The following is a 67905-nucleotide window of genomic DNA, read 5'->3' as shown; positions in this document are numbered from 1 at the left end:
TGTGTACCTAATGTTGATGATCTGAGGAGAGACTTGATGATAGAGGCACATCAGACAGTTTACACAATGCATCCAGGTTCCACCAAGATGTATAAAGACCTTAAAGTGTGTTATTGGTGGAATAGGATGAAGGCTGATGTAGCAGATTTTGTTTCTAGGTGTTTAACCTGTCAGAGGGTAAAGGGTGAACACCAGAAACCTCCTGGATTGTTGCAACCATTGTTGATTCCAGAATGGAAGTGGGAAAGGATCACAATGGACTTTGTGACAGGATTGCCTAGGAGTCAGGAGGGTTATGATTCAATATGGGTGATTGTTGACAGGTTGACAAAATCAGCCCATTTTCTGCCAGTTAAGATTACTTATGGATATGCAAAGTTGGCGGAATTGTTTATTAGCGAGATTGTACGGTTGCATGGAGTGCCAATCTCGATAGTGTCTGATAGAGGTCCACAGTTTACATCGCGATTTTGGGTGAAATTTCAAGAAGCTATGGGTACTAAGGTGCAGTTGAGTACAGCTTTTCACCCTCAGACAGACGGTCAGTCTGAGAGGACTATTCAGACCTTGGAGGATATGTTAAGGGCTTGTGTTATGGATTTTGGAGTTAGTTGGAGTAAGTTCCTATCATTAGTGGAATTTGCTTCCAACAACAGTTATCAGGCTAGCATAGAGATGGCACCTTATGAAGCTTTGTATGGCCGAAAGTGTAGATCACCGGTTTGTTGGTTTGAGATTGGTGAGAAGAAGCTAATGGGACCGGAGTTGATTCAGATTACCTCAGAGAAGATTGAGGTAATTAGAAAGAAGCTTCAAACAGCTCAGAGTAGACAGAAAAGTTACGCGGATAGAAGAAGGCGTGACTTAGAGTTTTCAGTCGGTGATTGTGTGTTCTTAAAAGTATCACCTACAAAAGGAGTATTCAGGTTTGGGAAGAAAGGCAAGTTGAGTCCTCGATTCATTGGACCGTATGAGATTCTGGAGAGAGTTGGGGTAGTTGCTTATAGGTTAGCATTACCACCAAACTTGTCTGCTATTCATCCGGTATTTCATGTTTCCATGTTAAGGAAATATATGTCAGATCCATCACATGTATTAGAGGTTCATCCCATTGACTTGAGGGATGATATGGTTTATGAGGTGCAACCGGAAGCTATAGTTGACCGACAAGTGAGGAAGCTTAGGTCGAAGGACATAGCTTCAGTGAAAGTGAAATGGAAAGGCCATTCACGTGAGGAAGCGACATGGGAGCTCGAGGATAAGATGCGCAAGGAGTATCCTCATCTTTTCGATAATCTTGGTAAGTATTCAATCTTTTCTATTAAGTTTCGAGGACGAAACTTTTATAAGGTGGGGAGATTGTAATGTTTTGAAATGAATGAGTTGGAAAATACAATAAAGCCCTTGGAGGCTTAAAGAGAGGGTATAAAATGATTGAAGGGTAGTGTGGTAATTGACCAATAATTGATAAATATAAATAGGAAGTAAAAAAAAAAAAAAAAAAAAAGAAAGTGTGATCTGAATTATTCAGAAACGTGAGAGAGAAGGGAGAAAGAAGAAGAAGAGAAAAGAAGGGAAAATAAGGGGAAAAAGGAAGAGATTTGGAGGAAATAAGTGAAAAAGGTAAGATTTAGGTTGTTTATTGTGTATAATATGTTAATTAAGCTTTAATTTTAGTTTTGATGAATGTTAGGGTTTTGAGAATTTGTGTTTTGGTTTAAATTGATGAATTAAATTGAATGATGGAGGTTGATTGTTGTGTTTAATTGATGATTTAGTTGATTATGGAAGATTATGATGATTTTGAGTTATAGAATTGTGTAAATGGTGAAATTTGAGTTAGAAATCAGGGGAGAACAGTGGGGTTTCTGTTAAAATCTGGACTGGAGGTTGAAGATGACGAAAATTCAATTTGGTCCCTCAATTTCCGAAAATTACAGTTTAGTCCCCGAACTTTGGAAAATTACAAATTGGTCCCTGGAGCATATTCCGAGATTCTGAACAGAATAACATATGAATTATGGACATAATTACTGTATAGATAAGATAATTTAACACTTTCAATTTAGTCCTCCAATTTGACAAAAAGTACGATTTGACCCTAAAAATTTAGTAAAATTCCAGAATGATCCCTGAAGCATAATGATACATCCTGGACAGAATTGAGGATTAATTAAGGTCAGAATTTCAGTATATTCATGGATTTATGACAAATTTCAGTTTGGTCCTCCATTTGATAAAAGTTACATTTTGGCCCTAAAAATATGGAAAAATTCCAGATTAGTCCCTAGCTGTAATATTAGCTTTTGCAGAGTAGTTGATGAATAATTAAGGGTTATTTAGTGAATTATTACCAATTTTATTAGTTGTTTTTATTATGGATTAGATTTCGGGAAAACCGTTAGATTTAGGGTTTTTAAGAAAATTGACTATAATATATAGGGTTACGGAACACACCCTTAGTTAAGTGTATTAAATAGATTAAATGTTCTTTCGAGTCGTTTTTGAATATGTCTCCTTTGTATTCAGATAATCCTGATATTCTACGGCAGGACGTCAGTAGAATTTCCTTCAGTTTCAGCTTGTAAGTGTTGTTTGCTTTTGAGTCAGGTGAGTGGATAATTTTCCATATGCATGAGAAATACTATAAATATTTGATTTGTTAATATGAATTGGATCATGCTTCTTGATAATATATATTGATTATTATCCTTGTTATGATAAAGCATGATCAATTATTGAATCTGAATTCTTGATATGAACCAGTATGTATTTTGAAGTGAATTCTGAATTGATGCTCCTCATTTGATTGATGTCATGAGTTGAGCTTTGAGATATGAATATGTTTGTTTGATTATGATTATGAACCTATGGTATGTCAGTCAGAATACCCATGCTAACAGGGTAGTGTTAGTCTTTGTGCACATCGTATCTGAACCCTAGTTGGTCGGGGGAGACACCAACCTGTGTGGACTGATCATCCAAACAGTACGGAGCCTCATGCTCATTGCATTTTTGATTTTTCTGACGAGTTCTTACCATATGATATTCTTGTTATGGCCTATTTGATAAACCTTCGTATAAGAACTAAAGCCATACTTGTGTATATATTTCTCATTGCTATATTACCTCGTGTGTGTATATTGAACGTTATCTACTCACTGAGTTGTTGAACTCACCCTCTCATTATTTATCCTTTTCAGGCTTATAGCTTGATAGTGGGTTACTTTTGTTGAACCTTCCGAACCTGCTTTTGGTTGTAATTTGTATCTTTCTTTTTATGTTTAGTGCTCCAACGCTATGAAATTATATTAACCCTTGTATTAAGACAATTAATTATATTATGAAGTTAGTTTTGTTATTAGTGCTGCGTTGAACAACTCTGATTGAGTTTTGAAGGATAAGATTGTATGTAAGTTTGGGTTCGCATAGGTTTGGAACCTTGGAGGGGAACCTTGCCTATGTGCCGGTCATGGATCCGGGAATCGGGTCGTGACAGTACCATACTCTTTCACCAAGTCAAATAATTAAAAGATGATCATGATGACATCTTCTATGTGATTATTAATTTGTTGCAGTTAGGCATAATTAATTTCCCACTTTATAGTTGAAGATGTAAGAGTATTTTCGGTTTATTTATTTTTGTGTTTTAAAAAAATTTAAAATGTTTTTATTTTTTTTTTTAAATTAATATTTTTTATGGTTTTAAATCATTTTGATGCATTAATATTAAAAATAATTTTTAAAAAAATAAAAAAATATTATTTTTAATACATTTCTAAGTAAAAAGTACTTTGAAAAGCAACTCTAACCACATTTTCTAACAGGTTCGAAAAAGAAAAATGAAGATCTAGTCTGAACCATCAGATTATTGACTTTGATTAGCTTCTCGGTATAAAAATGATATAAAAAAAAGATATGTATTTAGTCGAAAAGATAAAAACAAAATATATATATATGTTTTTAAAATAATTTTAAATTTTATTTATTTATTTTCAAAACAAGATATGTAACTGTGATTTTCATCCCTTCTCGTGTTTCGAAAAGGTAACCGAACGCTAATAAGGTAGGGTAATGGGGTTTCGTATCAGCAATCCAAGATTGTGAACTCTAATCTCATCGATTATTGATCTTGAAGAGAAAATAACAGGAGAGCAGATTTATGGAATTAATTAATTGCAACTTGTTATAATATTTTATTAACTTTGCTTAGTCATTGACAATAAAATATAATGTTATTCTATAGCCAACCTGTGATTAAATACTCATAACAGTGCTGATTGTAGCTCACCAAGATTTTTTAATGTGTTCATTCTTTCCCAGAACTGATGTCAGTTGATGTGGTGTAAAGCACACAATGCGATTAAAAATACAGAAAGAAATTTTAAAAAAATGTGACTAGTGCTTACGTGCTTTCCACACAAAGCTCCTTTGTAATTAAGCCTGATTATTTATTATTATGAGTATGATGTAATGGTGGATTCAAGGAAGCAGTATCCTCCATTTTTTCACCAGCCAATAGTTTCTCTTCTCTGACTACATCAGAGTCATGTCTTGTAGAAGCTCTTGGTACTGCATAAGTGTGGAAGCCTCATGCTTGTGGGATTCTCTTTTCCCTGTCCTGAACTCAGTTTTCTCTACTTTTCATCCCCATGAGCTGAGTTACTGACTCTTTTCCCTTTTTAATGGTGCCACTCAGTGACTTGTTGAAAATTTCAGGCCTGAGTTTGATAAGTTTAATTACTTGTTAACTAGAAAATGTTCAGAAAGTAATGTGTTTTTCAGGTGATGATAATCATTTCCACCTTCAAATGACCTCTGACAATTCCATTTTAATTTACCTCTTAGATCATCACAGCATTTCGATGTTGGTACTTGAAAATGGAATCAATCTTCGTGCAGAAAATTAATTTTGATATAAACTGCCAAACTAAGTAGTTCATCAGTAACAATTGCACCGTATCAGTAACAGTTTTTTAATGGATAGGGTTTGGATTTGAATGCTAAGAAACAATGTGGATAGACCTGTCCTTGTAAATTGGTGTATGAACTTGGCATAATAGGCAAGATTTGGATATATTTTTAGAAGTTTTTTGTATTGTTTTGGAATCTTGCAGCTTGTGTTCAGGTCTCTCATCTATTTCATTTGAAACAACAAGTTCAATGAAGATATATACTGATAAATATCTGGTCTTAGTATTGCTATATGAAACCAAAAAAACCTGTAATCATCGTCTCGTCGACAGATCAATCTTGTTCTCTTCACAAGTTTTCAAAGTCTAAAACAAGATTAATGTTGAATGTGACATTACTTGTGATCCCAGGAAACCCTTACAATTGCTGTTTATTAGTTGATTCTTAAAAATATTAGGGACTTCTAGTTCAGCAGCAGCTGAGAAAGTCAGCTCTTTAATTTTTCTTTTAATCTTGGATTCAGATGATAATGACATGATCATAGAGTGATACACGTACACATATTGTCATATATATTCAATTAGAAAAAGAAAAAGAGGCTGTGGATTGCAAGAGCCAATAAATTCAATGCCAGATACCAGTGGGATTCACATATGGATATCTGTCAACTCTATTTTTTTAATCATAATGGGGATTTCTTTCATTTTTTTTTAATGATATATTGTAAGCAAAGGAGGGGAATGGTCAATGCTGCTTATTATATGTTAATCTTGTTGGGAAATGAGTAGGTTAGCTACAAGAGAAGATATTCAACTAGGAGAATCTATCTAGCCTACCCCCATTAATATTCCCAGAATCAACAGATGAACTGAATTTGTGACAGTTGTTTGATTCTGAGATTGACGCAGCTGGCAAGGAATAGTTCAAAACCTTTATTCTGCAGATATATTTCTTGAAAACAAGACTGGAAGAGATGAACCTTGCTATTCAATATTTTGTTCTGTTCCTGCTTTTAAATTTTTTGTAGAAAAGTTATTATATTCTTTCAGATATACATTGAGCTTACTGTTCAATATTTCCACTTCATGTTTCTGATCACCAGGAAAATAGATAGTATGATGGCTATTAGAGCATCTCTACAAGATCCAAATTAATAATATAACTTTTTGAACAGCATAAGTATAGTCTTTTTATTTATGTGCATTTTAATGGTGAAAAGCCATTTCAAAAACTCAATTATATATTAATATATTTGATACATAACTATTTTAATAACTTAAGATGAACAGTTGAAGAATCTAAAATATGCAACAACGCAAGATAACAGCAAGTATTATAATTGATTGGCAAATCCATTGATTTATCTATCTGGCAACCAATTAGGCTTCCAAGGAAGAAATTAAGGGATGCAGATTATATATCTTTCAGTTCTAGCAATCTTTTCAACTAAAAGCACAACTGATGATAGAACCGATGCAGACATCAAAACAGATAGATAGGTTGAAAAACCCTAGGCCAAAGCATGATCACTAGACCAAGTACATTAGACCTAGTATAGGATAAAAAACTGATTAACAAAGATATTATATTAATCTTGTGATCATCATCTCATGCAGCCAGGTGGTGAGCTACATAAACAGGAGACCATTCATTTACGGTAATGAGACATAAATATTCTATCCCTCTATATATCAAGTGATTTCAGTTTCTCAGGACACCCATTTGATCAAAATTCTGGTGTTTTCTGAGGCTTGAAATGCAGCATTTGAATTCTCCACCAGAGTCAAATTGGAGATGGACGATAGAGCAGCGCTATAGTTCATGATCCACCATTCTTTTGCACAGTGGTAACTTGAAGTGCTTGTGTGGCAGACAATGAGCATTTGCATGATTAGATATCCAATGAATTAGAAGTCTTTTTTGGTTTAACAATATACTAATCCATCAGTCATCAATGCGTTTGCCAGCATGAACGGCAGCTTAACTAATAAACTACACTATATATCCTAATTTTAATAAAGAATTAACCATGTACGTTAATAGTAATTAATAAAGTGATTTTGAGAGTTCAAAAGACCCACATAATTATCAAAGTAACCTCTATCCTCCTGGAAAGGCAACAGAATGGATTCCTGATATACATAATGCATGTTATATTCTGTCCATTATCTGTTCTTCTTTTTTTCTTTAGAGTTCTCTGAAATGAACATTTGAGGGGTGAAAACTCATGTTTTAAACAGATTCTGAAAGGAGGCCTTGGATCTTTTCTTTCAGAAATACAAGTTTCTTCTTCTGGCACACTTGAATCCAATTGGTCTTCCAGCTTCTGCCAGCTTGTAGAAAATCGACTTTCTGGCGCAAAAGAAAGCATTGATTTGCAAGACAATATGCGCAGCGCTACTTTTGTTGGTTTCAGAATTATTTCATTTAATCATCTCTAATAGCCTTGACTATATTATGACTGCGATCTTCCAGGGGATGCTCCAGCTTTAGTAATTATTACAATATATACTGACAAATTCTTTTACTGCTTCGTGATGAGTGTGGTCGTCATTCCATTGAAGTTGCTGCCATGTGGTTTACTGTAACTTTGTTCTTTTTAGCCAAGTCTTTAGGCATTTATCTAATTACCCCTCATTGGATTTGTGAGCTTGTGTAGAGTTGGAAAACTAACCCTAAAACTTGGAGTTTTCAAGGTAAAAACCATTATTCCCAAACCTGTGCAGCTTCAAAGGAGAAATTTCCAGAATCTGAAAGTTTAGGGCATCAATTTTATGTTTTAATAAGATATTCACTTCCTCATTGTTACAGCATCAAGTTTCTCTAGTCCCCCATAGTTGATATGCAGCTAGAGGGAGCTTCATCATATAGTCCCCAGATTCCACGCAAGAAAGGCCAGTGGTCCTGCAGCTAGCTAGCTAGCTAGATGCAAGGCAGCAACATATATTAAACTCTAAAAGGCCTATATGATGGATGACATCACTAAAATATCAAACGTGTGCCTGAATTTAATATTCGACGAATGACGCAAGACCTTACGTAGAATCATCTCCTTATCATTTCTCTTCTTCGCATTATTTTCCTATGAAAAAACACTTCATCAAGCGCATGCCCTCTTCATCCTCCTTTCTGCTCTTTCTTTTTCATCACTGAAGAAGCTGATTTTACATTCAGGAGCCGCTGTCGGCCACCAGTTGTTATAGGAGTGCTGCATCACACCGGGAGTATATATGCCTTTAGAATAAGATCAGAGTGGAAGTACGGTACTTAAGCTACAGTTCTTCTGAAATAATTAAGTTCCATTATTGTAGTTAACAAAGCTTTAAGAAAAATAAGAAATGATAAGTGACAGAGATGTAATGCCAAGTTAGTTGGAGAGCATGCGTCTGCGTGTGGGAGTCGCACATCCACGCTAAGCAAATGAAAGATGCAATCTGAAGAGATTATGAACTACAAACTAGAGAAGAAGCCATTTGTTTGATTAAATCTTAAACATGAAATGAATTCCATGAATATCAGTAACATCATGTCTTGCAAATAGATATATCTCTAGAACAATTTTGGAGTAAATCTTGGTACTTCTAGAGCAAGAAATACAGGAAACTTGTTTACTTTTATCTTTATCTTTTCTATTTAAAAAGAGTAACCAAACTTCAATCCTAAAAATTAAAATTTAAAAGGCATCGAAGAGATGGGTTTATAATTTTCTTGGGAAATTATTAATTTAAGTTTTTGATTAGTCTCCAATCTCCATTTTCCAAAACTTCATCCAAAAATACCTTAACGGTTAAATATTGGGACTTCCTAAGAAAAAAAAAAGCAGCGGGGCATCAGATGATAAAATGGACAAGCTAGCACAAAAGAGAAAAGTCATGGACTCAGGCCAACAAGGAACATCAGCCAACAGAAGCAAAAGCCCTTGTATTCTCTGGGCTATATATAAGACCAGATATATACTTCAACATAAAGGACTGCACTTTCCTTTCGTCTACGACTACTCGTAACAAATCAAATTTCTTTTATATAGTTAGGTTTTGTACAAGGCTCTGATTGTGTTTGGATTTCGATTGATGACTGGGTTTTTCTGAAGCATTATTCATCAATCTGGCCAGGGTCAAGTTTTTCTCTTCACCAATATTTAGTAGCATCATCAGTTCTCAACAATGGATCAAATATATATACATATACATATACATATACATATACACATGCATTCATGGACGGAGTTCTCCTCCTAGTAATAAAAGGACAGTAAAACCTGCAGGTGTCTGATTCAAGTCCTAACAAAAATTAAACATAGTATGTATACCAAGAAAAAAAAACAGTTTTCGGTCACCAGGAACAAAAATTGTTTGTTATGCAACAGGACATTAAGGCTCTAGAAGGATTGGGTGAGCAGCATGGCCTCATAGAATCTGAAAAGCAACGGCTTAGTAGTCTTATTTCAGAGCAGCGGGATGTGAGCAAGAAGGTTGAGGGCATTTGGAGGAAACATTCTAGGCTTAATTGGTGTAAGTTAGGTGATAGGAAAACCAAATTCTTCCACATTTCTGCTAATTTAAGGAAGTCTAGAAACTCCATCATAGACATTCAATATAATGGGCAAGATTCATTCCTCTCTTATAGATATAAAAGAGGTGGTTGTTCATTTTTTCTCTTATTTGTTCTCTATGTCGAATACTGATAAAGTTGCTATTGATGCTTCAAGTTTCAAAAAACTTTCAGTTATTGATTGGCTTGGCTAGAGCGTCTTCCTACCATAAAGAAGGTTAAACAAGTTGTCCGGGATTATTGTTTAAGGCTCTAGGACCAAATGGGTTTACTTTCTTCTTTTACAAAAGACATGGTCTCTTCTCAGTTCAGACATCTTTGTTATGGTTAATAGCTTTTTCGATCATGGAAAAACTCCCTAAAGGGATTAGTTCCTCATTTATGGTGTTAATTCCTAAAAAGAGATCTCCTAGATGTTTTTTAGAGTTTAGGTCAATCAGGTCATCAACAAATGTACAAAATTATGGCAAAATTGTTGTCTTCCAGACTTAAATATGTGCTTACTAGTGTTATTAGTGTCTCTTAAACTGGTTTTATTACTGGAAGATGATTTTAGATGGATTCATGATTGTCAATAAGGTGGTCCATAGAGTTAATAACAGAGGGGATCATGGTTTTTTTGTTCAAAGTAAACTTCCATAAGGTCTTCGACTCACTCTTGTGGGACTACTTAGATGATGTTATGGTCTAGTATATATAGGGTTTGGCATTCTATGAAGGAGTTTGATTAAGGAATGCTTATCTTCATCTAAAATGGTCATCCTTATTAACGGGTTACCAATTAGAGAATTCAGTCTTCAGAGGGGGCTTCGACAGGGGGATCCTTTATCCCCATTTCTCTTTGATATAGTAGTTGAAGGTCCTTCTGTCCTCTTTAGTTTAATTGCAGATGCTGGGTATTTTAGAGGTCTGAATGTGGATAGTTGGTAAATGCCTTTTATCTCTCCTTCAATATATGGTAGTATGACACTTTCATTTTTTTCACCGAATGATTATGGTTCTCTTCTGTATGTTAAGAGGATGCTTCACTAGTTTGCTCTCATATATGGCCTTTGGGTTAATTATTTCAAAAGTTCTTTAATTGGGATTAATTTAGATGATGATTATATCTCAGGGATGGCTGGTAGGTTTTTCTTGTCACGATGATACTTTTCCAGTGAAGTATCTTAGGCTACCTTTGAGTGCTAATCCTTGCCGTTTATCTACATGGAAACCAATCATTTCCAATACCAGCTCCAGATTAAGCGTCATGGAAACGGTAAAATACTGAGCAATAGCTGGTTGTATCAGCCTAATCAAGTCAGTATTGAATTCTTTGTCTTTGTTCTACGTGCCAATGTTTCTTGTGCCTAAGGGTATCATTGGATCTGTGTCAGTTATTATTCGGAGGTTTTTATGAATTGATAGGTCAAATACTTTCAAGATGTGTAAGGTAGCCTAGTTCAAGGTCATTCGGCCAAAGAGTGAAGGTGGGTTGGGGTATGGATCGTTGTATAATAAGAACATGGTGTTACTTTTAAAATGGATATCACATTTAGGGGTTGGTAATTCAGGAGGCTGGCAAGATTATTATATGTGGCATAAATATCAACCCAATTTTAAAAATGAGGCTTTCTATGTTTGCTCATCAATCTTGTATCCAACTGGAGAGGGATTGTTAAGGTGTTAGCTTCTAATGAGAGAATTGTTGAAGCTGTCCGCTCCTTGTTGCTATCAGGTTAGTAATGGCATGACAATTCAGTTTTGGTTGAACATGGGGTTTCGTTCGACTCTATTAAGGATGTTGTTTCCTCATTTATTGAGGCTATCCAGTGAGCAAAATGCTACAATCGGGAGGTGTATAATTCTAATACCAATTTAGTCACTTTGGCTTGGAATCGGCCTTTGAGGGATAGAGAGTGTCAACAATTGGAGTCTCTTCTTGCTGAAGTAGAAAGGAATTTATCTATTTCTGATTTTGTTGACAGAAAAGTATGGCAGTTAGAGAAGAATGTGATTTTCACAGTCAAATCAGCTTATGCTCTCATTGATGATATTTCACATCTAGGATCTAAACTTTGGGTACTTTGCTCTGGCAAGGTATATTTTCTCCTAAAATTGAGATATTTCTGTGATTTTTGTTCAAGGTAGTATGAGTTTTCGGGGGATTTCTTTGCCTATAAAGAATTATTAATTATGATGATGCTTGTTGTTCTTTTTATGGTATGGAAACTGAGACCATTTCGGTTCAGCTTCTTTTACAGGAATGAAATCATTTGTTACATGGAAAATTTCAGTGCAAAGCCATCTATACGCTTTGTTGTGGTAGCTTGTGGTCTATTTGGATTACTCCTAACAAATTAGTATTTGATGTTGTTGATCCTGGCTAGGATAAAGTTTATGATTTAACTTTTCATTGTTTAGCTCAATAACTTCGAGTTAGATTTGTAATTTTATACTTATACAATGTATTCGATCTAAACTAGATGTTTAGATTGTATGATAAAATGATCTAATACTCAAGATTAAACTTTTTTTTTGTTGTTTCTTGCTTTTTTTTTACTATGTGTTTTTTCTTTAGGCAGTTTGCTATTGTTTTTAATGACACTGACTAAATCTTATTAATATTCTCTCTCAATTACTATATAAAAAAGGCGTATATCAACATTGTAGACGTCTAAAATTTTCGATCCATCTTTCTAAAAAGTGTTTATGATTAACACTTCGGTTGGGGATCCAATTAACCACGATTAGTTTGAAATTGTGTTAGGAGAAAGGGAATTGTGCTAATCAAATCAAACCAGTCATGTCCTAGAGACTAGCTAAAAGATCAATGGAAGCCATAGAATGACTCTCTACAACCAAATACAGAAGAATATTTGTGATGGTATATCTTGATTGTGTTGGTATCTCTTTGCACTCCTCAAGATCACCATCACAGGTCTGACGAATCCATTCACCATCACCATCCATATATTTGAGAACAATGCATGTGAAATCATGAATCTTGAAACATTTACCAATCACTTTTTGCAAGTCCTTTAAACCGCAGTTCGGTTGTAAGCCTAATTCTCTTCTCAAGGCACCTCCTTCTTGTGAGCTCTGGCAAAAATACGGTGGAATTTCTAGCTGACTTTGATGAATATGCTCATTGGTTGACCTTGTTTTGTGAATTTGTGAGCTTACAAGAAAGGTTGGTTCACCTTGGTTATTCAAGGAATGCATTTCTGCTAATTCACAGCTGCAAGTCCTTTTTAAAGCTCCATTCGAGGTTTCTCCTACTGAAGCACATACTTCATTGCTTGAACCGGTGATGTTGGTGTTTTACTCGAGCAGAACAGCTGGTACTTGAGCAAGAACTGCTTCACAAAGAAGAATGGGATTTTGATGCAGTTCCAGAAGAACTAGCATCAGGTGGAGGGTGTAAGTGCTTTGAATTGTCATTTCTCTTGAATGATGAGGAAGAAGCATGACTTGAGATTTTTGGAGAGCTTAGTTCTGGGAAGGCTGAATAAAAAGATTCAATTTGAATGGATCCCTTATCACCTTGAACTGTGTCGATTACCTCCTGGAGTTTTCTTAAGGAGTAGTCAACCTTCTTGATCTTTCGAGATGGCCATCGTGTGATGCCGTGTAGCCTACATATCCTTTTTAGAGTAGTAGGTCAAACTGCAATTAGACCAAACTCTGTGATTACACTAATGATTAGCTACGAAATGATAAATCGAAGACAGAAACCAAGTTGAACAAACGGAAAATAATATTAAAGGTTTGGGATGATTATTGCCAAGTTGGTCTCCAGCAAATGTTTGTCTGTGTAAGCCATGAGCTCAAAATTAATCTAACATTTAAATGCTAATCATTACTTTATTTATAAATATGTGATTTCATCTGTGATGGGACATTTTCATACCGTCGAGGCTTTGAGCAGCATCTTTGAGCCTCCCTGCAAAATGTTGTTGAAGAACTTCCAAGATCTCTGTCCTGGTCCGTCTCTTCTTACCTTTTTTTTCTACTGAGCCTAATGAGCGACGTCTGTCAAAAAACAGAAAGAAATCCATCACCCTCAGTATTGCTATTGGGTCCAGAAATTTTGCTTAGAAATTGACCCAATTTTTATGGCACTTGTTTATGGTCTAAGTGTGCTCCACTACTTTCCAGTCATCCAAATGAGTTGTCACCTTGAACTCCGTCTTTAGGTTCTTGTGGTGTACGTCCCGTGTGATGCAGCAATTTTACCCTTATTTTGGGCTTTCAACATACAGGCAATCCAGTACTTTCAACATCTGGTGGAGGTTCTTTCGAAAGTGATGATGCAAAACCCTGATATTCTCCACTATTAATCTCCTTGTCCATGACAGCTTTGCAAACTCCGGCAACGTGATGGGTACCTGGCGCTTTTTGCACTGAATTTAGAGCCCTTGATACGATCACCATTAAAAACCGTTTTCTAATATTTACAGTTGATGACATGTTAAATGAACTTCACGGAACAATCTACTTCATCAAACTAGATCTAACTAGATTTAAGATCTGAATACTATCAGGAATAGGTATACTCTTGATATTTCAAAAACAGCTTTCCGTACTCATAATGATCATTACTAAAGTTTAGTTATGCCCTTTTGTCTGTGTACCATGCATCTTGAACATGTTCAAACAACTTTGGAAATCCCAAGGCGTAACCAGTTCTTCGTTAAAAATCAGTAAATGTGCATTCGGCAGCAAAGAGTTTTGTGTATTGGGCCGGCATATTGTTACTCCACAGGGAGGAGTTAAGTTGATCAGAGTAAATGCAGGCCAGTGATCATCTAAGCCGAAGCCGACTAATATATCAGTTAATTACATGGTTTTTCGGTCTTACAGGTTATTACAGGAAGTTTGTTCATCACTAATGTAATCCTAGGCTCGCCCACTCGCTAATTCTCTTGAGGAAATGACAGTTCGGCTGGTCTGAGGAGCAGAAATCGCCTTTAATTCCAGGTCAAGGCCATGTACATTTTATTGAATCTAGATGCTTTAGGGAAGTCAGACAGGGTAAAAGATAGGATAAGCTTTCATGAGTCGGGTTAGGGGTCTCAAGAAGATCCTGGTCCACTTATGCCAAATGTTGAATAAACTCAATCCAGAAGCTCCCAGAAGGTCAAGGAAGCAACAGCCACCCAGCCTCCAGTCGCCGAATCTAGCCGCAGCCGCCAGCCACAGCTGCACATGCTCGCCAGCCGCCTTCACACCCAGAAGTTGAAAAGTCTTGTTTTAATTTCGTGTATAAATAGAGTGTCCAGTCCTCTGTTAATGTGTGTGTGAGAGTTGGAGAGAATTGAGAGGAACACTAGAAAGAGAAAGAGAGAGAGAGTGTCTGTATAAGTCTGTTTATTTTGTGTAATTGTTAAGGCTTTGCGGGAGATTTATTTGTGTAATTAAACAACACTTGTGTGTTTTATCCCTCTTGAGTGTTTCAAAGCCACCATCGTGCCAGTATTGCTTGGGCAATTTCTTTGCTTTGAGCAGACTTCTTGCCATTATAAAGAAATCGTGCATCTTCCTTTCTGCTAGATACCATTCAGCTGTGGTGTATAAGCTTGCGTTGTCTGATTGTCTGATGCTCTTGTTGTGTACAAAAGTTTCAAAGTCATTGGCTGTATATTTCTCCTCCTTGATTTGCAGATTCAACTGTTATCTGATCGTATAACCAGTTTTCTTCTCCACATAATTCTGCTTTAAATCTTTAAAAACAAGTTGAATACTTCTAACTTCCTCTCAGAAAGATACTCTGTTGAATCGCTGCCCAACCAGAAGTTTGCAAGGTAATCACTCCAGAAGAAGACATGGAGTGGTCACAAACCAAGTGTTACTCATCTACGAGTTCTTTGGTTTGTGGCATAATGCAAAGATCGAGATGCACAGATAGGAGAAAGCTCGATGATAAAGAGCGAGAAATGCAATCTTTATCGAATATTCGGTTGAAAAAAGGATGGGATACAGGCTGTATAATCCCATCACGAAGAATGATTACGAGTAGAGATGTTATTTTGAAGAAGATACATCTTGGCAATGGAATGGTGATGACCAAAAGAAGCAATCAAATGGATCAATCTTGATTTGATCCTTGAAGGAGAGAAGTACCAACAGTACTTATCGAAGAACCGATTGTACCAGCAGCTGAACCACAAAGTCCGGTGTTTGTACCAGCAGCTGAACCACAAAGTCCGGCACACAATTTCCTTGTATTCAACAGGAGGAACACACCAGGAGCATCAATCATCAACACCACCATCAGCATCCTCGTCAGAAGGACCAAGAAGGATGCGGAATCTTGAAGAGTTGTACGATACCACTCAGGTTATGGAAGATACAACTCTATTTTGCTTCCATGCAGATAAGGATCCACCAGAAAAGTAGAAAGCAATAGGTGTCAAAAAGGTCTACAAGATGAAAGCCAAAATTAGTGGATAAGGGTACAAGCAGAAAGAGGCATTGAAGGAAGATAGTGTTCATGCTTGGCATGACATCCCTCGATTGAGTTTAAAGGGGAGATTTGTTGAATAAACTCAATCCAGAAGCTCCCAGAAGGTCAAGGAAGGCAACCAGCCACCAGCACACCAGCCTCCAGTCGCCGACCAGCCGCAGCCGTATAGCCAGCCACAGCTGCCACAGCCCCAGCCGCCTTCACACCTAGAAGGTTGAAAAGTCTTGTTTTAATTTCGTGTATAAATAGAGTGCCCAGCCTCTGTTAATGTGTGTGGAGAGTGTGGAGAGAATTGAGAGGAACACTAGAAAGAGAATAGAGAGAGAGAGGGTGTGTATTGTTAAGCTTTTATTGTTTAATTGTAAGCTTCGGTTTTGTGTAATAAAACAGTGTGTTTTATCCCCTCTGAGTGTCTCAAAGCCACCACCAGTGGTTTCTTCCACCAACACCAAAGAGGTTCTCGCTAAAGTTGAAGCAATACGAGTTTGGCGACCCTATTGTTAGGAAAGGAAATTTTACAATCCACACTGATCAGCGCAGCCTCCAAGTTTTTTGTTAGAGCAACGTGTTGGAAAACCAGAAAGCAACAATACTTGGTTATGATTATGATCAAATACACTACAAGTGGAACTCCTTGTTCCCATGGGTAGAATACAGGAATGACGACACCCTTTCAGGCGTTGTACGGTCGCTCACCTCCTCTTATTCCTCATTATCAAATTGGCCAATCTCCAGTTCATAAGATTGATCAATAGTTGCTAGTGCAAGATGTGCTGCTACAGCAGTTAAAGCAGAACTTGCATGCCTCAAGTTTGTTTAATTTATTTAAAATTACATCCTCATCGGCAACAAACAGTGTTCAAACGTGCATTTCAGAAGCCCTTATTTGATTGAGAGGCGAATCGGCAAAGTAGCTTATCCTCTCAAGCTGCTAGAAGGGTCACGTATTCATCCTATTTTTCACGTTTCTTTGCCTAAAAAGCAAAGTGGTGAATCTTGTACACCGAGCTCCACATTTCGACCTGTTAATAACGGATGAAGGACAGCTTGCATTATTTCCAGAATCCATTTTGGAGACACGATGGGTTAAGCATGGCTCAAAGTTAACGGAGGAAAGTTTAGTTAAATGAGTGGTTTTCCAGCTGAAGATGCTACCTGGGAAAATACTTATAAGATGCAAGAGAAATTCAAGGACCTTGAGGACAAGGATCCAGTGAAAGAGAGGGGTATTGATAACAAGCCACGTTCACATTCATTCAGAGAAGGCAAGCAATTAAGCTCCATACAAGGTAACCTGCTTCAGGATGAAGCTACGTGGGCATTAAGGCTAAAGCTACGTGGGCATGTGTTGCTGTTAAACATGGATCAGCTCCAACAATTACTTGCCTTAGAATAGGACAGAGTTGTTTCATTTTATTAGTTACTATCAGTCATTTAATCTTGTTTAAAGTTAGGAAGGCTGTTAGCATTTGTGTGTGTATACAACAGCTAGATGCAAAATTCATGTTATGCAAAATTTAAAAATATAAATTAAAAAAAAAAATGGATGGATCATTTATTCATGTTATGCCTGTCCACTCCATATTTAGGGGCCATGGGTTGTTTTTTATTCACGCCCCATCGATTTGCCGCATTTAACTACTGAGTAGAAATAATTACAAAGTTAAATAGTAGTTTAATGTCCTGAACAGTTGGAAACCTCATGAGTCAAGGCTTGTGGTGCTCTTGTTTAGGGTGCCTGTTTAATATTTCATTTTCTTGGAGAAACCATCAAGACCTACATCTACAGGCATGAGGGAAATTAATAATTACAAACATTAAGAAATCTAAGATAAAATATAGGGCAAATCTCATAAATACCTTCAAGCTATTGTGGTCATCTAGATTTGACCTTCAGACAAGTGGGGAGCCTTATGGTGATCTTTCCTCTCTCTTTTTTTGTTTTACTTCGATTATCCTTGATCTGCTCATTCTGGCTTCAATTCTTAGAATTCAGTCCTTGTTTGGTAGATTTTACTCAGCTGGAATGCTTCTTGACAGCTTTTTTATCAATGATGCAAGCCAAGGACCCCAATAACTATGTATAATTCTCTATGAAACGTTAGAAATCCCGAATATTTTAACTGATTCGGTGAATAAACTCTAATAAAACTGTTCAGGAACAAAACCAGAAATAATCAGGTTTTAGTTTTCTGCATAACTGCAATCAAGATTCATAGATATAAAACTAACCCTATTTCTAGGACTCTTGAACTCTACTGGCCATGCAAGTTTTGCCAGCTTGTGCCACAGCCTGGAGGCAACAAAGAAGACCTGCAACCTCACCTGCATAGCATTACTTGTTTGCAATGGTAACGTTGTACTTCTTAGGTCAATCTTGTACCATCAAGAATCTATAACCAACCCAATTGAGATCATGGACTGCATTCATATAGCTTATCACTTACTTATCAGTGTGACAAAGGACCTTAAGTACTCCCGACCGATCAAAACAATTCTGACCTTGTTCATAATTCTCTACCTTTGAAGCTGACATTATCTATAAATTGATAATCAAAATGAAAGAGTAGAGCAACTAAGAACATGAGGGCAGGAGCCAATTTTTGTAGGCTGTAATATTACGTCAAGCATAAACCAGTCCTGATTATTGATAGGCAGTAATAAAGAGTTTTTGCATACTTGTCAGTTGTCAGTGCGTACATATACCGCATCTTTAACAAATTTGGGACGCGGGAGCATCAATGATACAGAATACTAGTATATGTACTAATTAAAGCTTACGTTACAGATCAGTCACATACCAAGTTTTAGTAAAAGAACCCTTACAAGAAAAAGAATGCAGTCTTCCTTCAGAGGCCCAATCTCAAGTCCAAAGCGAGACCTGAGGAATAAAAGGAGGATGATTCATCTTCAACCGGGGCTGGTAAATTGAGGTCCAACACACAACCTTCCTTTTCTTTAAGAACATGAAGTCCTCCTTGATTCATGGATGATGAGATTTCTTCCCCTTTCTCCCAATGGCACCTCTTGTGTCCGCCCAGTGCCTGTCCACTAGGAAACACCCTCGAGCAAATACTACACTTGTGCCCTAAAACCATCAATGCCTTGCTATTATCTTCCACATTCTCCTTCACATCACCACTCCCGCTATGATCCTCAACTACCTCACAACCATCATTCCTCTTTATAGCAGAAGAACCCTTCACGTTCTTGTGACTGGCCCTACGACCCCCTAGTGCCAGGTGTGACCCAAAAACCTTCTTACAACTCGAACACTCGACACGGGTACAATCCACTTCATCATGATCTTGAGCTTGATGAGAACTACCAGCAACAACCCCACCACCAAACTCGTTGCGCTCCAACATTATCGCACCGTCACTATTAGCCAACATTAACAAACATGAAGCCACCTCATGATCCTCTGCGGTCAACATGTCTTCCCAATTAGTAGAACTAACAATACTTAACAGTTGAATAGGCGAAACAGGCCTGCGATAATTGGGAGGTGGATTGATGCCACGCCACTGTCTTTCAGGGTGACATCTCATGTGACCAAAGAGTGCTTTCCATGACCAAAACTTCTTGCCACACTCAGTACAAGGTCTTGTGATCTTTGGTGCAGAAGGGTCAGGCTTTTTGTAATATTTTGGCTTGGATATTGTACTAGAAGGGAGCAAACTTGGTGCAATCTTGATCAACTTGGTTCGTTTTTTACGTGGATTTTGATGGTAGTATGTGGTAGGGATTGAAGAAGATGATGGAAGGCCGAAATCAGGGTCGGGATCGGTATTGTGGTTTGTCATCCCTGTTTGAGAAGTTAAGGTTAAGGAGATTGAATTTCGAAAGGACAAGAAAAAAGAGGTGTAACCAAAGGAGAAGAGGTTGCTTATGTAGATGTAATGGCAGTTGCAGGCAGTTGAGAAAGTGGCGGTTTCTATGCTTTTGTTTTGTAGTTATCCACAAGGTGCTTGAAACAAGGTGACTCTTAATTAATTTGTTAGCACTAATCTAACTGCCTAATCCACAATAATCTCAGATTGTGGCTGTGGCCATAAAAAGGATCTTGTGCTAATTAATTAAGCAACAGAAATACCAATAAATTTCTCTGAAAAATCTCAGCTTGTCTCCAACTAAGATTAGTGGAGGCTAATTAGGAGTTAGTAGGCGATTTCTGTTTCATGTTTGGAGGGTGAGTGTGGGAACATGAGGGCGATGCTTGAAGCCCACTACTTGGCAAGCTGAACCCACTTTGATCACGAAGCAGGTGGGGCAAGTCGCCATTAACACACAAATTTCTATTGAAACTACATGACTTAGTGATGACTTCTACAAAAGGGCATCGATTCTTTCAATTGTTCAACGCTGATTTGTATTTATCCCTTGCAAAGGGATACTTGTTTTTTGCAATATAACATACAAAACTAGCTAGACGCCTGGGATAGAAGGGAGAACAAAAACAAGAGGATAAAAATGAGCATTACTAGCATTATATTACAACACGGTTCGGATTCAGTTACGTCAATAGATTTTGGGACTAGAGATTAAAGAATGGATGATGCTGCCGGTGCAATATTATGGCGAATATTGGCAGTCTAGCAGGAGGACGGCCACTGCAGTCGAGTCAAAATAAGCGCAGACAGGTTTTCTTTTTTCTTCTTTTTTTACCCTTCTTTAGTCAAGAGTATATAACAGAGCAAGGTATTCAAAAAGCCTCTTATTTCTCTGATTGGCTTTGATGAATTGAGGGTGCTTTAAAATTCTTCAAGGATTTCCCCAGGAAATTTAAAATCGCAACTCGTTGCACCTCCTTTGCTGTAAAAATTAGGAATGAATTAGAGAGATATATTAGCCTCCTGAAATCTCAAAATATTGGAGACTAGAATTTATCAAGCATGCACAAACATAATTAGCAACAAATATGTCTATCTGGATGGTACCAAGAAAATGTAGAATTGCAACAGTTACGGACCTCAAAGACATGGCTGGCAAATATAAAATACAGATGTGCGGAAAACTTACTCAAAACTAAAAAAAGCACACCATCCTACAACAACCAGTCCAACCTAACTGTAAAAGTTGCTGATGTCTGCTCAGCAATCAAATGAAGTGTAAAAATTTAAGATGGCAAAGTCACAAATGCATACTGAAACCCTAGTGAAGATATGACAATGGCAATTGGGTTGCATGAGTTCAATTGATAAACTATGTAATGATCCCCAACATTAGAAAGACTTCATTGTCCCATTTGGAATAGTGTTGTGCAACTCATGCAGTATAATGCCCATGCAGGCCACTTTCATTTACATATGGTGCGCATTAAGCCCACCTCAAACATGCAGACTCTCCCCAGCCATATCCATCTTACAGTTTATGAAGGTTGTGTTTGACCACCTTATAACACACACACACACACACATTCAAAGGAAAACAAAGGTGCAGAAAACAGAAATTCACGTTACCTTCCTCCAGTGAAAGTTGAATTGATCTCTTTTCTACCTCAATGGCATGCTTGCTAAGCTCAACTGAGGAAACTGACTGGAGCACTGCAGCCAAAAAAAAAGAGAGAGAAGGTAAATCAGTGCTTAGCAGTGGCTAAACAGATTATCTTAGTTTAAAGCTCCAGGACTTACTCTGGACGTATTCGTCTAGATCAGATTCATCCGATTTCTTCAATGAAATCTGCAATTGATGGTACCGCTCTTCCCAATGCATATTTTTCTCTCCCTTTGGATTAGATGAAGGGACAATAGAACCAACAGGAATATAACTGGATTCTGCTGGTGAAAACGTGCTAGACTGTCCAAGAGGAAGAGGAACTGAAGGTTTTCCGGATGAAATTATTGGAGGAGCCACGGGCAAAGGTACCAAAGCTGGAAAAGTAGAGACCGTTGACTCTATCTGGAGACGCTTTGGTTGAGCAGTCTCCTCTGGATGACTAAGCTTGCCGACTTCTGCTTCAGATTTCCCACGTGCATAAACAAGACGAAAATTTGGAGCACCACTAGCAGAAGATTCATAGCATGGAACTGGACGGTACATCAGGTCCTCAGATGATGGTCTCTTGGCTCCAGAAACCTTAATGTCATTCATAGTCTTTCCTCCATCCTTCGATAATGGAGAATTTCCAACAGATTTGGGAATTCTATTTTCATTCTGCACATCTCTTAATGCTGTCTTCTTTACAACAAGTGGAAAGTACTTATCGTGTGTGGACAAGTTATTGTCAGCATTGCCAAGCCCATGCTCACCAGATTTTGAATCTATCGTTTGTTGAACCATCTGGAGTAAATACATATATGAGAAATCCAGAGGAACTTGGAAATCTACGAAAACAATACAAGCCAAGCTAATAAAAGAAGTCATTGTGTTTAGTATAATCACCAATGTAAGTGAAATAAAAGATGGAAGTTTCAGATTTCTTAACACTAAGTCAACGAATATTGAACCCAAGAGAAGCAGATCCAACAAATACAATTTCTTTTTTCTTTCTTAGTTATTACAGCTAGAAGGGCAATCAACTGCCTGAAAGGCATAGGCTGGCTGCAGAGCTTAATCTCATGGGATGAACATTTCCCGAACACTCATCCACCATACTCACTATCAACAAAGCCATAAGGCAGCATTTTTCCTTTTTCATTAGATTCACAAGTAAATCCCAAGAAACCCCATCTTAAAATTTCAACTAAACCAAAAAACACAATTAAAGCATTTATTAAGCATAACCAGAAAAAGCTGAACTCAAATAAATTAACATTACAGCAGCAACAAAGCGAACAAACAAACCAAAAGAAGTGATAACAACATAAACTTGATAATTCCTTTTATTCTTACACAAAACCTTAATCATTGAGTAGCATTGAAGATAAAATAAGCAGAAGTGGCCTAAAAACCAGAAACCCAGAGTAGAGATACATCACTCACAGCGGTAAATCAGCAATTTTGAAGCATGGTTTTGTTTATTACCTAAAAAAAAAAAGTCCCATCAAATCAAAATTCAAAAAAAAAAAAAAAAAACTAGCCTACAAGCAGTTAAAAATTGATCCATTTTGGACAATTTTTCATCGTTAATCTCCAAAGAAAAAATTAAAAGGAAGAAATTAAATGAGAGAATAAGAGTATTAGACTAGAGAGAATAAAGGGTCTCTAATTAAAATCAGAGCCAGAAAGGCATTATTACATTAGCTCATTGAAGCGCAGTGTGAGAAAGCGAGAGTGAGATAGAGAGAGGGGAGGGCTTTCAAAAGCAAAAGAAGCTATGGCTCTAAAACAAAGTTAAGAGATTTATTAGTCCTCTATTTTATAAATATTTTGTTTAGGCCTCGGTAGGTCTAGCTATTTATGATGGGTCCCAACTTCTGAGCTTCTTTTTCAAAAAAGTGCCACAAAAATTACTTCTTATTTTTTTTTTAATTTGGACTTGTAGCCTCCTCTTAAGCGCATTTTATTTCATTTAGGGCTTGAAAGGAAGATAAAAATTGAATTTTAAAATGATTTTTGTTTAAAAATATATTAAAATAATATTTTTTTTAATTTTTAAAATTTATTTTTAATATCGGTATAACAATCTAAAAATATTAAAATAATAATTTAAAATAAAAAAAATTAACTTTTTTAAAAAACACGACTTCACTAAACACACTTTTAATCTAAACAAACAACTAAAAAGTTTTTTTTATTATTATTGATTAATTTGCTGATTTATATGGAATTGTCAGGCACTTGCGCTAACAATAGAGGAATATAGAATAATGCTAATGAGACGGTGGAGTGTTGGGTTTTTATTAGACTGAAATTTTAGGAACTGGTTTTTTTTATGTCACAGCTCTTGATGTGTTTGGGGTAACTAAGTTACTCTTAAATTAGGAAGACGACAGCAAAACCAGCACCAAATAAGTGCATGCAAGCATAATAATTGTTCACCAATTCCATTGTAGCCTCACTTGCATGGAGCCTACGCTTACTGAGATGGAGACTCCATAGTAGGATACCCCAAATTGCTCCACTTCCATGGTATTTATATTTTGATAATGCTCACTATTGGATGAATAAAGATATTTACACTTTCCCATGGCTGGCCAGTAATGTTTTCGCTTGTGAGCTTTGTAGTCGACTCTTAGAAGGAATGCCAAAATCAAAACTGTTTGCAGCTCCAAGCTCATCCATACCATTGCAGGGAAAGATAGAAGGATGCCCGGAAAGGGATGATCCTCCAAATCCAGTAGATGCTGCATATCACAGCGCATTGCCAACACAAAACCTTAATGAGGTATTTAGTGGCTGTGTGGTAGTCCCACACTACCAGGTGTTTGGTTAAAGAAAGAAAAAATATGGTTGCTGGTAGGTAATTTTGGTGAGGGCCCGGTGGCTGGACCGCCGGTTGTGAGAAGCAGCAAAATGCTGCATGCTGACAAATTATTGTCAACAGTGAGCCATGCTCCACTGCGCACATGTTCAGAGAAAACAGTCAACATTCAATTAAAAAAAATTCAGCTTTCAAAAAATTCACTTGATGACAATAAAAGAATTTTTGGAAAAAACCATGAAAAATATAGGATAGATATCTCACATAGTTTAATAATAATCAAACAACAATGGTACGCTTTAAAGACCAGCTAAATAATATTTCAAGCAGAGCAACAAAGTAAATCAGCTGTAAAATAAATCCACTGTTGATCATCAATAATAATTTCTACATAGAAAAAGAAATAGGTTTCCAAGAAACTGGAGTGAAGGGATGAGAAGAAAATGAGAATCAAATGCAGTGGCCATGCGAAAAATACTAATTTGTACATTTTCTTTTTTTAATTTCTACTCTTGTGTCCTCACGATGGCAATTCTGCTGTAGGTTTTCGGAGACTTTAACATGAACATAGCGAACCCCTTGCTCAGAAAGATCCTCCCTTCCCCCTTTCCAAGGTTTTGCTTTCCAGAACAGCTCATTGGCCAAGATTCCCCAAAAGACGCTCTACTGCAGCATGTACATTTCCAGCTGTAGCACGCAGTGCCCTGATATTCTCTTGGGTGTCAAAGAAACCCATTTCTTGTAGCTGTGATAGTTGAGTTGCATAAAGTTCTTCCGGGGGCACTAGAAAAGAAACAAAATTTTCAGTAATGATGAGAAACTGACATGGAGTAATATTATATAAAATAGAGAGAGAAAAGGAAAAATGAAAATAACCATCAGGTTGGTTAGGTGCAGATAAGCTGCCTGCTCCAAGACCACCAAACATGTTCATCAACATCTCCAGCCCAGTATTATTGGGTGTTCCTGTTCATTTAAGAAACTTTAGTATAATCTTAGAAGGGAAAGAGACGAGTCTAAAAAAGATCATAAAACCACTCATGAAATGCTCAAGAAAATTATAAAATGCAGACTAGATTTCTTATTTATTTGGGTACCTGTAGGGGCGCCAGGCTGTGCCGCTTCCCTGCAAGTGAGCGATAAAGGATAAGTATTGACCAAACAAAAATACAATTTTGTCGAGCAATGGGAGCATGAACTATAAGTCCTTTAATGATCTTGAGACTAGTGTACAGTTGTTAGGCAACTAAGATTTCAGCCATGGTAACAAACCCAAAACGAATGTCCTCACTTACGGGGTTGATTGCTGTCGGAGCTGTGGAAGAAGTGACTGTTGTAAAGTAAGCATTTGCTGTTGAAAAAAGAGTAACAAAGGGTCAAGCATATCCTAATGCACAAACCATCCCATAGCATTTATAGGGAAAAAATGAAAAAGGTTTGTGTGTGTGAGTGTATGCAGATGGGAGGGGCTGGTTGGAAGTCCATTCATGTGGATTGCTCAAACGGACATACCTGCATTGTTTCGGGAGAAGTTAATTGGCGAAGAAGCGCTGGGTTTTGCATCATTTCTCTCAACTGAGGATTTGAATCAACCATGCTTCGTAGTTGAGGATTGAAGTTGAGCATCTAAAATTCAAGAGAAAAATGTCAAAACTGAACCCAGCCAATTATCATTGTGGAAGCTAAAATCACTTTCAACAACAGTAGTACCTGGTTCATGTATTCAGGATTGGAGAGTACGGTTTGCATCATCTGTGATACAGCTGGATTTTGCAACAACTGATTCATTTGATTAGAATCAGGCATGCCATTAAATAAGCTTTCCATTCCTGGGAGACCAAGCCCTCCCAGACCCAAATCACCAAGACCTGAGGCCCTCACATTCCCAGCAGGATTTGGCCTCGTAGTACTGTTTGTCTGGGTACCTCCTATTTCACCATTTTAAACATCAAGAATATTTTAGTTATAATTTAAAAACAGCAACCGTAGTAAAAAGCTTCTTCCAGTAAAATGTAAAGAAAGATGTTCAAGAAAAGCTAAATAAATGTGCACGAACAAGAATTGCTCGGGACCATGAACTATGTTCCCAAAGCAAAGATCAAGTTTCATAGGTCTTAAAGGTTACCGTCCTTTTCTGTTAGAACTTCCTAAATCAGACCTCAGAGTATGGGTTTGAACAAGAATAGATACATAAATGATTTGCCAGAAGCAAAGAGGTGTGAAGCTCACCAGCAGCATTGTTCCAAGGGTTGGGCAGTGGGTTTGTATTAGGAGCAGTGAGCCCTCCAGTTGCTTCAGAACCAGTGGTTGAAGGGTTGTTTGATGCATCCCTGACTTGAGTCCCACCTTGGTTCCCCAGGAGGGCTGCAAATGGATTTGAACCCAAATCACTGCCAGCATTTCCACCCATTGTTGTAGCATTTAAAAATGGTTCTTGAACATTTTCATACATTCTCCGGAGCATGTTAAATCCTTCAGGAGTCGATTCAATATTACTCATAGCCCTGTCAGTGTGTCTCATCATCTCACGCATGAGCTCAGGGTTTCTAGCAGCTTCTAATGTCTGTCGAAGAATGCTAGGATCATTAAGCACATGTGCAAGCTCAGGATTCCGGTCCATAATCTCGCGCATCTGAGGATTACTCATCATCAAGGACCGTATCAACTCGGGGTTATTCATCAGACTCTGCATAGCAGGTGTATTCATTATTTCCCTCATCATGTTGGGATTCTGAGTTAGCCGTTCCTGCACTTGTTCCAATTCAGAAAAACCAGCTCCAAATGAACCAGACGCACCCCCACCACCTAGTGGCCCAAGTCCAGGGAACAAAGATGCCCCCAAACCGGCACCTCCAAGTCCAAAAGGCCCGCCTTCATTAGAACCAACACCCCGTGTAACCCCTATTGTAGTATCAGGATTTCCACCAGCAGCAGCGGTGGCGGTGGCGGTGGCAGCAGGAGCAGGAGTCGACGAAGCAGGGGCAAAACCACGAACCATATGAACGGTGTGATCAGCTTGCAAACCTTCAGAAAAAAGTTAAGAACGAACAAAACATGTAAATAAAAGGGCTAAACAAGTTACAAACTTTATCCTACATGAAATAACTGCATACTTTTTCGATTCATAATGAAAAATATATTCAATCAGAAGATTAAAAAAAAAAAACCCAGATCTTTCCTTTTCTAATCAAGGCTCTAACCATCATCTAACCATTAAACAGACCAAAAAGCTGCAGCATTTTTCTTTCCTCATTCACTCTTTAAGTCAACGAAAAATCCTACATTTTTTTCCAAAGTTCCTATCTTTCATCATCAGACCCAAAGATTGCTAAAAACCCATTTCCCCTTCAAAACAAAAAGAAAAAAAGAAAAACCCCGAAACAAAACGACAATTACAAGAAAGAAAAGAACTCACCATAACTAAGAAGGGTCTGCTCATCCTTCAAAATCCGACCTTTATAAATCAACCTCTGTTGATCAGCTGGAACATCACAATTTCGAGCCAGAACAGATTTGAAAACCCCAACCGTTGATTCCAAGCTCGTCCTCACAGTAAATTTTGTACCATTAGAGCACCGAACGTTAATCACCACACCTCCCTCCTCTCCCTGCCCTTGCCCCTGTTCATTACTCACTTTTGACTCGCTCGAATCGCCAGCACCTCCCATATTATTTTACAGCAGAATCGATCAAAAACCCTAACCCTAGAATTAATTAATCAATTTTTTAAGAAAAATAAAAATCGAGTGTGATTTTGTTTCTATGTGAAATCGAGATCGAAGTAAGAGAGATCGAAGAGGAATTTCAGCGGGGGGACAAAAAGAAAAGAGAAATGGAAAATCAGAGGGAAATTTGGGAATCGAAATAGAGGATCGAGAGATTTGAGTTTTTTTTTTATCGTTTTTATAATATATCTAGAATATTCTTTTCCTTTGTACGAATTTTGGTCATTCAATACTTGTATCCGTATGTATGAATGTATGAATATACGTATTCTCTTGAATGTTGGTACTACGAAATCATGCCAGCAGTGATGGGCTTTTTCAGACTTATTTGGGCCTTTGTTTTTCTTTTACGGCCTATTGATATTTACATTTTTAATTTGGAGACTAATTTACTGGAGTCTAAAATATTCATGAGAATACCTTTTTACAGCTTCCAAAGATTTTCTTTTTGTAATTATCAATCTAGGACATTAGTTAGGTTTGGTTTCATGACAAATCACAGCTAACTCAGTGGGTCAACTTATGATCTACTCTACTCGGTTAAAATTTGAATAAAATTCTATTTAATTTTTGAAATGATATTTTTTAACTTAAAATAGATACAGAGGAGATAGGTTGCGCAGGCTATTTTTGAAAAAGCATGCTGCTTTTAATTGTGAGACAATTAAAAGGAAAAAAAATCATTCTCTAAGCATGCAATCAAGAGTTGACAACATTAAAAAATATATGATTTAATTTTCAAGTAATGGATAAGTAACAATTTACTTATAATACCTTTGAATTTCATATAAAAATAAAATTAAGAATATAAAACAAAATTTTATTTGAAAAAACCATAGATGAATCATACCTACCTAAACATAAATCAAAAATTTATTTGAAAAAAAATGTAAAAATAATGCATTATTTTTTTCCAAACTGAAAAATTTTGAAAATATATATATTAAAAAAAAAGATCTAAAAAAGATCTAGGCCCTACGTTTATAGGTTTGGTAAGCTAGGCTCTTGGGTCTAGCAAACATGTCTGACTCACGTTAACTTGGACCTTGCAATCATGTCAGATCCACGTTACTTTGGACTTAGTTGTTCTCCAAGTCCACGCACTTTAGACATGGTTGTCGCCAAGTCCAGACGCCTTATGTTTACTTGGGTCTGGCAAACATGTCAAACTCACGTTACTTTGGACATTACTAACTACTAGTTCCATACATTTTGGACGTAGTTGGCACCACGTTCAAGCATACATCTTGGGTCTGGCAAACATGTCAAATCCATGTTATCTAGGTCTGGCAAATATGCGAGACCCATTTCTTATTACATCCTTATTCCTTTTATAGAAGTTTTGTTTTCTTTCAATTTTATCATTCAATTATAATTTCTTATATGTTTTGTTTTTATTTTAGCCTTCATTCTTTTAATTTCTTTTTTTTTTATTATTCTTTTTTAGTTTTATTCCTCCTAAATCCGTCCCTATTTTTTATTGGTGTTTCAGAATCCATCATCTTTGTTTTGATTTTTTATTTCGGTCCTTTTCTCTTTTGTGTGAGTTTTATTTGTTTACAATTTAACCTTTCAATTCTAATTTGTGTATATTATATTTTTCAATTCAGTCCTTCTATTTTTTATTTCTTTTTTTTCCTTGGCTCTTTTTTCAAAGTTCTTATAGTTTTTAATTTTACCTTTCAGATCAAAGTTATGGTTTTTTTTCAATAGTAATAATTTTTTTTTCAAATTTAATAATAATAATAATAATAGTATAGTAATAGTTAATAGTAATTGTGTTTGTGATAGCAATAGCGATGATAATAATAATAATAATAATAATAATAATAATAATAATAATAATTTTACCCCTCAAATCAAATTTATAGGGTTTTTTATAGTAATAATATATTTTTTTCAAATTTATTAATAATAATGAAAATAATAATATTTATAACAACAACAACAACAATAATAGTAGTAGTAGCAGTGGTGGTAATAGTGGTAGCAGCAGCAGTAATAATAGTAGTTAGTAGTAATTGTGATACAATAGCAATAGCAATAGTAATTATAATAGTAATAGTAATAATAATAAGTAAACATATAAGACTCACGTTTACTTGGGCCTAGCAAACATGTCACGCCCTCATTACTTTGAACTTAGTTAACTACCATATTCATGCTCTTTGAACTTTATTGGTGCCAAGTCCAAGCATTTTGGGTCTAGCAATCATGTCTGACCCGCGTTTACTTAATTCTGACAAGCATGTCAAACCCACATTACTTTGGACATGGCTAACTGCCAGGTCCACACACTTTGGACTTGACTAGCGTCTTAGGTCTGACAAGCATGTTAAACTCACGTTTACTTGGTTCTAGCAAGTATGTCTGACCTACATTTACTTGAATCTAGCAAACATGTGTGACCCACTTTACTTTGGACCTGGCTGACCATCAAGTCCAAGTGCCTTGGGTATAGCAACATATCATTTCCACGTTATTTGAGTTTGACAATCATATCTGATCCATATTTTTTTTGCAATGGACAACGCAATTTTCTAGAAGGAGAGAAGGGAAGGAGGGAAAAACCCCTAGTCGAAGCTCCTCTGTCAGCCGTCTCAGCACATGCGCCGCGCCACTGTGCCTGGGTTGGCGAGGCACATTGAATGCCGCCCTGTAAGGCGATGCTCAGTTCTATTTCAGGGAGGCACACATCACATGAATGGCGTGGGCAGCACCTGCCCGCTAGTACGTGCTCAACAAGCATCAGCCATTTTTGAATATAAATAATAATTTATATACATACAAATACCCAATTACCCCTAACCTCACATGATATTTACAATAAAATCATATGAAAACGACAAAAACACCTCTACATGCAAGCTTGTTTTTGTTAAAACCCAAAGGTAATTTTGTATTTGAATTATTTCAATAAAAGAAAAAAATAGAAAAGCCCCTCAACACCTGCATATTTTCTCCCTTATGGGCATGGTTGTACTTGTATCTTCACTATTTTTATTTATATAAAAAAAAAACCCTCCAACCTAAAGGTTAAAATTTTGTGCCTTGAAGGACAAATCAATATCTATATTATAGCTCAAAAAACCTGAAATGACCATTTTATCTCTAATCATTCTTCTAATACCAAATGTATCTCATGAAAAAGATAATTTTATCCCCAACTGCATGCTTAATAAGTTTCTTTGGCAAGAACAATTTCATCATTACATTGCTCCAATCCACAATAATTTATGTCTAGGTGAATAGTGAAAGGGTGAACAGTCATAGACTGAGTTCTCTTAGAATTTGTTGTAATTGGCATGCTTAGCCCATAACTTAGCCCCTGTTTGGTATTGCGTTTCAAATTGAGATTGGCCAAATTTTAACAATTTTTTTTTGTTAAAATATTTTTTTTTATATTTTTAAATCGTTTTAATGTGTTGATATCAAAAATAATTTTTTAAAAAAATTGATGCATTTCTAAATAAAAAACACTTTAAAAAACAACTATTACCATACTTTCAAATATTTTTTTAAGTTTTATGATCACGGGGCATGCTGAGTTTTTTAGTTAACTAGATGTTGAAAGATTCACAAGGAATTACCTGTTCATAGTTAGGAAAACATAGAACTAACAAAACTAGAAAAGCGATGGATATAACAGAAATAGATCAAAAAGGTAATGTATTTTCTATGGAATTCAGGTTTGGATCTTAATGATTAACGAAGATGAAGTGCTATTAAACCAACCTCGTCAGGTTAGTGTTGTTAGGATTCGTGTATAGCATCAATTATTCGAACCCAAAACTTTGCTTTCCATTGAAAAACTCATAGGCAATGTTGTAGTAAACCCTATGCACTTTGGTCGAGAAGGTGTTGATGTTTTCCGATTGCAGGAAATTAACAAGCCAAATGAAGAAGGGTTCGGCATCTCAATACTTAATAATATGTTTTTTTGTTCTTGATTAATAACGATAAAAACAACTGCCCATTTTATACAAAGAGAAGAAAAGTTGGTGTTATGGGGATGATGGAGGGGTGGTTGATTATGGTTTTGAGAAGGTCATTTCAACTGCAAAACTCAAGGAGAAAAGCCGAGTCAAAAGTGACATGCTATGGGATCAATGGTTTTTCAAGATCCAGGCCAAGCAGTGTGCCTGAGGGAGTTATTACAAGCTCATTACTATGCCTCCAAAACTGGCATGTAACCGAGTTGATTGGATATCGTAATGGTTCGGGGCTGCAAAGGTTTGATTACTTTAATGTGATACATATGTTTCAGAGACAAGTGTGGAGGCTGTCAGGAAAATGGTTGTGCTAGACACCCAAGAACTTTGTACTGTATGCCCTCAGACACACATGTAGGCATCCTCTCTGTAGGAAGCTAGATATCAATCTGTTAATTTGGTGGGAGATTTTCATGGAAGGTGTTCGTACTTACTCATGTGCTGCAATAGAGAGTTTGCTTTCCTTTGAGCCCTGTTGGTTCCATTTTTTGTAAGCTCTGCCAAATGTTCATACACACCATACTGAAGTGCAGCTAAGATGATCGATGAATTATTCAACCCCAACTCGAGAAGAACGGATGCGGCACATTCCTTGTTCTTGGGAGTCCCGTTTCTTATGATTCCGACAACAGTTTCGATGAAAGATAGTCTACCAATTTCATTTCTCCCTTCAGGATGTGATGCGAGGAGAAGCAGTATGGAGAGGGCTTCGTCAATCATTCCTAGGTTATTCTCCTCCAGCAAACAGAGCAACGCTGGTATGATACCTGCTTTAATGGCCCTGGACTTGTTGGTTTGGTTCAGAGATAGGTTGAAGAGTGCAGTTGCAGCATCTTTTTTACCTCGGACAGTCCCGTTCTGCAAAAGGTACACCAAGGGACGGATTCCTTTCAAAGCTCCGATTAGCACTTTGTTTTCATCGAGCATCGACAAGCTAAACAAAGCTGCAGCAGAGTTTTCTCTCGCCTCATCTGTTCCATTCTGCAAAATCTCAATGATAGCTGGAATGGCTCCCTCTCTGGCTACAAGTCTTTTGTTTGTTTCATCAATTGACAAGTTCAAAAGAGCTGTTACAGCGTGTTCTTGAATCTTGGAATCTTGGTAGGACAAGAGCTGAACCAATGGAGGAATCCCTCCATAGTTGGCAATCAAAATTCTGTTGCCTGGATTCTCCTTTGCAAGCATACGGATATTCATAACTGCCTCTCTTCGCACTTCAAACTCATGGGAGGACAGGTTTTGGACCAAGAAGGAGATTTCCTCTATAAGCTCAGCAGAAAAGCGCAAACAAGAATCCTTCTTGGGTAGTTCATATTTATTTTTCTCACACCATTGCAGTATAAGATTCCTGAGTGCAAAATTCGGTGCTAAAGATAAATGATCCAAAATTTGGCCAGTCTTCGGGCAGGTTCGGTGATTAGAATTTAGCCACTTCTGTATGCTCTCTCTTTCATAAGTCTTTTAAAACAAAAACAAAAACAAAAAAATCTGGTTCAGCTTCCATAGCATAGTAACTGGAATATTTAAAGTTTCTACTTCAGTTTCTGTAACATTAAAATTTTGTTTGAAAATTTGTTTATTCAACTGTGACATGTGTGACAGAAAGGATTTTAGTCATTTAATATGAGATTACCTGGCCACTTGCCACAATGACAGGATCCACCATGATCTCCAGAGTAATTGGACATAGGAATTCATGAGGGATGAGCAAAGACTGACACTTCTGGAGGCTTTTTGAAGATATAGGACCATCAAGAACAATGGTTTCATCAACCCCAGCAATATGTCTGAATTTTCCCAGAAAATCTTTAATTTGCTGGATGCTTTCAGCATTCTGCACCCCTCTCTGTTTAACAAGTTTTCTGACAGCTACTTCTTCTGCTTTCAAATCTGAAATAGTATGTAGCTCTAACTTGCTGGCCAGTCTCTCCAGTATTGCACTATCTGCGTTCCTGTCATCCTTTTTAGAAAATACAACCATCATATCCATTGCCAGCTCTATATCCTGAGTGTCGGTTCGCCTCTTCGCTCTTTTAAGTTGCATCCGTGTTAGCTCAACCTGAATCATATCAATTGCACAACCACACATGTAAAACTGGATATATGATAAAATTGGAATCGCAACTAACAGTTCAAAATTTATTTTCTCAATAATCAATGATGCAGACCACTTTACGCGAAACGTTTCTACTCATGAACCACATCATCCTTATTATTATGTGCAAACCGAAGGCTCTTATAATGTTTGGCAACATAATCTTCACTCAGACAAGTCACCAGAAAACTTCCGATACATCGAAACAGTACGATGGACACGGACCATTTATCTGACTACAGAATATTTCAGGCAATCAACATGTATGGTATGCCAATCGTAAGAACATTGCATAACAATCAAGCAGGTAATAAATCATCAAGATAATTGCGTTTGATAGGAGATCTGAACAAAATCAGTTGTTAACCCAAGTCCCCTTCATCTGTCAATGCATGATTCAATGCCAATGCTCGATTTGCAATCATTCTTACATCATAATATAGGTGGGAAAAGACCAGAAGAAACCATCACCGTGTTTTGCCAAATCTTTCCCCAACTGTAGTCACAAAAAATGGACACTAATTGACTAATTTTGCCAGAATTCTCAAGAAACACCAAGTCAAAAGGAACCAAAGGTGAAATTTAAAGGCAAAGAAAAGAAATAGAAGAGGAGGAGGAGGAGGAGGAGGAGGACTGACTTGCTCTTTAACTTCAACTGAGATCCCTAGCTCATCATACTGCAAATCATCCAAAGCCTGATTTAAGTGGTCATATACAGCATGAAAGCTACTCATCACTGCCTCACTCTCCATTGCCTAATTGAGTTGAACACAATTAATGAACACTTGAAAAGCTTGAAAAACAGCAATAAGAAACACAAACCCACTTGCAGAAACCACGAGAGAGACAAGAATACAAAAGACAAAAACAAATACTAACCAGATAAATCTTGCTTCCACAGCCGCATTTCTTCAACAACTTCTTAGCACCCAAAAGGGCTTTCTTCAAATTAACCAAACTAGTTTTCAAACCCTCACTGGAGCTCAATTTATGATGATCAATCTCCTTTATCTCCTCTAAAAGAGGAACTAACAGCTTCAATCTCCTCACCAAGTTCAAGCACTCCTTTCTCTGTGTCCTCCTGTACCCCACATATAATCCAACGGTCTCAATCACATCCACCATTTCCTTTACAACATCAACTCCATCTCCACCATCGGATGAACTTGACACGCCTGCCCTCTCTCCTCTTTCCATCACTTTCTGCCACTCCATTTCTCACTAGCCACACAAGCCAAGCTCAATGCCCCAAAGGGGATCTTTAAGTTATTAAATATATCTTAAATCAATCAAACAATTGCTGACAAACTTATAATATTAAGATAACACATAGATGGATCCCAAAAAGAAATAATATACAAACAAGCCAATCAACTCATGACTGGAATAGAGAAACAAATACATTGATTCCTCTCGAAAAGAATGTAAGGAACAGCAGTAGCTTGCTAGGTAGCTTGAAACAAGGATAAATGGTTTGGAAATTTGCAAAGATACTGTTAAATCTTGACAGATATGTATCATATGCGCGCGTGCATATGCTATGTCTATATCCAATGTATGGTCTGCCAATGTTACTGTGAATTACATGCACGAGAACCGATATTGGGTGGTGTTTGCAGCAGTGAAAGTTCTTTTTAGGCTGATGTTTTTTTTTTTTTGGTAAGCTTTTTAGGCTGATGTTGTTGTCTTAATATCACATAAGGCTGATTTCTTAATGATTTGTTTTATCATAAAATAATATTCCATAATTATTGAAGTGCTGTAAAATAAAAATAAACATGGAACCAGATGAGTCTCTCTCTTTGGAGTGAGATTAACGGTATGCAAATAGGTTTCGCGGGTTTTCAGGGCTTACAGAGTGGGGAAGAAAAAAGTAAAAAGGGAATTTGAAAAACAGTTAAAGTTTTGACGCGGTTTTTAGACAATGTGACGCGTTTTCACGTGTAGCTTCTTGGTCTTATCTACGTACATAGATCATACATACACCACAGCTGCAAGCCTACCCCACTTTGTTTGCTTTATATATGTGTGTGTGGGTCCCTAAATTATTACTTTTTAATCATTTTTTACATAAATCCTAACTTTCATGCAAATAACACCCCCATATTATTATTATTATTATCCATTTAAATTAAATTGTGCAATTGGTATTTTCATGTATTTATATTGATCTACGAGATTTGTTTTCAGATGAAGATTCTAATTTATACGATTGTTCTTGTATTGTTTGTTGGAAAAACACTACAAAAAACAGATAATGTCTTGATTTTTCATGGCACTCATCTCACCACCTCGGAGTTATCACAAATCTTGTGATAAAAGGGTTATATATATATATATATATATATATATATATATATTGTCACATTAAAGCGTTAAAGTTGTCTTGATTTTATCTGTTTTTGAAATTTTTTAATTTTAAATTATTATTTTTTATTTTTTATAATCATTTTAATATATTAATATAAAAATAAATTTTAATAAATAAAAATATATATTATTTTAATATATTTTCAAACAAAATTAATTTTAAAAAGTAATTCTTACTGCATCTATCTTTGTTTATTGTGGATAATTAAAATTATATAATAATTTTGATTAAGATTAGAATAATTCAATCATCCCATGTGTATTATAATTGAAAAAAATTTATTTATTTATGTGGGATATCCAGATTAGCTTACTCACCTCTGATTAATTTTTATAAATTCTAAAATTAATAATTATATAAATTTTCAGTAGCTATTAATATTAACAATCTCTTCAAACTAATAATTGAAAAACTTGATTAGTATACACTATTGCTTTTCTTTATTTTTGGTCGAGAATATACATATTTGCTATGCACTTTATGATGATGTGATGACGTGTTTCATCAGAAGGCATAAATTCAAGGCTGACTCCAGCTAAGTTTATAATAAAAATGGCAAAAACTAATATAAATAATTTGGTTTGATTTTAATATTATATAATACATATTAAGGGTGGCAATTTTGTCATATAATTTAGAATTATTGCAAGGAACACTAATTCGACCGGAAACAATAATTGGAAACACTAGTCTACGATCTACGAGTTTTTCATTTAATTTTATTTTTTTATTATTTTTATTTTACTATCCTATATTATTATGATTTTCTAGTTTTTTTAAGGGAATAACTATTCTAATTTATTTTTTTATATTGTTTTTAGCTTTTTGATATAAAAAGTTATGATAGTCTTTTAGTAGGTAGAGACATAGTTAATAAAAAATTAAATATTTTAATTGTCTTTTTATAATTATAGTATTTTTTTTGTTTTTTAGAGTTTTAACTTATGACAAACATCGTTATACCTCACCCTCACATACATCGTCATACATAATTAAAAAAAATAAAAAAAAATTAGTCTTTTATTATAGGGCTATACTTATCATATTATGAATCACTTTAGTGTAATGATATTTTTATTTTTCTACAATGTAAAATGGTCTTTTACAAAAGATTTATTCGATGTTATGAAATTAATCGAAGTTATAATAGTTTATAAACTGTTTTTGCATAGTTAAATAATATAAATGTCCTTAAAAAGTAGATAAAAATTTAGAGGATAAGAGGGGTTTTTGTGCCATTTATTTTTTTAATAGTAAAATTATTCCAGTGCCCTCCAAGTAAAAATAAATAAATAAATGAGGGGTTAAGGGATATTTTGATATTTTCTCCATGATTTTTTTTTTTGTTATAATCTATTTGAATTAAGGGAAAAAGTAGTCTTCTAACATCTTAAAAAAATAATAATGTTAACGGTGCATGCTATTAGTGGACATGGCCCGAACCTTTTTAGGTAACATGTGTGGTGTCTTGTCACAATAAAAAAGGACCAATTGTCATGTCATCCAAAGATTTCAGTGACAATGAAGCTGATAGAGTGACTTATGTAATCCAATTCATGGTGGTGTTGTGCCAGTGAGATTTTTTTTCTCCTTTCTTTTTTCTCTCTTCGTCTATTGAAGTCAACGTTGGGTCAGCCAAAATTCAAATTTGTCCTTTCATTTTTATTTTTTTTCAAGTGTAGTCCTTTTTTTATTGATCTTTTTTAGTTTTGAATCTTTTTTTTTTTTAATTTCATTCCTTTCTATTTAGTTTTATTTATTTTTTATATTAAATATAATACTCATTCTTTTGATTGGTGTTTTTCTATTCTTTTCTTGATTTGTTTATTTTTCAATTTCATCCATCAACAATTCATCCCATCTATTTCTTTATCCCATTTTAGTCATTATTCTTTTAATTGTTATTCTCTTATCCCTTTCCTAGTTTTTTTTTTCAATGTTTTCCCTCAACATTTTATTTCACTTGGTTTTTTATCCAACTTTGGTTAGCATTCTTTTAATTGCTCTTTTTTTTTTTTTTTTATTTTAATTTTATCCCTCAACATTTAATTTCATTTATTTGTATCCAAATTTGGTCCTCATTCTTTTAATTATTATTTTTTGTCCATTTCATATTTCGCGGTGTTATTCCAGGTAACGAGTTAGTCAAATTAACTCGTATTGTTTTAGAATTTTTTCAATGTTTATTTTTTTAAAAAAATCATTTTCACCATTTAACATTAGACTATTGGGTCTTGAGCTTTTATATTTTTATGCATTCTCTTTCTATGAGGTTATCTTAGGTCGTGAGTTAATTGGGGTTGACTTAAGTTTTTTTCAATGTCAATTTTATTTATTTATTTAACTTTAATCCTTTTTTCCATGTAATTTTTTAAAAATTAAATTTTTTAATCTCAATTTCATGTTGCGGGTGGTGGGTTAGTAAAGTGAACCAAGGTTGACTCAAGTATTTTCTCAAACGTTTCTTTTTATTTTTTATTTTTTTGATCATTTGAGATTAAGTTATTAGCCATTGAGTTTTGTGGGTTTTTTTTTTTTTTTTTTGCTTTCCATTATACAAGGCATCTCCACATTATATCTCACTTGTTCGTCAAGTTAACTCGGGTTAATTTAGGTTATCATCATCTGAATATTTTTTTACATTGAAAAAAATTAACTCATCCCACCACGTAGCGCGAGAAAAAAATAATCTAGTGTTAACTAAACAATGCATGAATAGGTTTCCATTATCTAGTCTATTGTACCAACTCCGCACCCCCGTGTCCTCTCTGTAAATTTAATAAATGTTTGAAAGTGTAATAAATATTATTCTTCAAAGTATTTTCCGTGCTTGAAAATAAATTAAAATAAATTTTTATTTTATTTTTTAAAAATTTATTTTTAACATTAAAACATTCAAAACATTAAAAAATTAAATTTTAACAAAAGTAGAGTCAACATCACTACCAAACATGACTAAATTGCTGCAATGTTGAACCCCCTTTTGTGTTTCTCTTCCCATTTGTGGTGAGTAGAGTACAGAGGGGTGGTCTGACTGGTTCTCGATTGGATTGTCGATAAAAGCATGCAGTGACCTTTGACTTTTCATCTCCATAACGCAAATTAATTTCAAAGTCCTGCTTGATTGGCATCATGGTGTCAATGAAAAGTTGGAGTTCGTAGACTTTAATGGGAGCCAGCTCAGGTTGCCTGCTGCTGTCTTTGACCAATTGACTGATTTTTCATCAACCTACTAGCTGAGGTTATTGATCAATTAATGATTGATTTGACATCATTATTGATTCATTAATTTTTTATTATAATAATATTGTTTTATGTTCGAGCTTTAAAACTATGGTTTATGGTTTCTGAAATATGTCTTGTATGTGTAAATTTATTTAATAGTTTATTTTATTTAACTTTTGCGTAATAGATTATTTATTATTTAAATTGTATAATCTGAACTCAGAGTAATTCATGATTTGTTTTTATTTTTAAAAAAATTTCCTTGGATTTTCATCTTTTTATCCTAGAATCGGTTTATATTGCTTTAAAAGTTAGGGTTGTTACGTATCTGCTTATATCATTATTCAACAATGGGGTGACAATTACTTCTAAGAGGATGATATTTTTATTTTTTTTTTATTGAAAGGAACAACAAGGCACATTCAACAATAATTTATGCGTGAACTTGTCAAAAAAAATAAGTATGAGAATATGAGTAATTTAGTAAGGGGTAGTGATAAAAGTTTAGGATTAAGGGGTTTGCTCCTCCTGTAATTTCAGGTAATCCAGACACTTATGTTAATAATAAAAATATTATTTTTTATTAATCATAACTGAAGTCTTATATCATCGTTCACTTTAGAGCATATAGGATTAATCGAAGTGCGTGTAAACTTAATTTGAATACTTATATTAATAATAAAAATAATAATAATAAGTATAAGAATCTGGTTATTCCTAACTTTTACATCCCCTACCTATTTCTTATACTTCATTTATTGATATTAGTATATGCTTTGTGGAAAAGTTTTCTAAATATAAAGAGAAAAATGTCATCATAACGATAATAGATCAGTTCAGTAAACATGCGCATTTCATAGCCAAGTCATCCCTATTGAGCTCTAAGTGTTGCTAAATTGTTTATGTACAATGTGTATAAACTAAATGGGTTGTCAGCATCTAATGGCGATTTGAAAAATCCATTAGCTGTTGTTGAGTATATAGAGGATATTTATGATCACTACTACAAGAAAACTGAGGTAATTTAATCTGTATGAAATCCCTCCAAAAACAACTAAATCATTAGATGCAGCAATCTTGTATTGAACATCGATCATATGGTTGAACAGTATTCATTTATGCAGAGCTCTGGTTGTGTCTCTTCTACATACATGGATCGTCATCTTGACATCAACGAAAAGATGAGATCTATCCTTATCGACTGGCTTATGGAGGTCTACTGCTCTTGAGCTGTTCCTTTGAAGGAAAATGTCGTTCACTTTGTTTAACCACAGTATCCCAACTTATAATATTCACCGTCTGACTAGAGAGAGGTCTGATTTCTGGAATAGATCCAGATGCTACATCAACCAGAAACATCTTTTCCATCTCTATTTTTTGGTTTTCAAACCTTGTAATCCTCTTACATGTTCATGAAGAGATTTCAAACATTTGTGGTAATGTTGCTACGTAGTAATTACTACGTACATGCATTCTTCCTTTCCATAAGTGGCTGTTTGACTATTTTAATGCTATCAGGTCTCGTAGGAGAAACTAATGAGGAATACTTTAAAATTTGATATGCCTGTGCCCTACCCCTTACATGTTCATGAAGAGATTTCTTAATGCAGCATTATCTGACAAGAAGGTAAGGTATCGTGAGTAGTGAGTAATGGTTTTTACAGAATTAAAAATTCTTGGGAAGATTTGAAATTTTTTCCATATGATGCAGTTGTGAATTGAACAGCTTGAGCTTCTCTTCTTCTTCATCATTGAGCTGTGCCTAGTCGAGTACAAGATGCTTAAGTTTCCCCCATCTTTACTTGCTGCTGCAGCAATTTACACTGCTCTGTGTGGTCTCTACTGGTTTAAGCAATGGTCTAAGACCAGCGAGTGGCATACCAGCTACACAGAAGACCAGCTTTTGTGAGTATTTTACATCCTTCATTATTTCAACTTTGGGTCTAAACTAACACAGTGATGAAGTTATTGCTCTTACATGCCATTAGGGAATGCTCAAGAATGATGGTTAGTTTCCATCAGAATGCTGGAGCTGGGAAACTCACTGGAGTTCACAGGAAGTACAGTACACTCAAGTTTGGTTATGCAGCAAAAGCTGAAACTGCCCTATTTCTCTTTGGTCTCTGACAGTGCTAACAATGTGGTTTGCCAATGGAAGGAGTTATCTCTGCATGCAACTGGGAACACAACTACTCTTTGTTGAATACATTTGTGGCAAAAAAACTTCAATGTCTTGTATATTACTGGTCTTATCCTGTACATTTACTTTGCATATTGCGATTTTGAATGAAAGATAAACCTGGCTATTTCTTTGAAAGAAGTAACAAAATATATTTTAGCATGTTATCTGCATATTTGCCCTCGTCATTTGTTGCAGATGTGGGGTGAAAACCAGAAAACAGCATATTCTTAACTTTGATTGAAACTGCTTAACTTTTGCTCACAAGAGGAGCCTGGACTAGATCAAGACTCAATTACAACATATTAAAAATATCAAAGAACTATCCTTAATCCAATAACTTAAGTTTTTATAGGAAGGTTTTAAGAATAATTGTATATTATTCTCTAGCAAACTATCGTAAGTGAAAGCTTTTTGTGCTTTAAATTTATACAGATTCACATTATATTATACTTAATTTTTGTTAATTAAAATAAAAGTGGTAATACTTGAACTCGTGACTACTTAATAAACAAAAATCTAATACCTTATCAAAAAATCAACTCAACTCAATATTTAAATTTTTAGATAAAATTTTAAGAATAATTTTATATTGCAACTTAAATCCCATAAGCCATTAGCGATGATGCATCTGCTTCAGCAATCATGACTTTCTGGAAGGTAAGCATGAGCTCAAGCTGCCTAAGGAAATTGTAATTGTATGGTGCATCTTGTTTTGGATCTTCCGAAGGTTGGTTGATAATTATTGACGGACAACCCCTACTTGAAATACACGTATTCTCTTCAATCCAGTCTCAGGAGTTATCTTCCAACTTCCTTAGCCGACATCTATCGATCTTATACCTGTTCCTGAAAAACCATGCTCGTCGAGCATGTACTATTGACTCATCTTTCGTTAGCAAGATCGAACGTCTCAAACTGTACCGTTGCTGCACTAGGTGCTTGTAAGTCTGTAGACTAGGAGACAATGGAGCAGTATCATATTGAAAGAAAAAAGACAAAACAGTACTCAGACAACTTTGACAAAGGAAAGTAAGAAACCTGTATGCCTGGATATGTCGTGGGATTGAGCAGATAAAAAGTTTCACCTATAAGCTGGAATGAGTTTAAATTTGAATTTGACAGACAGGTCAGATCAAATGCTTGGGAAGTATGAATCCTTGTACAATGAATACGAATTCGGGATCCTTGAAGGAGTCAGTGTATTAATTTCCATATCCAGGGGAATCAAGCCATGGTGAATGGTTGTTAACTATTAGGATTGGGGATGCTACGTTAAGTGATAAGTCTTCCCAATGGGAGTACACTAAAACAAGTGGCTTTGAGGTATTCAAGATGGATGCTAAAAATGGTCACTTGAGGAGATTACATAGTTTAGATGATCAAGTGGTGTTTTTATCATGTAGTGGTGCGATAAGAGTTTCAGCTAGAGACTTGGTTCTTCGGTGGAAGCCAAACATGCGCCAATGATAACAAAGGCCTTAACACACACAAGGGCAATTGCACCATTTAATTTAGAGTTTGGGCTCTGGAGAGCCTCTTCCCAAACATGCTTACAGTTGTTGGATTATGATTTTGCATTGATTCTTGGTCAGAGCTGTGCCAAAGAAATGACTGAGTTATGAACACATTATTTTCAGAGTTTATCATGCTGACAAAAAGAAACTAATTTCCATTCATGATTTGTGGCAGAAGACTTGTAGATGAAAGCACAAACAAATAATTTTTTTGCGCTTAATTTTGCACATTTCTTTCATCATTTTCAAGAAAATGATTCGTGATTCATGAAGTCCTTAGTTTTTAAATGGAGGATGTTGGTGAATATCATGCTAATCTGAAGGAACTATGTTGTGATTCATCTTATTTAAAAACCTTCCAAGCAATTACATTAGCAACAAATGTAAATTCAATAATACATAAGAATTTAATTGACAATGGCCTCGTCCAAAAAGTAAACACTATGGAGGAGAATTTGGCACCTAAGACCACGATTTTTTACATTGTTGAAGACCACGACCATGCAATCCTGCTTAAAAAATCATTATTAACTTGTTCGTACGAACCCACTAGGAGCTCTAGAGCACTGCTGGTGATTTCATATCCTACAATTCGCAGCTGCAAGACAGAGAAACTAACTTTAACAAATTGAACCATGGTATCAAGTAGTTACGTTCAAATTGAATTGGTTTTTACTTACTACAGTACACAAACTGATTGAAATCAAGAGTAACTCTGCCTTGTTTTGTTGTATCAAATGAATTGAAAAGATTCCTGCAATAAAAGAAATGAGAAGTTATCCTGTAAGAGCTTAATGTAGACTATTCAATATAAAGCATGCAACATAAACAATTGAGGGGACACACACCGAGCAGACTGTACAAAGATGCAGAGAGATATGAAGTCATCAAGACGAATTCTGCCGTTCTTCTTTTGGTCAAAGCTCTGAGCAACAATGAGCAGAGTTCACATTTTGGTATTAGTAACTATATCATAAAAGTTTGACTGTTGCCTGGCTAGGATTATCTTAGCCATTGGCAGGGTTTCAAACATTTGTAAGTGTGTGCGTGAATATCACGGAGGAACAGGAAAATGGTTTGTTGAATTTAATAATAAAATCTGTATACAAGCATGCAAACATCAAGCCAGATCTTTAAAGAATGAAAGGTTGCATGCAGTATATCTTTGTGACAGAAATTTATGATCTTACCCCAAATATAAGTGAAAGTAGCCTTACCTCACAGACTGTGTAAAAAGAAGGAGAGTCCAGTGAGAAATCAATTTTCACCAATCCCTGCAAACAAAATTCTGTCTTGAGAAACAAGATCGTTAAGAAACATAGACGAGGATAGAGTCCAAGGAAACGCATGCTCTGTATTTCAAAGATCTCTTGAAACAAGAACAATCTCAACAGAAGCATGAAAACCACGCTGGGGTAAACTGTTAGCAAACATAGAAATTTATTTTCAACAGGACAGCAGCATTTAAAACTACAGTTACTCAGTCACAGCTAAAAAATTCTTTCACAAACTACCTCATATACATCATCAGGCACAAGATATCCACGGCCCCTGTAACAACAAGACAGATGTAAAGACTAGTAAGATATTTTTACACAAGCAAATCCAACAAATTCGAACTTCGGAAGGCAGAAACAGGAAATAGGAGAAGTGTTCAAGCATTTGCTCATCATTGCAGATATATAACGCATTGACTCAAGCATAAAATTTCAGAAGCTCAGATTTTGTAGAACCAGAGAAGCTCAAAGTTGCTAAAAGTACATGAATCTGAAAAATCTTATTGCTAAACAATGACCAGATAGCAACCAAATATAACACTCTGGTGGCCAGAACTGCTGACGGTTATACTAAAACAACTACAGAACCAAACAATAATGTGCATTCAGTTTCAGCCTCAACCAAATGAATTCACCATTAATGTAGAAACAAAGATAAAAATCCTATCTATTCTTATTTATAAGCTTTTATATGGCTAGAAACATACATGTAATAGAGCTACTTAAAGTGAAGAAACACCACTAGAATTCCACTATGCCACTGCACCAAATACTGAAAACTGGAACAGAACAATCAAATTTTACTTCATATCACAAAAGCTCTAAATTTACCTCTGGAGATCCGAGAATGCCTGTTGAACCTGCAAAGAGACTAAAACAAATAAGTACAAATTTCAAATACAGGCACCACAGAAGTTTTTCATAAACTAGATAAGAGCATAACACACAAAAGCATAGTATTTTACTTCTTGAAGTGAACAATTCATGATCCAAGCACAAACCTTTAAAAGAAATTTATTTAGCCCAACAAATTCTGCATATAGAAAAGAAAGAAAATTTGATCAAATCAGGAAAAAATAAACAAAACCCACTTCAAAAGTCTAAGACTTGAACAAAAAAATTGAAATTCACCATCAAAACTCATAGTTCCATTCCTATCAGAATCATACATCCTACACCACAAAAATAAATGAATTTGGTTAAACCAATTGATTTTTGTTAAACGCGAGATTAAAGAAGAGTGTTGAAAAGTGGATTACCTGATCATTTGTTGGACAACGGAGAGAGGGAATTCAAGATTACCAACAGCAAGAGCACTCTGATCATCATTATAATTAATAATTATAAGATGATTAATTAAGTTGATCATTTATAATAAGCCTTTAAAAGAACAAGAAAAAAAAGGGGAAGACGAAAAGAGAGAGAGAGAGAGACCTTGAGCTGAGTTGCAGTGATGTTTCCGGTTTTCTCTGAGTCAACTCGCTCGAACCATTCTCTTAGTATCATCTTATTCTCCATTTTCGTGGGCTAGAAGAACTGAAGAAAAGCAGCTCAAATTTTTTCAACTTAAGGTTTTTGGATATACCTCAATATAGTCCCTCACTTATTAACAAACTCTCTACTCCATCTAAAATCATAACATTTTATCAGTTAAGTCCCCAGTAAATCACGTATTTCTCAATTGAAGATTAATTCCTCCAATCTTTCCCCTCTAATTTGCACATTTTATGCAGTAAAACAGGAAAATTCGATGGAAAGTCCACACATGGATGAAAATAAACGATAGAGAAATTTGTAAGAAGTTAGGATCATAAACACAAAATAGTACATATTAGCTAAGTTAAAGTGGTGGTTTTCACTATGTGTTGTTACATTGAAAACCTCGCATATTTTAGTGTATAATATAATTGATATAATACAGAAGATATATTAAGTAAATTTAGGTGTAAGAGCCTCTTTATTTTTGCATTCTAAAAATATTTTTTTAAAAAAATTGAATTTTATTTTATTTTTTTCTATTTCAAATTAATATTTTATTTATTTTCAGATCGTTTTGATGTAATAATTATAAAAATAAATTTTAATAAATAAAAAATTATTATTTTAATATTTTTCTAAAAAAAAAAAACCAATAAGAGAGCATAGAAGACATCACTACATCTGTTGCATGTGCTCTGCCATGAGTATTGTAAAAAACCAAATTTCCAAAGGAGCCTTTACTTCAACTTAATAACATGGTTTGATTTTGTTCCAGCTATGTATGTTTATTCGATTTTGTCATCTACCCTGTCCAAATATTAAACAAGTATGATTGGTCATACTCAATCTGTAAGTGTTTCCTTATGATTTGTTTATATGACTGTTTATTCATGTGACAAAACTATGAAAAGCAGGACGTATTGATATTATGCTACTCCAAAAAAGTGTTAAAAAACCTAGTTCAAAGATAAAAAGACAAAATAAAATAAAATTGGCAATGGATTTTTTACATCAATTAAAAAGTCTTTTAAAATCCCATTAAAAATCACAAAACATTAACCTCTAATATTGATCAAAGTCCTTCCTCTCTGCTCCATGATGTAGTGAATATATAAAAAAATATGACCGGTCAATTGATGTCGTGATCATATCAAAGCCTTGTGTGGGAGCCAGGTGGGACCAAAAGTGGCTGATGTGCTGTGATTTTTATTTTTTATGAAAGTCTTTGCTTTCTATACGATAATGGAGTAAATAAAAATCCCTTCTTTGTTGCAGAGCAGGATTACTTAGCCTATCCCCACTCACCCCTCCAATTTCCTGGCCTTCTTCAATTCAATTTGGTCTAAAAAACAAAAACACAAACAAGCTCACCTGTAGGTACATGGATTATTTTCATTTTTTTATTTGAATTCTTTGTTATTGTTATCTAATGATTTATGAATGAATGAAAACTTCGAAATTTGACTGAAAATTATTCTCTCTTTGTTTTTTAGATTGATTCTGGAAATGGGAAATCCAAATTATGCTTCATGATTGTGAGCATTTGAGAGAAGAAAGTCAGGCCATGGAGTATTTACAGGATCTTATAGTTTATATAAGATTCTCAACTCCCTTATGGAGTACTTTGATTTCTGGTGCTTTTGTACTTATAAGCTTGTCTTTGTCTTTCTACCTCTTGTTCGAGCATCTCTCCGCGTACAAGAATCCTGAGGTGACTGCTCGGCGCCTTGTCTTTTCTTTAATTTTGAATGAGTTAGTTGAGATTTGTTAGTTGACTGTTTTTTTTTTATTTTACCTCTCAGGAGCAGAAGTTTTTAATTGGGGTTATCCTTATGGTTCCTTTTTATGCTGTAGAATCGGTGAGTGAGTGATTTTTTCAGCTTGTTTGAGGATTATTTGTGAAAAGTTTGAATTTTGAACAATGGGTTGTTTCTGTTTTCGAATTTGGAGAGGTGGGGGGTTTTGAATTTTTTCTAACATGGGTTATTTTGAACAGTTTGTGTCATTGCTGGATCCGTCGATTAGTGTTGATATTGAGATATTGCGGGATTGCTATGAATCGTTTGCTATGTATTGCTTTGGAAGATACCTTGTTGCTTGCTTAGGTATGTTTCTTACTAAGAGTATTTTGTGTGCTATGAAGGGTTCTTACCTGAAATTTGGTTAATTCGTCCTGTATAATTTTGTAATTTTCTAGATTCTGTGGTTGTAGTTTTTGAAGTTGTTTACTGATCGTCAGATATTTTCCTCTCCATGAAATGGGCATCTATACTTCCGTCTATATATCCTGTTATGCAAGCCAGAATCTTGAGAATTTTTTAGCACTTATATGCAGTTTTCTTCTGCAGTTTGTTGTTAATCTTGTTGTTCCTAAAACCCCAGATGGTCATGATGGAGTTTTCTTGAATACTAGTTACCCTCTGAAACAAAAAGAACTTGTTGAACATGGCCCATGTCATCGTTTTTTTTTTGACAAATGCAAGGGTGTTCTAGCTTCCTTCGAAATGTGCAAAAATTAAAGCATGTACATAGATACTCAGATAATATATGGTAAAGTAACATAATATTGGCCTTTTGGCTGGAAGAAATTCCATGGCTTTTGTGAAGTGTTCAATTCACATGTTCATGTTTCCTGCATAAATATTCAGAGAAAGAAGTAACCATAGTCAAATTCAGTCTACAATGCACATGTACTAATGCACGTGTCCAGTTGTTTGTCAATCTAGTTTTGAATGTACATCAAATTGCAAACTGTTTTTGTGTTTATGAGTGAAAGTTGTTTTCTATATCGAAGACTTTGATTGTGTTGCCGCATGATAATTTCAATTATTGTTTATCAACATGGCGTGCAGATCTTCTTTGTTTATTTTTTTATTTGTAATCATAAATAGGGATGATATATTTTTCTATTGTTTTCTCTAATTACTTTCCAGATTTAATTTTATTTATCTTCTGGTGTTGACATTGTTATTGATGGTTTCTCCCTTTTATGTGCTTTTTAAAGGTGGGGAAGAAAGAACAATTGAGTTTTTGAAAAGAGAAGGTCGCTCGAGTTCTAAGGCACCCCTTTTAGAGCATAGTCATGAAAGGGGAACCATAAAGCACCCTTTTCCAATGAACTATATCCTTAAACCATGGAGGCTTGGTCAGTGGTTTTACCAAGTCGTAAAGTTTGGTATTGTTCAATATGTATGTTCATTTTTTGGAAGTTTTGTCTTTTTGCAGCTCTTTTACATTTTCCAATTCCAGCATTCTTAGATTGGAAAGATTAATAACTCGTATCTTTATTGACAGATGTTAATAAAGTCCTTAACAGCAGTTTTAGCTGTAATTCTTGAAGCCTTTGGTGTATATTGTGAAGGAGATTTTAAATTGAGATGCGGGTAAAGCTGATCTTGATTCTTACATTTTTGAGGCCCATTGTTTCTTTTTCTTCTTTGAAACTTGAACTGTTTGTTTCCTGTAAAGGCTTTCTTGGTAATGATAGAGGTTAAGAAATAATTTCCTTATGCCAATTTACTCATTGATTCATAGTTTAATTGTATATTCTTTAAATGGTCGTTCTATGTGGACTCTCTGTCGTATATGCAAGTACGTGTATAATGATTTTTACTTCTAAACTGGCCCAATTGATATGCACATTCTTTTAAAGGATATCTCTTGTTAAAAATACTGATTACCTTTGCATTCCATATACAAATTCCTAAGTTCCTTAGTATTCCCTGGTTTTGTAGGTATCCTTATATAGCGGTTATTCTAAATTTCAGTCAATCTTGGGCTTTGTACTGTTTGGTGCAATTTTACACTGCCACAAAGGATGAACTTGCTCACATAAAACCTTTATACAAGTTCCTGACGTTTAAATCAATTGTATTTTTGACCTGGTGGCAAGGAGTGGCAATTGCTCTGCTCTGTTCTCTTGGTTTATTCAAAAGTTCTATAGCTCAAGGTCTGGAATTTAAGTCAAGTCTTCAAGACTTCATCATTTGTATAGAGGTAGATATCTTCCATTACCAATGCATCTCTTCTACTATTCTACATATATAATTTTCATTCTTGATGGTGTCAGATAATCTATTGCTGTTCTAGTAGCTGTCTTTTTTATCGTGAAATGAATAGGTTAATGTCTTGGGCAATTTAAATTTCTGAACCACCCAAATGCCACTAGGTTCTTTCGATGAGTCAAGATCTTATGTCAACGTAATTGCGAAAGTTGTGTAATTTCTACAAGATTGTTGGAATTCGTATGATAGAGGAGAAGCAAGATTTTGTTTTTTCAATAAAATGCCCCTGCATCGTTGTGTGCCTTCTATTATATGTGAATGGGTATAGAAGAAACTTAAGCATTCTGGGAAGTGGGAAATGTCAACTATTTGATTCTCTAGAGAGGAAACTATAGCATGTTGCTGATATAATGAACTTTAGGACAAGGGTCAAGTAAAAAAGTAAAGCGGCAGCATTCTGCAACTCAGGGCTGGTGCAGCCTGGCTCAATTTTTTGACTTAAGGTGATGCAGTGAGGAGAAAGGAGATAATAGTGGTATATCTCACAGTTTGGAAGGTGTGTGGTAAAGTGTTGGATGCAATGTCGTTGGGCTTTAGCTTTAGTGGTAAAAGGAAGAGGGAGGTTTTGAATAAAATAGACTCGTTTCATATCTTTTCAGTAAAGAGAAAAAACAAAATAAAAGATTGCTCAAGTGGATGTACTGTTTGGTTGCTCATGTAGCATATCTAGGATGTCATTTCTCAAGGACTTAAACTATCTAAAATGCTGGGCACATCACTTTGCATTATTTGGTGGGGTCAGATTGATAGTTTCTGTTATGTCTGTTTAAACACCCTTATAGAATGTTTTATGGGGCGCTTTGTTTTGTTTCGCTGTTCTGGGGGTTTCTGAACAAAGTTGCGAACTATTGTTGGCCCTGTATCTTTTACTGCAATGTGCTACATACATGTCAATGTTTAAATTTGATTGGTGAAGTTTTCTTGTAACCACTGTTATAATATTCCCGGGGAATACAACAGTCATTGCTGTCTGGATCTCTTCAATAGAGTTTATAACTGCTCTTTTCTCATTCAAAATATTGAAGTTTAACAGGTCTATGTATTCATCCAGCACAGATGGGCATTGCTTCTATTGTTCATCTGTATGTGTTCCCTGCCAAGCCTTATGAGCTAATGGGAGACCGGTTTCCTGGAAGTGTTTCAGTTCTTGGAGATTATGTATCTGTTGATTGCCCTATAGATCCTGATGAGGTTAGAGACAGTGAGCGGCCAACAAAGTTACGCCTTCCTCAACCTGACATTGATGTCAGGAGTGGAATGACTATAAAAGAAAGTGTCCAAGATGTTGTTGTTGGTGGTGGTGGATTTGTAAGTTTCTTCCATTTAGCTTATACTAAGAATTGACTATTGCAATTAAATTATTGCTGTGCAGTCACTGTGGGAAAATATTATATTACTAAGTGTAAAACTCAAATGTGGCAATGCATACTGTGTTAATTAAGTTTGGTGAAGCACATGAGTCATTACATTACATTTATCCACTGCTGAATCAGCTGTTGGCTTCCCATGCAGATTGTGAATGATGTGAGGTTCACTGTAAACCAAGCAGTGGAGCCTGTAGAAAAGGGGATTATAAAGTTCAACGAGAAATTGCATAAAATTTCTCAAGATATGAAGAAACACAAGGACAGGAGAAGAACAAAGGATGATAGTTGCATAGCAACAGCTTCAACCGCACGGAGGGTCATTCGTGGAATTGATGACCCTCTTTTAAATGGGAGCATCAGTGACACTGGGGTAGCAAGGGGGAAGAAACACCACCGTGGGACATCAGGACATACCAGTGGAGAAAGTGGGGGAGAAAGTAGCAGCGATCAAAGCTATCTCATCAGAGGTCGTAGATGGGTCACTAAAGATTAAAGTCTTTTCTTTTTTCATCTCTTTCTATGGAAACAAATTCAGGGGTATCAGATCAAGGATCGAAGAACAACTGGACCAAACAAACTTAGAAAGATGTCTTGTAATGGCATCCCAATCACACGAGCTATTATTTTTCTTCGATGAGATGGCTGTTGGCTGACATGCATGAGAGCATTTTACTGTTCGACAAAGAGACTGAAGGTTTGGGCTCCATTTTTCATCTGAGGAAAATCTTTTCATCAGCTGCAAGATCCTTCACATGGGGTTGCTAGACATGTATCTCATATTTGGTTTTTGAAATTGAAATGTTGTATAAACGCCTAAAGAAAGCCATTGTTGTACGTGAAAACCTATACAGCAATCGAGCTACTTGGATGTTTGAGGCATTGCCTTGTATGGATGCTTGTTAAATTAATGTGTTAGTGCATATCAATATTTCCACTTGACAATCTGTTCCACTTATTTGGCCACAGAAAGATGAGAAATATCTTTTAGCACAGGACAAGATTGCTAGAAAAAATGCAAACGCACATTCCTATGGTAGAAAATGCAGGTTGATATTGGCTCTCCTCCAATATTAAAAATGGAAACTGATTTTCTTAACAGGTTAGGACTGTTTCATTATTTTTTTTACCTAAAGTTGAGGATAGTTTTTAACCTATTAGCCATATTGTTTATTGCGCATGCATGCAACTCCTCCACCAATCAAGCTCCCAAGTACGCCGGTCAGCGAAACCTCAACCACCAGGTTATTACACAGAACCTTAAACAATCGTGTATTGACTTGGATAAAACCCTACCCACACCACCCTTACACAAGGGTATTCCACCAACAATGTTAAATTAAATCTGACAGAGCCACCACCGCGTCGTTGCTGATCCCATGCACAAGACTTATCAGCATTGAAGATAACGTCACATTGAATGATGAGGAAACATTATTTAAAGACGAGACATTATGAGATTGAGTTATCATATTTAGAACTTTCAAAAAATTGAGGCTCGGAATTCGGGGGTACCGAGATATGGTTTACATGTTTGTATGATGCATAATGGTGAGGATAGATTAACTCTTGTGATATTAAATTTTATTTATTGAGCTTAATTTAATTATTATTGAATATTATATTTAGTGAGTTATAAACTAAACTCATTTGTAGGTTTTAGTATTTATATTTTATTTCCTAAAAAAACAATCCTACAGAAGAAAAGATTGGCAGGAATCCGTGATTTATCTATTATCCATTGCTGAAAAGCTTGAGTTTTCTAAAATATTGGATTCTAAAGCAAGCAGCAACATCATTAACAGGTTGCATGAATGGTTCATCATCCAATGCCCAATCTCTGGATACTGTCAATTGAAAAAGAAAAAAATAAAATAAAAGTAAGCTTCAATTGCAAATGGCAGATGGTAGGTTGTTATAGACTTAAGCCTCGTTGCAGAAATATAACAATCGCAACTTTGATATACATATGCGAACACAGTCTAAGTGGTTGTTGCTCTCTTTCAATTCCTGCACAGACTATACAGTTAGATAACCAGATTCTTAAATTTGCCAAGGGAGGGAAAAATCAGCAGCAGTAGATTAAGAACGCCAATTACTATGGGACAAGACTCCTTATTTGTACTGCTAACCTTAATATCACTGGCAAAATGAATTCAGAAAAGCATAAATTAAGAAGTGTGATGCCAAACAAAAAATGATATGCCCTTGTATGCTGCCAAGTGCCAGCTCCCTTCACAGAGGCTCCACTCTCATTGCCAAATGGTTGAGTCTTTTACTCTGCTTTTTCCTTATTTATTCAAAACCTTTTGTCAAACCATCCTCTGTAACTATATCCAGCAACTTTTATTTTGGCTTCTCCAATTCTCTCCTCAAACTTTCTCTCATGCGTCAATTATCTCTGCAGCAGCATCCTAGAAATCTTTGGCTTTTGTTCTCTATATCATCCACAAATGCTTCCAACAAAGCGAGGCCACATGTCAAAATCAGAATCCCATCCATATTCTCATGCATTCCATTCTTGCATAATTCTTGAGTGATATTTCTACCTAACATGCATAATGCTAATGCCTGCACTATTCTTCCTTGCAAATAATATTCCCAACAAAACTCCTATAGGAAACAACAATGTTCTCATCACTTCACATGCTCTCTAGTCAATTCTAAGACAACAAACTTCTAATTTTTTTGTCCTTACGTGCTTTCACTCCAACTGGTTGCCAAGAAGCACAACTTATTATTTGTAAGTGGGGCTGTAGAAAAGGATGGATTTTGCAAAGGATAGATACTCAGACTCTTCTGGCTCATTTTTTGTGTTTTCTCTAACGAAATCATGAAGGATGGCCACAGATTTGAGCACACTCTTTGCTTAAATTAGTTAGCTATCCATGTCCAAAAGAACGACCAGTCTTATCTTATGGTATATAGACATAATAATGCTTGCAAAAGTTTTGGATAGTGCTCAAACATGGATAGAAAGAAAGTTTTAGTGCATAATTTTGCCGCTAATGTGAGTACTCTGCAAGGCTCTAGCCTTACTATTGCACTTTAACAGGAACCATCAACTGACATTAACTCTAGTTAAAAAACAAAAAAAAAAAAACTCAATTAATTCAAACCTTCCTTCTCCCCCCAAGGTTGTCATCTTCAACAGTTTCGAATATTCAAATTATCAGAAACCTAGACTTCAATTAAAAAAAAAATTATGAGCCTTCCAAGTTCTGCTGCTTATGAAATGAAAAACCTCGAGTCACAGATAATAACATCCTAAACCCCTCCAAGTCCAGGAATTCAAAGACTAGTCTGAAAAAGGTGTCACATTTTTTTTTTCAAGCTATAATCAGAACTGCCCTTTATTTTGTGAATTATGATAATCAGCGACACCCGCAAAAGTAGTCTAAACCCTAATAAACATCTAGCCTGTGAAAACACGATGCGAGGGAAAATTGAATGCAGATTAAAAGGATAAAGCATGAAAAATTGAAGCTTTTTGAAAAATGCAATCTTTACACTGAAACACATACCTTAAGGAACAATTCTCCAGCCAATTGAGCCTGAATAACACCTTCATCAGCTAATTGATATTCTTCCTTGATCCCATTTTCCTGATAAAAAATCACCAAACTGGCTAATGAACAAGCACAAAATTCTTAAAAAGATATGTAGTAATAAAATAAAGGAAACAATGAGACCCTTTTCATTAGGAATGCTTTTAACATGCCTTAATACCCAATATTTGTCTCTCAAGCACAAACTTTTTTCCATAAGCCAAATTCTCCTCTACTCCCCTCTCAAAACCCCACTTCGTTTGCCTGTTTCTTAAAACCAGCGAGATAACCACACATTTATGGCTCCATCTGAATGACGTGGCAGTCTCTCATTGGTCAAGACAAGTAAGAGTCAACAACGTCAATAAAATGAGTTCTCAAACATATGACGTGGCACAACTCTATTGGATAATCAAAACATCACTATAATGAATCCGAACTCGCGGAACCATCTACATATCTTCAAACCCCTGTTCTCTCCATTCTTGATAGAGAGAAGCTAGCAATGAAGAGATAGATTGAAGAGAGAGGACAGAGTAACAAATCTACTCTCCGAAATTTCACAAAGTTCAGAACCCCCCCCTCCCTACTGTTATGGCTCTCAATCTGCGTCAAAAACAAACAGGTCAGTGCCTTTTCTCTCTTATCCTTTCTCTGTCTAGATCTCTTTTAGAATTAAGCAGTAACCCATTTGTTATTTCTTAGATTTAAGCCCAAATAACCGTTAAAACTCTTTCCTTTTGTTAAATTTGATGTGTTTATTGAGAAAAGTTTTGAGATTTGTTTATTTTTTTGGGTACAGAATGTATAATCCGGATGCTAAATCTGAACCAACCTTTGAATGCAACTGGTACTACTAATGAAGAGGTTTACAAGATCTTGATCTATGATAAGTTTTGTCAAAATATACTATCTCCATTGATTCATGTCAAGGATCTAAGAAAACATGGGGTTACTCTTTATTTCCTTATTGATAAGGATCGAAAGGCTGTCCATGATGTCCCTGCTGTGTACTTTGTTCAACCAAGTCAAGTTAATGTTCAGAGGATTGTTGCCGATGCGTCGCAATCGCTTTATGATAGCTTCCACCTGAATTTTTCGTCGTCCATTCCTCGTCCACTTCTTGAGGATCTTGCATCTGGGACATTGAATTCAGAGTCTATAGATAAGATTTCAAAGGTGCATGATCAGTATTTGGAGTTTGTGACTTTGGAGAATAATTTGTTTTCGTTGGCACAGAAGGCTTGCTATGTTCAGTTGAATGATCCGTCTGCTGGTGATAGAGAGATTGAGGAGATTGTTGAGAAGGTTGCTAGTGGGTTATTTTCTGTGTTGGCAACACTTGCGGTTGTGCCAGTTATTAGGTGTCCGCGTGGTGGCCCAGCAGAGATGGTGGCATCAGTGCTGGACCAGAAGTTGAGGGATCATTTATTGTCGAAGAACAATTTGTTTACAGAAGGTGGGGGTTTTGCGAGCTCTTTTCAGAGGCCAGTTTTGTGTCTATTTGATCGGAATTTTGAATTGTCAGTGGGAATACAGCATGATTTTAGGTATCGTCCTCTTGTTCATGATGTTCTTGGCTTGAGGCTTAATAGGTTGAGTGTGCAAGGGGAAAAGGGTGGGATGAGGTCATATGAGTTGGACAGTTCTGATCCATTTTGGGTGGCAAATGGGTCTCTAGAGTTTCCTGAAGTTGCAGTGGAAATTGAGACTCAGTTGAACAAGTATAAGAAGGATGTTGATGAGGTGAATAGGAGGACTGGAGGAACTGATGGGGCTGAATTTGACGGGACGGATTTGATCGGGAACACAAAGCATTTGATGAATGCTGTGAACTCCCTGCCTGAACTGACGGAACGGAAGCAGGTGATTGATAAACACACGAACATTGCAACTGTTTTGTTGGGCGAGATCAAGGAGAGGTCTCTTGATTCCTATGCGAAAAAAGAGAATGACATGATGGTCAGAGGAGGAATTGATCGGAATGAACTTTTGGGTGTGCTTAGAGGGAAAGGAACTAAGATAGATAAACTTAGATTTGCAATCATTTACCTTATATGCTCTGAAAGTATTAATCAATCAGAAGTGGAAGCAATTGAAACTGCTCTTAGGGAGTCTGAGGTTGATAATTGTGCATTCCAGTACGTGAAGAAAATGAAGTCCTTGAATGTTTCACTGGCCTCAGCAAATTCTGCCAGTCGGAGTAACATTGTTGATTGGGCTGAAAAACTTTACGGGCAGTCAATTAGTGCTGTGACAGCTGGCGTGAAGAATTTATTATCTAGTGATAGACAGCTGGCATTAACGAGGACTGTGGAAGCTTTGATGGAGGGGAAGCCAAATCCTGAAGTTGATTCTTACCTTGTGTTTGATCCACGTGCTCCTAAGTCAGGTTCTGGTACCAGTAGCAGCCATCTGAAAGGGCCATTTAAAGAAGCTATAGTGTTTATGATTGGTGGTGGTAATTATATGGAGTATGGCAGCTTGCAAGAATTTGCACAGCGTCAGCAGCCTGTCAAGCATGTTATATATGGAACAACGGAGATTCTCACAGGAATGGAGTTTGTTGAGCAGCTTACAGTGTTGGGACAGAAGATGGGATTGGGTAGTAGTGTTGCTCCCCCTGCTCCAACCCACTAGTGCTGGTATTTTTGTACATGCATTTTAAGGCCAGTTGTTTCACGGTTTAGGCATGAAAAAAAGGAGTTACAAATGCTGATTAAACATAAATGGATTGGTGGCAGAATATATTTTGAAGCTGGTTAATACTTGAGAATTAGGTTTTCTTCTTATTTCTTTGTTTCACGCTTTATGGAGGGTGTTTCAAATAGAACTTCACCTTTCTTTGACAGTCTGAAAGGGTCCCTTTTATGTTCATTCTATTGAGATGGTATCTGCCATTACAAAAAAAGGTTTTTTGATGTTCAAGCAGTTAATCTTTCTCTGGTTAGAAATATATCTGCTGTTTCTTCTTTGTGAAATTTGATCGATAGAGAATTATTTGTTAGTTTTAATCCCTATACCACTATGTATGAATTTATATTATTCCAAATTTGTTAGATAATGAAGTGAGTGCTTGATAATTGCATGAGTGAGCAACCTTTCATTTTATTTTTTACTTCTAGCATGTCTTTCAGCTTGCGATATAAACCACCCAGAAATCAATCCTCATCATCAAATATCTCTGTCATAATTCATGACCAATAGCATATGGTTTTGCCATGCTTATCTTTGAATTCAACCTTCCGTTTATCTGATCTTAATTCATGTTGGATGAATTAGGCATCGGGCAACAGAGGTTGCCTTTTCCTTGCAAAGAATTTACACACTCCATGCGATCAATGTGTAGTACTGATGCAGGTCAATGAGCTCTCCTAACCATTTCCTGTAGTTTTAAAATGCTCAAATATCCGTTGCACTTGAGATTTTAGCCTAGTGGTTGAAGAGACTTGTTTCCTTCCTCTGCATCCTGGATTCAAATCTCACCGTGCATGCCTGTCACCCCCGTGATGCCTTACATGCTCATTGGGTTTGCAGGATGTTCAGTGAGCCGTGGGATTAGTCGTGGTGCACGCAAGCTGGTCCGGACACCCACGTAAATAAATAAAAAAATGCTCAAATATCCGATCACCTTCCAAGACGAACTGTAGAGGGGGGAGTTTGCCAAACTAAGAAACCTGATGTAATGTAAGGTAATTTACAGGCAATTATGAAATTCATTGATGCAGATCGATTGACCATCCTGCTATGGACAGACAAGGCAACAGGTAATGGTATGAGAGGTGTAACTTACACAGGAAATATTCAAAATTGAAATCCTAATCTACCATAATGTCTCGCACAACATGATGAATTGCTCCTCCACCGTGTACTGTCACAATTTTTAGGTCTCAACTGTCCTTGATGATTCCATTTTGGTATTGAGATGTTTGGGAATTGGGATGGTGATCATCCTCTATTCCCATTTTAGTTTAAAAACTGGAATGTCAGGAGAAGAAGATAATTCTAAAAAACAATGAAGCTTAATTGTAGCTCAACTCTGTTCAACAAAATTAAGGTTGAAACACTACATCAGCACAAGCAAATAAGTACCTTGATGTAAAACTTAGTAAGAAAATCATTGTTTTTGCATTTTATTTTAACAGTCATATAAATATCCATCAATTAGGTTCTAAATGTTTCATGCAATTCTCAATTCAGTCCTTTAATCGATATTTAATTCTTTTTTGTCAATTATTTTCCAATATATCTCATAAAATATTCACATCAGACATAAAACGTTAACAAATACTGATAGAGGCACTTAACTGCAAACTATCTCAAACGTTTTAGACCCACATGATAAGATCTTTTGTTTTAGTATTAAATTGAGAATAAATATATAATCAGGGACTGAAATTGGAATTTTCCCTGATCTTTTCACTACCCTCCTCCAGAATTTCCCTCCTTTCTAACCTAGACTCCTTTTTTTCCAATTTCCCTAGTCTTTTCTCTCCCCTTGAATGGCCTCAAAACCCTAATTTCAAAAATCAAACCCAACAAAAACCCTAATTTCCCAATTCCCAGACCCGCCATGGCTCGCCGATCTTTTTCCCTCCTCAAAACCCTAACCAAGCCCACCACCTCCTTCTCTCTAACCCCCACCCCAACCTCCCGATCCGTCACCTACATGCCGCGACCCGGCGACGGAGCACCACGCGCAGTCACCCTCATCCCCGGCGACGGGATCGGGCCTTTAGTCACCGACGCAGTTGAACAAGTGATGAACGCGATGCACGCACCGGTTTACTTCGAGAAGTACGAAGTCCACGGCGACATGAATCGCTTTCCGGCCGAAGTAATCGAGTCGATTAAGAAAAACAAAGTTTGTCTGAAAGGTGGATTGAAGACTCCGGTCGGTGGTGGTGTCAGCTCGCTGAATGTGTCGCTAAGGAAGGAATTGGATTTGTATGCTTCGCTGGTGAATTGCTTTAATCTGCCAGGGTTACCCACACGGCACGAAAATGTTGACATTGTTGTTATTAGAGAGAATACTGAAGGGGAATACTCTGGGCTTGAGCATGAGGTGGTTCCTGGTGTTGTTGAAAGCCTTAAAGTAATTGACTTTTTTTTATGTAGTGAATTGCTTTGTGTGTTTATTGTGTTAATTGTTAATTAATGTTAATGATTTGTTGATTCTATCGCTAATGATGAATATGTGGGACCTACATAAGGGATACTTTAATTGATAGTCTTTACAGTTTGCTTATTCAAGTTTGAGTTTTTAGGAAGAGAGAAATGTTATAAAAATTAATTTGATGATTAGTTTTTATTTCATGCTCGATCAATAACATTGTGCTGTGTGAGTGATGCAATTGTTTTTTTTTTTCTTCTAATTATGGTGTGTTGATCATGACATTGTGTTTTCAGGTGATAACGAAGTTTTGTTCGGAGAGAATTGCAAAATATGCATTTGAGTATGCTTATTTGAATAATAGGAAGCAGGTGACAGCGGTGCATAAGGCAAATATTATGAAACTTGCTGATGGGTTGTTTTTGGAGTCTTGTAGAGAGGTTGCGACAAAATATCCGAGTATTAAGTATAGTGAGATTATTGTGGATAATTGCTGTATGCAGCTGGTATCGAAACCTGAGCAATTTGATGTGATGGTAAGTGTTTTTTTATTGAAACTTTGTTGATTATTGTTTGAATTAGAGTTTGTGATGGATGCTATGCATTGTTAGTTGATTCCGTGCGTATTTATGTTGTTAGTGTGCAACTTTGGTTTTGTTAGCATTGGAATGAGTCTGTTGTTCAGTGGCAGGTCTTTCAGTAGCTTTTACTGTTGTGAGCAAATTGTGTTAGTTACATCAACAAGTTCATATGGTTAGGTGTTCATATAGTTAGGGGAAAACTCCTCTCGCTATTGAACGTGGCACCATGTTTATCAATGAATGTATATGCATCAAGTTTCAGATTGTGATGGATGGTTGATGCTCTGTAGTCTGTTGACGGAATACAAGGATACTAAAACTATAATGTAAAATAATCAACAATTGTACTTGTAGTTTTACCTTTACATATCACCTCACCGAGCTTCTTGCAGTAGCTGCAGTCTCCCGATACATGGTCTTGTGTATGCTTGATTGTTACTGACTCGATTAGCACTCTTGACCTTTACACTATTAAAAATCTGTATTATATTCTGCACAGGTTACTCCTAATCTTTATGGCAATCTTGTGGCAAATACAGCAGCTGGTATAGCTGGAGGCACTGGTGTCATGCCAGGAGGTATGAATTTGGTTACAAGTTCTAGTTCTGCAAAAGATTTTTCCCTACCTTCTTTAACAAGTTATAGGTTAAGGAATCGTAATCATGAAGCTGTTAGGAGCTTGATAGTTTCAAGTACTTTGGACCTTTTCTGTTATTATCAGCTCTATAAGCTTGCCTTGCCATGTTGTTTTTGGCAACTACAGGTAATGTGGGAGCTCATTATGCTGTTTTTGAGCAAGGTGCTTCTGCTGGAAATGTGGGAAAAGAAAAAATGGTGGAACAAAAGAAGGCAAATCCAGTGGCTTTGCTCCTCTCGTCTGCCATGATGTTGCGACACCTCCAGTTTCCTTCATTTGCTGATAGGCTTGAGACTGCAGTGAAGCGTGTAATATCTGAGGGGAAGTGTCGAACCAAAGACCTTGGTGGAGACAGCACCACACAAGAGGTGGTTGATGCTGTCATTGCTAATCTGGACTGATACTGGGAATTCGGCCTCCATTTTCAGCCGTTATTTCATACAACAATGTCTTCCTGTGCAAGTATCATGCTACCGTTCCTTTTTTCCCCCTTTTTGCTGCTATACAAAGTTAATACCAGTCTTCCGCGTGAGATGATCATAGGGTAAAACTCTTTTCTTTCTTTCCTTTTTTCCTTTTTCTCCTTCCAAATAAGATGAGTTCTTTTCTTTTTTTTTGTTGTGAGGGGATCAGGGAACGTAGTACTTAAGAACTTACCCCATATTGTACAGTTGAATGAAAAGTTCTACATTTGTATCATCCATTTCAGGTATTTTTCAGAATACACTAGTTCATAGAGCTGTTCCTGTGGGTCAGACAGAAAATAAATGTAAAAAATGTCCCGACTGTAAGAACTATTTAGCAGCTCGCGGGTCAATTTTGCTAATCTATTTGTTGAGTTTATGTTTAAAATTAAATTATATGAAAGTTGTTAAATATGATCTAGTTGAGATGATAGATTAAGTCAGAAGATAACTTGGATAATTGATAAAAATAAATGCGGTACAGTTCCTCCTACGAAAAAATTGGGTAATGAAAATTATGATAATTGTTGTATCATATGAAAGCAGCGGGATGGCCAAATTTCCTTGTTGGATTTAGATTCGGTACCTATATTGTCCATCCATTTTGGAATCCTGAGCTCTGGATCAAGCAATCGGTCGTAGTTTTCAAAAGGTAGGCACACTATTAAACTGCCTCAACATAGGATTATAATCCTAGTGATTTTTTTATTAAAGTGTTTTTCAAAGTATAAAAATTATATCTTTTTTTAATTATTTTATATCAGAACCATAAAAAAAAATTACTTAAAAAGTATCAATTTAATTTTTTTTAAGATGAAAAGCGAGTTGAACGGAAAAAACAAACACCGGTATTTACAAGGTGCAGTAATCACAAGTTCTAGAACAAGCAAATCGTCAGGGTTATCACTGCCTGCCCTAGTCTGAACAATATGGCTATCATTAGGTTGAGCTTAGAAAATCCTAAAACAGCAACGGGGAGAAGGAATGGGTCAGCAAATCAAGTATATAACGTGGTGTTTTAAGCATAAATTATCAACAGAAATAGATTATTAGATGGGAATATTAATTTATGCCAAATCCAAAATGTTTAGTGTGATAGAAATTGAAACCACATGGAACTCCAATGCCATTCAAGGTATCAAGTCATTGATAGGGTTTTTGAACTTTACGACTTGTATTTAAAATTAGACACACATAGAAATTATATATATATATATATATATATATCAGGCATGTTTTTTAAAAAAAAAATAAGCAGGGGATAAGGAAAAATTATGTCTTCATAAGAAAGAGGAAGTGGTTTCATCAAATATTACTAAACTTATTTAATAAGAAAAATAGAGAACTGATTATTGAATGGTTCATAACGGCGGAAGTAGTTTTTGATTTGAGAAAACAATCAAAACAATCGACTGATTATTGATTTGTTAACAAGTGAAACAATTTTGTGACGTTCTTGGTGAATTTGTAATTATAGTTTGGAAGGTACGTTCATCAAACTCTATGATTCCGTTATTATCTAGGCAGTTCTACAAGGATGAACTATTCAATGGCCATCTTGGGGGCAAGCAGAAGTGTCTCTTCTGAAGCCTTTTAACTCTATCCATGGATTCCTTCCTACCACAGCCATGCCAAAACATCTGATATCTTACGAGCCTTTCCAACCTTCATGAATTAGTGCCCCCCGGGTTCTCATTCACAAATATTTCCGTGGCGTTGTTTTGGTTCACGTTGGCTCCTTGCCCCCTTAAGAAAACGTTTCTTCCTCAAGTAGAAGATGACAGAACTCTACGCGCATGGCCGTGCCAGGCGTCTGTACTGGAAGTGAAAAATTCTACTTCACAAGTACATCTCAAGCTCATACCTTACTAGTGTTCTTGTCTTGTTCTGTATAAATATATGACAAAGCACATTACTACTTGTCATGTTCTTGTTCTTTCCCCTTGAAAATTCCCGGTGCAAATTTCAACAAAAGTTTACAGGTTATGGAATTTCATAAAAACAAAGGTAGATAGATTCAGGGTCAAGATTAATGCGAGTATATTATCATTTGTGAATCTCCTTTTCTATTGTTTCCAAGCTGCAAATTCTTTGATTAGCAAATAACAGACATGGTCGAGCAGGAGATAGACAGGAGACGCACCTCACCTGAGAAGTATCATCGACGAGTTCTACTCAGTCAAGTCCTTGAAGATATGGATGAAGAGAAATTCTTGAACGAGGACATGACAATCCACCTCGTGCTCTCGGTTTTGATAGTCAAGGGAGAATCTATTTCAAAATCACTTACATTAGTTTTTCGAGCTCCTTGCAGACGATCCATCAGTGCTTCAAGAGCTGACAGTATGCAGATTTGCGTGTCAATGACTTGTACACAACAGGTTGTGTTTTCTGATTCTATTTCTTGCTCTTCTTAAAGCAATCCAGGTATTTTAACATGCTTTTTGGCGGTGGAAATCACAGGTCGTCAATGAAATTCTCAGGATAGAAAATCCTGCATCTGGGTTGTTGAGAGAAGGGTAGTGAAAGGTATTCATTTTGAAGTCATATTTGCTATTACAATTTAGTTCAATCTCTTCATTTTTTACTGAAAAACCACTCAGTCTCTTTCCTTTTCTCGTTGCTTCTTTTGTTCCTCACGCAACTTGATTGCCCTATCAGCATCTAAATCTCCAGTTTCTTTCACTGATTGATAATAATAATATCGGCTTGGTTTGCAACATATGCAGAAGTCGGAATTGCTATTAGTTGTGTTCTCTAGGTTTGACAGGAAAAGAAATAAACTTCTTATCTGGATTCGTGAAACTAGCCTAAAAATAATACTGGCCCTTCGTGAAAAAACTGCGTACATGTTACCATTGGGATCTGTTTTTTGGAGAACGGGTGAACATCCAGAGAGTACCTGGGACAGAATAAGTACTGAAGGGTCTCTCCAATGGAACCTGGGGGGAGAACTGCATTGCATTTTGGGTGTCTCCATTTCAATATCCAGTGAGTCCAGCATATGAGTAGCAGTCCCACAACAAATGACTCTGATATCACCCACACCCACATTTGTAATGTAATTAACGTTAGCTTTAAGTATTTGGGGTGGTGGAGGCTAAGCTGGAACAAGGACACAGAGAAAAGGAAGATTGTTGTTCAATGGATAACTGTGCATACTTCTTCCTATATATAGGAATGCAGGCTCTAGTCAATTAATAGTAACAGAAAATAAATTAATAAGTAGAATTAAACTTGCCTGGTTTATTTTATTTATATCTGTGTTGGGACTATATGAATCTAGAGATAAAATTCTGAATAACTATTGCGAGGTCCAATAATACGTTGGGGTGGAGGGGGGACTAAACTCTTTAGAACTCGAACTGTGTTAACAAATTATCAATTATCAAATTCAATAATATGAAAATAGAGCTTAACTTTAGAGATGATATATCTTACGTAGAATTTTCTGGTAAGCTAAGCTTTACCCTTTTCTAAAAAGAAATTGCTGACTCCTTTTTTTCTGCTTGCAAGTTTTTCCATCTCCTACAACAGGTTCAGCATTCAGAAGAAATTTAAATCGTAAGAAGGAGACTAACAGCGGCTCCGCCACTCATTTTAAAAGGCAACAAGATTCTGAATGCTGAAGCTGCCAACACTTAATCAAGATTCTTAATTGTACTTTTAGTTCCAGGACGAAAAAGGTTAACATCGATCACAAAGTAAACATTCTATCCAAGAAGTCTAACCATAAAACTCAATGTCCTGCTTTTTTTAAATTATCTGTGAGTCTGTCTGATGCGCTTGTTTTTAGTTTGATCGATTCAGCACTTTGTCTCTTTAAGAGCTGCAGATTGATCAGTATATTTGCTATGAAAATAACTTGTCAGTTCTTTCACCTTAGCTTCAATATCAAAGTAAAAAATGTGGACAATTGGGTTGTGTGTTGTAGCATTGCTAGTCATTTACTGTACTCATTTGGTTAGAAAATGGAAGAATCCTAGCTGCAATGTTTAAAGGTACTAAATAAGCGAAAAAATCACCAAAGTATCAGAGTTAATTCTTATGTCCATCCCCTTGAATATTCCTGGCACTAAATACCATAAATGTTTAAAGGTACTCTGAAAGAATGAAGAGAGAGAAAAACTTGTTCTTTTCATGGTAATACACATGGTAACCAATCTATTTGTTCAGGACCGAGAGAAGGCAACCAAGTTTTTGAAAGATAAACTAGAGGAGAGACGCAATTCGCCAGATATGTATCGAGGAGATTTGCTTGATCAGGTCACTGCTGACTTGAACAAGGAGGATAAAGAGAAGTTCTTATCAGATGATTTCATTATTACAGTGATCTTTGGATTGTTATTTGCCGGCTTCGAGTCAGTCTCGAAAATACTGACGTTAACTCTTAAGTTGCTAGCAGAGCACCCTTCAGTGTTACAGGAACTGATAGTGAGTGTTACATTTGTAAATTAGCAGTCTTCAGATTAGACCTTAGTATTTACATGGTTATAACATCAGCAATATGTTTTGCAGGCTGAGCATGAGGGAATCCTGAAAAATAGACGAAATTCAGATCCCGTCCTCACATGGGATGAGTACAAATCAATGACTTTTACACTTCAAGTAAATACTCTGATATAGTGTTATTAAACCCTCCTTGTCCCGGCGAGTCAATCAAGTGACTGGCTGATAGGAGACCTGGCTCGGGTTGGGTTTCATATTGAATCAGGTGGGAGTTAATCCAGTCGACATGGCGAGTCAACTCTCAACCCGATTGACCCGTCAAAACCCAACTAGACCTAGATTGACCCGTGTTGACCCATCCAACCCATGACCCAGCCTTGGGCTGGGCCTGGTTTTATACTATGGTAAGATCTCCTTACAACTATTCTATGTCCATTCATCTTACATCTGCTAGTTTTTGAAAATTGCAGGTTATCAACGAATCGCTAAGGCTGCGGAATGGTGCACCTGGATTATTAAGAAGAGCATTGAAAGACATTGAATTTAAAGGTATGATTTTTTTTTATGACTGTTGTTTAGATATTTGCAGAGCGTTACTCCAAATGAGTGTTTTTCAGGATTCACAATTCCTGCCGGTTGGATCATAATGGCTGTTACTTCTGCTTCTCATTTGAACCCTGACGTCTACAAGGATCCACTCGCACTCAATCCAGCACGTTGGAAGGTAATAAATAATCTTTGATCATCACAAAGAGAAAGGGAATCGATGGATTCTTTTAATCTGCAAATGGAACATAGGACATGGACGCGTATCTTGTATTCAAGAATTTCATGGCTTTTAGTGGGGGAACTAGGCAGGTGCAGGGGCAGAATTCAGTAAATTGCTCATGGCCACCTTTCTCCATGTCCTGCTCGCCAAATATGAGCATGTTCCTGTTTATCTCCTTCCCTTTTAGTGGCATTTGCTTTTGTTATAAGACAGGACCACGTTGCTGCTTCTGCACAGGTTTTTGTAGCAGGATTGTTAATGGCTTTTCTGGATTTGAATTTCTTAATCACAGATGGACCAGATTCAAGGGAGGACGAGTTGTTCGAGGTCCTATGTTAGGTTTCGAGACGGATTTCACGTTAAATTCTCACCAAATCATGATTAAAGACATTAGTATTTCAGGCAATGAGATTCAAGAACTTGTAAATTGGAATTAGCATATCAGGAAATGTGATTCCGATGATGTTGTTGTTTCCTCAGCTTGTGCTTGCTTAAGATGTTCCTGATTGCTCGAGCCATTTGCTTGAAATCAAAGTTTTTTTTAGGTGTAGCGGTGCAGCTCGTGTTTCATGATTTTTTTTTTGGAAGTTTAAATTATTGCATTAAAATAAATTTTTTATAAAATTTATATTATTTTCATATATTTTTAAATAAAAATTATTTTAAAAAAACACAAAAAATAACCTTGAAGTCTCATTTCGATCTACTCCCATGATATAGCATTAATATATTTTACTAACAATTTTTTTTAAATGAAAAACAATTCCCAGGAATGATTAGTTAATGATTATGTTTAGGGGTGAATAAAAAAACCAAAAAACCTATTAAACAGAGAAAA

The 67905-nt window shown here is 36.0% G+C and overlaps 9 protein-coding genes, 1 long non-coding RNA gene and 1 pseudogene across 24 annotated transcripts; 5 read left to right on the top strand and 6 right to left on the bottom strand.

Moving 5' to 3' along the window:
* Positions 1-18531: 18531 nt before the first annotated feature.
* LOC118038905 (zinc finger protein ZAT3) lies at positions 18532-20227 on the bottom strand. Its single transcript, XM_035045405.2, has one exon. It carries the CDS (start codon positions 19717-19719, stop codon positions 18763-18765), a length of 957 nt encoding a protein of 318 aa, XP_034901296.1. The 5' UTR covers positions 19720-20227; the 3' UTR covers positions 18532-18762.
* A 128-nt stretch (positions 20228-20355) lies between these two features.
* LOC118038906 (uncharacterized) lies at positions 20356-23328 on the bottom strand. Of its 5 annotated transcripts, none has more exons than XM_035045407.2 (5): positions 23094-23328; positions 22838-22879; positions 21547-22239; positions 21376-21459; positions 20356-20728 (listed from the first exon to the last, which is right to left on the bottom strand). In XM_035045407.2, exons 3-5 carry the CDS (start codon positions 22208-22210, stop codon positions 20631-20633), a joined length of 846 nt encoding a protein of 281 aa, XP_034901298.1. In that variant the 5' UTR covers positions 22211-22239; positions 22838-22879; positions 23094-23328; the 3' UTR covers positions 20356-20630. The 5 variants fall into 5 exon arrangements, with proteins under 5 accessions (XP_034901298.1, XP_034901301.1, XP_034901303.1 ...); XM_035045410.2 differs by having other exon boundaries at positions 21547-22195; positions 23094-23326; XM_035045412.2 differs by lacking the exon at positions 22838-22879 and having other exon boundaries at positions 21547-22195; positions 23094-23327.
* A 1236-nt stretch (positions 23329-24564) lies between these two features.
* Positions 24565-28124, bottom strand: LOC118038907 (ubiquitin domain-containing protein DSK2b). The gene is made up of 8 exons (XM_035045413.2): positions 27634-28124; positions 26448-27242; positions 25929-26146; positions 25731-25844; positions 25514-25569; positions 25316-25344; positions 25095-25184; positions 24565-25001 (listed from the first exon to the last, which is right to left on the bottom strand). The coding sequence occupies exons 1-8, from the start codon at positions 27884-27886 to the stop codon at positions 24853-24855; spliced, it is 1704 nt and encodes a 567-aa protein (XP_034901304.1). The 5' UTR covers positions 27887-28124; the 3' UTR covers positions 24565-24852.
* Positions 28125-31841: 3717 nt separating this feature from the next.
* LOC118038908 (U-box domain-containing protein 15) lies at positions 31842-35671 on the bottom strand. The gene is made up of 4 exons (XM_035045414.2): positions 34910-35671; positions 34669-34785; positions 33569-33994; positions 31842-33393 (listed from the first exon to the last, which is right to left on the bottom strand). The coding sequence occupies exons 1-4, from the start codon at positions 35243-35245 to the stop codon at positions 32347-32349; spliced, it is 1926 nt and encodes a 641-aa protein (XP_034901305.1). The 5' UTR covers positions 35246-35671; the 3' UTR covers positions 31842-32346.
* A 4857-nt stretch (positions 35672-40528) lies between these two features.
* LOC118038738 (G2/mitotic-specific cyclin-2-like) lies at positions 40529-41836 on the top strand (annotated as a pseudogene).
* Positions 41837-42403: 567 nt separating this feature from the next.
* Positions 42404-46184, bottom strand: LOC118038912 (uncharacterized). 4 transcript variants are annotated; one of them, XR_012169584.1, is made up of 12 exons: positions 46034-46184; positions 45859-45917; positions 45731-45771; positions 45565-45632; positions 45431-45459; positions 44837-44873; positions 44540-44596; positions 44171-44247; positions 44003-44076; positions 43785-43920; positions 42847-43402; positions 42404-42762 (listed from the first exon to the last, which is right to left on the bottom strand). XR_012169584.1 is itself a non-coding variant. In XM_035045424.2 (10 exons), exons 1-10 carry the CDS (start codon positions 46115-46117, stop codon positions 43901-43903), a joined length of 546 nt encoding a protein of 181 aa, XP_034901315.1. In that variant the 5' UTR covers positions 46118-46184; the 3' UTR covers positions 43641-43900. The 4 variants fall into 4 exon arrangements, 2 of the variants coding, with proteins under 2 accessions (XP_034901315.1, XP_034901316.1); XR_012169583.1 differs by having other exon boundaries at positions 42404-43402; XM_035045424.2 differs by lacking the exons at positions 42404-42762; positions 42847-43402 and having other exon boundaries at positions 43641-43920.
* A 1080-nt stretch (positions 46185-47264) lies between these two features.
* LOC118038910 (protein LAZ1) lies at positions 47265-52435 on the top strand. 7 transcript variants are annotated; one of them, XM_035045419.2, is made up of 9 exons: positions 47297-47455; positions 47572-47789; positions 47881-47937; positions 48075-48183; positions 49083-49267; positions 49373-49461; positions 49846-50074; positions 51199-51450; positions 51655-52435. In XM_035045419.2, exons 2-9 carry the CDS (start codon positions 47601-47603, stop codon positions 52000-52002), a joined length of 1458 nt encoding a protein of 485 aa, XP_034901310.1. In that variant the 5' UTR covers positions 47297-47455; positions 47572-47600; the 3' UTR covers positions 52003-52435. The 7 variants fall into 7 exon arrangements, with proteins under 7 accessions (XP_073264991.1, XP_073264992.1, XP_073264993.1 ...); XM_035045417.2 differs by having other exon boundaries at positions 49813-50074; XM_035045418.2 differs by having other exon boundaries at positions 47303-47451; positions 49813-50074.
* A 1132-nt stretch (positions 52436-53567) lies between these two features.
* LOC118038913 (uncharacterized) lies at positions 53568-55467 on the bottom strand. The gene is made up of 2 exons (XR_012169597.1): positions 55228-55467; positions 53568-55111 (listed from the first exon to the last, which is right to left on the bottom strand). It is a non-coding gene; the product is annotated as an uncharacterized lncRNA (long non-coding RNA).
* Positions 55468-55496: 29 nt separating this feature from the next.
* Positions 55497-58068, top strand: LOC118038909 (SEC1 family transport protein SLY1). Its single transcript, XM_035045415.2, has 2 exons — positions 55497-55679; positions 55857-58068. The coding sequence occupies exons 1-2, from the start codon at positions 55649-55651 to the stop codon at positions 57692-57694; spliced, it is 1869 nt and encodes a 622-aa protein (XP_034901306.1). The 5' UTR covers positions 55497-55648; the 3' UTR covers positions 57695-58068.
* Positions 58069-59457: 1389 nt separating this feature from the next.
* On the top strand, positions 59458-62084 carry LOC118038911 (isocitrate dehydrogenase [NAD] regulatory subunit 1, mitochondrial). Of its 2 annotated transcripts, none has more exons than XM_035045423.2 (4): positions 59458-60119; positions 60464-60703; positions 61248-61326; positions 61512-62084. In XM_035045423.2, the coding sequence occupies exons 1-4, from the start codon at positions 59628-59630 to the stop codon at positions 61784-61786; spliced, it is 1086 nt and encodes a 361-aa protein (XP_034901314.1). In that variant the 5' UTR covers positions 59458-59627; the 3' UTR covers positions 61787-62084. The 2 variants fall into 2 exon arrangements, with proteins under 2 accessions (XP_034901314.1, XP_034901313.1); XM_035045422.2 differs by having other exon boundaries at positions 59461-60149.
* Positions 62085-65863: 3779 nt separating this feature from the next.
* LOC118038914 (beta-amyrin 16-alpha-hydroxylase CYP87D16-like) lies at positions 65864-67594 on the top strand. Its single transcript, XM_073408441.1, has 6 exons — positions 65864-65947; positions 66026-66283; positions 66368-66457; positions 66769-66847; positions 66916-67022; positions 67360-67594. Exons 1-6 carry the CDS (start codon positions 65897-65899, stop codon positions 67450-67452), a joined length of 678 nt encoding a protein of 225 aa, XP_073264542.1. The 5' UTR covers positions 65864-65896; the 3' UTR covers positions 67453-67594.
* The last annotated feature ends 311 nt before the right edge of the window (positions 67595-67905 follow it).

This window comes from Populus alba, chromosome 4 (genome assembly GCF_005239225.2).
Source record: "Populus alba chromosome 4, ASM523922v2, whole genome shotgun sequence".
Classification (NCBI taxonomy): domain Eukaryota; kingdom Viridiplantae; phylum Streptophyta; class Magnoliopsida; order Malpighiales; family Salicaceae; genus Populus; species Populus alba.
Note: the sequence above shows the minus strand (reverse complement) of the source record. Positions and strands in the feature narration are given on the sequence as shown.

Coding starts and splice junctions, on each gene's coding strand:
- LOC118038905 (XM_035045405.2), bottom strand. CDS start 19,719: ATGACAAACCACAATACCGATCCCGACCCTGATTTCGGCCTTCCATCA.
- LOC118038906 (XM_035045406.2), bottom strand. CDS start 22,279: ATGACTTCTTTTATTAGCTTGGCTTGTATTGTTTTCGTAGATTTCCAA. Junction 21,460..21,546: donor TCTAGACGAATACGTCCAGA/GTAAGTCCTGGA, acceptor TTTTGGCTGCAG/TGCTCCAGTCAGTTTCCTCA. Junction 20,729..21,375: donor TCAACTTTCACTGGAGGAAG/GTAACGTGAATT, acceptor TAATTTTTACAG/CAAAGGAGGTGCAACGAGTT.
- LOC118038907 (XM_035045413.2), bottom strand. CDS start 27,886: ATGGGAGGTGCTGGCGATTCGAGCGAGTCAAAAGTGAGTAATGAACAG. Junction 27,243..27,633: donor GCAGACCCTTCTTAGTTATG/GTGAGTTCTTTT, acceptor TTTTTTCTGAAG/GTTTGCAAGCTGATCACACC. Junction 25,845..25,928: donor ATCCTGAATACATGAACCAG/GTACTACTGTTG, acceptor CTTGAATTTTAG/ATGCTCAACTTCAATCCTCA.
- LOC118038908 (XM_035045414.2), bottom strand. CDS start 35,245: ATGGAGTGGCAGAAAGTGATGGAAAGAGGAGAGAGGGCAGGCGTGTCA. Junction 33,995..34,668: donor CAGTTGAAGTTAAAGAGCAA/GTCAGTCCTCCT, acceptor GATATGATTCAG/GTTGAGCTAACACGGATGCA. Junction 33,394..33,568: donor TCATTGTGGCAAGTGGCCAG/GTAATCTCATAT, acceptor TTGTTTTAAAAG/ACTTATGAAAGAGAGAGCAT.
- LOC118038912 (XM_035045424.2), bottom strand. CDS start 46,117: ATGGAGAATAAGATGATACTAAGAGAATGGTTCGAGCGAGTTGACTCA. Junction 45,772..45,858: donor GTTGTCCAACAAATGATCAG/GTAATCCACTTT, acceptor TTTGTGGTGTAG/GATGTATGATTCTGATAGGA. Junction 44,077..44,170: donor ATCTTTGTACAGTCTGCTCG/GTGTGTGTCCCC, acceptor CTTTTATTGCAG/GAATCTTTTCAATTCATTTG.
- LOC118038910 (XM_035045417.2), top strand. CDS start 47,601: ATGCTTCATGATTGTGAGCATTTGAGAGAAGAAAGTCAGGCCATGGAG. Junction 48,184..49,082: donor ATACCTTGTTGCTTGCTTAG/GTATGTTTCTTA, acceptor TGCTTTTTAAAG/GTGGGGAAGAAAGAACAATT. Junction 50,075..51,198: donor ACTTCATCATTTGTATAGAG/GTAGATATCTTC, acceptor CATCCAGCACAG/ATGGGCATTGCTTCTATTGT.
- LOC118038909 (XM_035045415.2), top strand. CDS start 55,649: ATGGCTCTCAATCTGCGTCAAAAACAAACAG. Junction 55,680..55,856: donor TCTGCGTCAAAAACAAACAG/GTCAGTGCCTTT, acceptor TTTTGGGTACAG/AATGTATAATCCGGATGCTA.
- LOC118038911 (XM_035045422.2), top strand. CDS start 59,628: ATGGCTCGCCGATCTTTTTCCCTCCTCAAAACCCTAACCAAGCCCACC. Junction 60,150..60,463: donor GTGTTGTTGAAAGCCTTAAA/GTAATTGACTTT, acceptor TTGTGTTTTCAG/GTGATAACGAAGTTTTGTTC. Junction 60,704..61,247: donor CTGAGCAATTTGATGTGATG/GTAAGTGTTTTT, acceptor TATTCTGCACAG/GTTACTCCTAATCTTTATGG.
- LOC118038914 (XM_073408441.1), top strand. CDS start 65,897: ATGTCCATCCCCTTGAATATTCCTGGCACTAAATACCATAAATGTTTA. Junction 65,948..66,025: donor AATACCATAAATGTTTAAAG/GTACTCTGAAAG, acceptor CTATTTGTTCAG/GACCGAGAGAAGGCAACCAA. Junction 66,848..66,915: donor GAAAGACATTGAATTTAAAG/GTATGATTTTTT, acceptor AGTGTTTTTCAG/GATTCACAATTCCTGCCGGT.